Here is a 72,089-nt window from a genome sequence, read left to right on the forward strand (position 1 = left end):
TAAGCCAGGAGGACAGGCTCTGAAGCAATTATCACTTTATGATGAACACTGCCATGCTTGATCCTATGCTTCTTTGGTCTCTAACTCTCTAATATTTCTCACTATGCTCTTTCCTCTGTGTGGAGATATGCGCTAACACCTTTTCTTTACCTTTTAGGATTAGCGTCTCAACTGCCCCCAATAAACTCATGCTTTTTTCTGTTTAACCGTTATTGATTCTTTGTAAATTTCACATCATGTACCACAATCCCACTCATCTCTCTCTTCCCTCATACCTTCCTTCCACCCTTGCAACCTCCTTCCCAACAGAGAAAAATTTCATTGTGGAAGGTATAGTGTGCCACAGTATATCTCTGCAGTATACTCTTGTCCACACGTCTTTGCTTGTAAATGTCCATTGCAATGACTTGTTGGTCTGATTCTAGGCTCCTGGATTCTGCTACTCTATCAATACTGAAATCTTACAGGGACTCCTCTTAGATATCTTATTGTTTCCCTGTGTCATGGAGATCCTGTACTGAAATCTTATTGGGACTCCTCTTAGATATCCTATTGTTTCCCTATGTCATGGATCTGTAGAATCCTTCATGCATCCTGGAAGTTCATCAATGGAATAGTTGTTGGAGTGGACCAATTCAAAGCCTTGGATATGAGCCTGAGAGGTACTTGTGCTGGTCAGCCTGACAGCTCTCCCATTCTCATGCCCTCAGGTCCAGCTTTCCTGCCTGCCATAGATGGCTAGGGAGGAGGGAGGAGAGGAAGGTGTCTCTCCTTCTTCTGCATCACTACCCATCAGACAAGAGGCAGGGACAGCTTATATTACTTCAAGTCTGTAGAACTTTTAGGCAGGTAGAGCTTGGTTGGTGTGTTTGGGTAAGTTTCTTGGGAGGGAGCTTTGAAAGTTGGAGTTCCTCTTGCTCCTGGATGTTCTCTCTGCTTCTTAGGTGTGTGAGACACATCCTCTGAATGCTCCCATCTACATGAACGGAGTCACACAGTGCTGTTTGGATCAACTGAATTCCTTGAAAATAAACTCTCGTGTTGTTTCTGCCAAGTGTCAGGTCACTGAGAGGTAAGCACAGACTGCTCTATCATCTTTTAAAATTTTATTATTATATTTTATGTTCAAACTTCACATTGTAGTGTTTGGACCTAAGCTTACATTTCAACCCTTCAATGGAACCTTTGTTGCCTCAGTGGAGTTGTATGCTTTCATATTTCACCAGTTATAAGTTGCTACATCATCTCACTTACGTCATTGGTTTCCATCATACATGTATGGTTCAGGGCTGTACTCTGTGCCAAGCACTGTTGGAGGCACAGAGAATGTACACTGAGATAAAAATGTATGAACTTGTTGTTTGACCAATTTTTTCCTGGGGAGATGCAACAAACAACTGTGCTCACCCCTGACAGAGAAAATGACAGAATAAAAAATGGATACTTTGGTGAACCAATGAATTTTATTGGGGTTACTTACAGGAATATGGGTGAAGGGGTTGTTTACATGAGCAGACATGACACAAAGACAGATTATCACCAAATCCCATTTCAGAATGGGTGACAACTCACAAAATCTGGAATCCTGGTGCATACTACACAGCCTGCAGGCAGTTTAACAGGTTAGACAGTGCCCTCTCCAGGTTCCTTGGTTGTTCTGAGTCCCTTTCAGGTAGTTTGGCTGGTCTCTGTTTCTTCCAGGCAGCTGTCTGGTCTTAGAGTCTTTGAAGCACAGCTTACCTCAGAGTCTTTTAGGAAATTCTGCACAATTTGTCCAAGATCAACCCTCAGCTTTCATTGTTTACTCTGGCAGAGAGGGACCAGTGAATCTGGTCAGTTTCAGGGACTTCCTGAAGTTACTTTGAGCTGTTTGTCTCCCTGCTTAAAAGACACCCCTGCAGAATGGAATGCTTCACTTACAGAGGAAACTGTTATACAACATTTGATAGGCCAACAGTGATAGACAGTCCCCTCCCCTGCCTCCAGCAGAAAAGGGACAATGTTACATAATGATAAATACCCCAGAGATTGCTTGTTGGTAACGTTTTTTGGACTATTTTATTTGGGTTCTTATATCTACCACCCTTCTCCACCCCAATCCTTTCCAACTCCCCAACACTTGGAGAGAAAGAAGGTTAGAGGGGAAAGTGAAGATAGTAAGAGTAGACCTTTTTAGACTACTTCCTGCTGACTAGGTTCCTTGGAGGCATCAGGTTCCTTGGAGCAAGTCCAATCTCTGTCATCAGGATATCTCCAATCACCAACCCAGCAACCCAGCAAACCAACAACCTAGCAACACAGCACTCCAGAAGTAATAAAAGCTGTAGCAGGGACCACCAGCAGCCAGAGCAGGAGCAGTGGGAGAACCAGCAGCCCCACAGGCCCTCTCCAGGCTCTTGTATATTCTCAAGAGTCTTCAGAATTCCAAACATAAGCTACCTGCAGCTTGCAAAAATCTTGCTCCTTATAAAGCAGGAGGCAATGATAGTAGTTGTGGAGACTCTGAAGCAGCTTCACTTCCCAAAGCTGGGACTGAAACAAAATTGTATTCACATAATATAACTTTTTTTTAAAGAAGCCAAAATTGCCACTTGCAGTTGCTTCTCAGACAAAGGAAACATTTGCATTGACAACTAAAAGGATAGAACTGTGGGAAGTTCCTGGGGCTGGGGAAATAAGAGCAAGAATCTTGTGATTGAAATAACCTGTTGTGTCTAAGACCAAATATTAACTCTGGCATTACTGTGGCTAGAGCTTAGCCAGACAAGGCTTAGTGAACTGTAGTGGGCAAGGACCCAGTGATAGAGCACCTTCTTCACCAGAATCAGATATGAGAGTTTAATGCAGAAAATTAATGGATTCCGTTTTTTTTTCCCTGTGAAGACTGGACTGAGGTGGCAACAGAGAAACTTCAAAATATCTTCCACTCATACCTTGGAGTCAGCAGCCTCTCTTAGTTTTTAGAGACAGCAGCCGTGGAACTTCCAGGCATAGCCCCTGAGCCAAGAGCTAGCCACTGTAGCTTGTGAAAATCTCTGTGTGTGGTAAGCGTGGATATTTAGCTGGGGGACATTTTCAAATCATAGCTATTCCCACCCTATTGATATCTTCTAGAGAACCCCAATTTAAGAAATATTAAATGGGACCAAATGCCACAATATATGTGGAAACCCTCACTGGTTAAGAATGCAGCAAACATACAACATGGTTTAAGCTCTCAGAGTGCAAATTCCATTAACAGATTGAACTAAAGTCTGGACTCTTATGTACAAACCATGAAATAAAGCAAAAGGAAAATGCTAACAAAATCATTCACATTCTGTAGGTCAATGGTTCAAAGACCAAGAAAAAAAATTCAGAGGAGGACTGGATATTGCCTTCCTAGGCCACCTACTTGTGAGAGGCAGGTCTGAGCAAACAGACAGGGCTGGAGCTGAAAGGGGAGCAAGGCTTCGGGTAATGAGAATAATATTGTGGGATTTTGAATGCCTATAGGAGAACCAGGCAGAGAAGATGAACTAGAAGAGAAAGTAGATAATAGATAAAATTTATAACAGAACATAAAGGAACTTGGCCTTAACTAGGAAGAAGGAAGATGCTATAGTAGATTTTCAGAAGGTTATAGTTGGAGCTAGACTATAGCTTTGAATATAGATGGTGGGCAGTTAGGAGCCCATCTTAGTAGATCCAAATTGTTGTGTGAGGATAGAGGTGAGGCTGTCTGGTGACAATTATGGAGGTGTACAAGGCTGGACATCAATGCTTCACCAAGTAAACTGAGAGAAAGGATTGGACAGACAAGACTAGCAGTGGAAACTCTGACTCTTTTGAGCACTGGGTGAGGTTAGAATCAAGACTTGGTTGCTCAGTTTAGCCACATGATCTAAAGTACCACAGTTTTCTGCTTCCAAATCACTTCAGAAGAACACACAAAATCATGACCAAATTGCTTTGCCTCAAAGACATTAAAACTCTAAACACATATTCACAACATTAGCTTTTGTCTTCCAGATCATTGATTTTGGTCCTTAGTTATTTTTGATAATTTTTATAAAAATTATCATTATTTATTTATTTGTGATAGATATAAGCAATAGATAGATAGATAGATAGATAGATAGATAGATAGATAGATAGATAGATGATTGAGTAGGTGTGTGCACCTACACATGTGCCCGTGGAAGCCAGACATCAATATTAGCTGACTTTCTAAGTTGTTCCCACCTTTAGGTTTTTGAGAAAAGGTCTCCAGGTAAAACAAGAGCTCACTGATTGGTAGACTGGCATCAGAGTCAACTTCTGAGATCCATGAGGATTTGCTTCCCAATACTGCATTTATAGGTGTGTAATACAGGCATTTACATAGGTTCTGGAGATCCACACTCAAGCCCTCAGGCTTGTGCAGCAAGCCACTTACCCACCGAGCCATCTCATTAATCCTGCGTTTTGAAAATTCTTAGTACTAAGCTGTCTTATTTGCAGAGTAAATTGCAATGCATAAAAAAATGTTTGCATTCGTTTCCTTTTGCTGCTTAATCTTTCTGAAGTAGATACTGTTATTTTCCACTTATGGAAACCAAATGTTCACAGCATGAAGGTCATGATCGAAGTCATGATGATGGTAAGCGTCTGGGAGGGGACATGGGGATAGGCCTTCTCTCTCTATTCAAAGTTTATGATCTTCCATTGATGTACATTCCTGGTCTCAGGCAGGAGCTGGATTTGGTCTTATTTTTATAGATTAGTTTAATTGGAAACAGATCACTTAATGATTTTTGTTTTGCCCTGTTTCATTTACTTACCTGTTCTCTTTAACTGCAGTTTATAATCCATCATGATGAATCCTTCTTTCTTACAACCTGAGTGGTGGCACCCTTCAAATAACAAAGGAAAAGGTTGACTTATGAAAGTGAAGCGTCTTCCATGAAGTCATTTCTGTTCCTGGTTTGTCTGAGTTATGCCCACAGTAATGTGGTAACTGGCACAATTTCAGTAGCTATAATATCTCTTCAATTACAGCTGCCCAAAGATCACTTAAAGCCCCCACTGCTCAGTGCCTCAAGGTGAAACTGTAGGGAAGAGAGATCAGTCTTTGCAGGGGGCAGGTGAACACTTCACATGCCACCAGCATTTTAAGAGAAGTCAAGCCTATTTCAAAGATAACAAAGATAAGCAAAAATACATCCAACAATTTAGGTTCTAGAGTTTCTTAAATCATTAAAGCTCACAGCTTCAAAGCACCATAGTCAATAGAATATTCAATCTATACAACATGTATTAAAGGTTTCTTAGAAACATGTTTCTTGTTCACAACCAGTGTTTGACTTTGTAGGTGAAAAAGGAAACAACCCAGCATCCTCATTATTAAGACTAGAACCTTCTAGTGTGCAAGATAGACCCATATCCAGCTAACGGTGACTTACAGGATCATGTGTTTGACTCCCTGGAGTTGCAATGATTCTGGAGGTTGTGGGGTGTGGCTTTTAGAGGTGCTCCCTTAGAGTTGACCTTGGAAGGATCGTTTCCAGGTCAACCCTCTACATCCTGTTCTGCCAAGATATGAGTGGCAACAGAGGATCTGCAGTGCTTTCCTAGGTCCTGCTGACTGGATCTCCTCAAAGCAACCCTTAAGCTGCCTCTGTCAAGCAAGTTTGTTTGTTTGCTTGTTTATTTGTTTATTTATTTAAAATGTGACCATAGAAAATTTTAATTTTTTTAACTTTTGCTCTTCTTTCATACGTTACACCTCAATCTCAATTTCTCTCTCTCTACTCCTCCCAGTTTCTCCCCTCTCTCCTCTCTCCCAGATCAACTATTCCTTTGTTTCTTAAAAAAAAACAAAATAACAACAACAAAAACAAACATTCACTAGACATGGCCTACGAAGATACAGTAAGACTGAGCACAAACAAAAACATTGATATCACAGCTGTACTTGGCAATCCAGTAGGAGGAGAAGGGCCTCAAGCAAAGGTAAAAGAGTTAGAGACACCCCCACCTCCACATTCCCATTGCTGGGAGTTCCACAAGAGCATCATGTTTCACAACCATAAGGTATATGCAGATGGACAAGCTCAGATCCATTCAGGGTCTGTGATTGCCTCTTCAGTTTCTGTGAGACCCTATGAGCCATGCTTAGCTGATTCTGTGGGCCATGCTCTAATGGTGTTCTCATCCTCTCTGGTGGCTCCTGTAATCCTCTGAGTTTGCAGGTTATCCTGCCGCCATCTAGTGTTTGACTGTGGGTCTTTGCATCAGTTTTCATTGGCTGTTGGATGACATCCCTATGATGATAACTGGGGTAGGCACCCATGTAGGAGTATAGCAGAATATCATTAGGAATCATTTTATTGACATTTTCCCCATCTTGTTTGATTCTATCCCATGTCTCTGGTTCCTGGCCACCCAGGTAGTGTAAGGCTTGGATTCCCTCTCATGTAGTGGGTCACAAGTTGTACCAGTCATGGGTTGTCCACTCTATCAAGTTCTGTACTACCATTGCTCCAGCATTTCATGCAGACTGGATAGATTGTAGGCTGGAGGTTTTGTGGCTGGGCTGATATCCTCATCCCACTGTCAAGTAGCTTTTTACCACTCTAAGAAATGTAACTGATAAAGAACAATCAGGGTGCTAGCTTGATCATACCTCCTACTGCAGCTCAGAAGGCATGTATTGAATGAAAAGTTAAAACTGGATTACATTCTAGTGCAATCAAGGAAAACCCATCATTCTACTGTATTTAGAGAAAGTTCATTTTGAAAAAGATTCAAAGCTTCTCTCTCTCTCTCTCTCTCTCTCTCTCTCTCTCTCTCTCTCTCTCTCTCTCTCTGTGTGTGTGTGTGTGTGTGTAATTTGTGCATGTAAATGCTGATGCACCCTCCCCTACTCCCTCAGAGTCCAGACAGAAGTCTTGGATCTTATGGAGCTGGAGTTACAGGTAAGGTTGTGAACTGCCTGAAACGGGTGCTGGGAACCAAACTTGGGTCCTTTGTGAGGGCAGTATGTGCTTTTAACCACTGAGATACCTTTATAATCCAAATATTTTTATTTTAAAACAATTCCTTTCAATCATGTAACGAAACAGAATAGATGTCAATATGTGATTCCAGTTATGAGCAGTGACATACAGAGACTCAGAAAGCAGAACACTGGTTGTCAGGGCACAGGAGAGGAGAGTAATGGATGGTTAGTGTCAAATCTTATAGACTTTGGTTTGGCAAGGCAGAATTGCAACAGTATGACTCTATCTACCATTGCTGAATTAGACACAAAATGGAAAAAACAATTTTCATTTATCAGAATGAAAATAATAAAAATATTGAGAGCATAACAAAAAGTCAGTATCTATCCACCAAGAAATATAGATGATAGGTTTTGTTGCAGCCTTAGTTCTTTATTTCCTCATTTAAAGGCAATAGGATCTGAAATAGGGCAGATAGACACCTCCATTGTTTTGGCTTCATAGATCCCTCTACTTTTCTCTCTCCTGACATGAAGACACTGTCCTAATGTTTGGATGCAGGATTCCTAGGCAGTGCTAAGTTAGTTATAGCATCATCAACATCATTGTTCCGGAGACTATTTGAAACATACCATGATGGAGAAATGGGAATGGATCATTCTGAGAGTGCTGTGGTTGGACTGAAAAAGTCTCCTGAAAGCTCATGTAGAGTGTACAGAGGTGGAGCTTAGAAGGTGCTCCAATCAATACACTGATACACTCATAATTTGATGGCTGTATTAAGGAGTGATGAAAACTACAGGAAGTAAGCTCCAGCTGGAAGAAACAGATCACAAAGTAACGTTCTTCAGAGGTCCTATCTTGTCTGCAGTCCTTTCTGTCTGTCTGTCTCTACTTCTTGGCACTGTGCTTTCTATCATGATGCTTTGCTTAGTTACAGTCCAGGAAACATGGGCTCAAAACTCAGAAACCATGAGTAAAACTAAACATGTCTTCTCTTATTTTTCTCACAGGTGTTTAACCACAGCAGTGGGAACTGACCAACATAATGGACAAAGGAGGACTTAGCATGGCACTGGCTCAGGCTAGGTGAGGCCAAGACTGGGAAAAATCAGGACTATAGGTAGGATGCTTTTAGGACTGGTAATATGTCTATGATTAGGAGTCTCATAAGAAAGGAGAGACGCTGAGAGCAATGTTAATGTTACAGTTGTTTGGGAAATATGATGAAAGGACAGCCATTTTTGTGGTTTTGAAAATGTTCATATTTTTGCTAATGTTCAAACGTAATCATGGAGTATTGCATTTTGGTTCTGGTTCCCTGAGGTCATGGAAAGGTCTTGACAGATGCTGGTATTCTGGGAAGGGAAATAGAAGAGGTTATCTCCTCTTTGTCACTATGTGTGTGTGTATCATAAGCACACCCTTTGTTATTTTCATGACATTTTATAAACGAATGATAACACTTGACACATACAATTCTGCAAGTAGCTGTTTTACTCAACTTTGTAGTTGAGACCAACCATAATGTTAGAAGACATGGCTTGTGTCTCTTTTGCTCTGTTTGTATTGAACTAAAGAAAGGTCATGATGCTTCTTGTTCATTAAAAATGGTGCTGACACAACAGTTCAGAGTTTCAGAATAGTTTTTCAAAGAAAGAAAACAGGTGCCCAAAAAGTAAGGTTGTACTCAATGCTATGGAAGGACATAAAAAACAAGACAAAGGGTTACTCCCTGCCAAAATCTGGGACAATATGGGCAGTAAAAAAAAATGACAGTAACTGTAGAATTCTAAACCATAAAATAAAAATATCCATAGGTACATTGGTTCTCAATAAAAAGTTGAGCATTACTAAATAATCACCCAAGCTATAAATATTTTCACTTTGTTCAGCTTGCAGCTATGCTACAGTTTAGTTTTTATGTGGTGCTTTTTTACTAAGATTTTTATTTCATGTATTTCATGAAAGAACTATGAAATAACTTGCTACTCATAAGACATAAAAATATTTTCCTATAGGGCTGTAGGCTTTTGTTTGTCACATCCTGATTACCAATAAATCTGTAAGTTGTTTTAGCTTTTGGTATAAAGAAATGAATTTAATACCTTGCACCCCTGCCATGAGGGTAACCACGTGTCACAGCAGAAAGGAATGCATGCACCTTATCAAACAAAAAATTGGCTTCTAGGTTTGATTGTGTTAAATACAAACAGCATGTAAGAGGCATGAATCTCTAACATTAACCTGTATATATTGCTAATAAATTTTATTCTGGGTTATTGATACATTCATCTGTCAATTGATTAGTATAAATTTTATTTACACTTGCATATTTAATTAGTCAAGTCATATCACTCTAATTACTCAATTTTCTTGGGCTCTTTTGGCCTCAGGACTTCTTCCTGTGAATTTAAGTTTTCTGTCGTGTTCTATGAAGATGCTCAAGAGGACTAATTGGTTTTGCACCAGCTGTGTTTATGTAAATGGTCATGTGATAAGTGTTTTCACCTATAGGACTGAACCCTCTCTCCTATTATTTAAGCTGTATTATATTTATTTTGTTTTCATACATATTCATACAGAGTCTGTGAGATGCATAGCTTGCTATTATGTTAATTGGGAATCACCTGACTTCTTAAGGGACACTTTCCAGTCTTTAAATTTTTTATCTATCTGTCTATTGGTCGATCTGTCTATCTGTCTATCTATCTATCTATCTATCTATCTATCTATCTATCTATCTATCTATCTATCTATCTATCTATCATCTATCTATTATCTGTAGGTATACACACATGTGTGCCACAGCATGTATGTTGAAGTCAGTGGACAGTCAATGGGAACTGGTTCTCTCCTTTTGTTACATTGGTTCCAGGGACCAGACTCAGGTTGTCAGCTTGTGCTGTCTCATCAGCCTAGGATCCAGTGTCTTAAACACATGGAAACCTTTTCTCTTAAACAGAGAAAGCCCAGAAGTTGGCTGTTGGTGTTGAAAGACTCAATATCATTAGGATGAGATGTGTGTGAATCTTGGTTTCTTTTGTTTATGGTTCTTAATTGGCTTCTACAGATTCTGATGGCTTTTGGTTCCAAGTGTCTGGATTATAGAGACACAGAATGGTCAGAAGGCATTTGTGGGTGCTCTTGTCCCATGGTTTTATTTATGTCTAACTGACAAGCTCCATATTGGAAAGATGCTGATGGTACAGTTGGCCACATGGATCTATTTTACCTTGAGTGAAAACAGAGTTAAATTTCTAGGCAAACAACAGTAACATAAATAAGAGGTGCATTTAGTATTTGCTGTCCAAATGTTATTTTTATTGTTATTTCAAATATCTTTCATAAACCAAACATTCCAGCCCCTTATTGATCTTTATAGTGACATTTTCATTTAAGGAATTAACATGGTCTGCATGCAGGTAAACTTGCCCTAGGATGGTATGTTTCAGCTATAAATATAGGTCTGGAAATTCTAAAGACTAAAAAACACATGCAGTTGTTATTTGGTTTGAAGAATGCATCAAAAAGTATAAAGGAAGGATGGAGAATATTATGGAGGATGGTTGGGAACTAGGCAGGACTTTGATCTCTGAGGATGTCTTTGGTGATGGGTAAGACTGTGGTTATAGCCTATATGCACCAGGAAGGCACAGGAAAGCTTTGTACAGGGTGTGAGGTATGGCCGTGGTTTATGTTGGAATGCTCAGTGACTATACTCTAGAGAGAGTCCACCTCCAGCAGGAATAAAGCAACCTTGTCATGGGTCTCTGATTTTGCCTGGTAGGTGCTTCCTGTCACAGAACCAGCATGATGACAATGGGAAGGGGTTCAGACAGTCTGTGTGTACGGAACCCACAGAACTTGCTCTTGGGTTTCCATTTCCATCCATTTTTATTGCTTGGATGTGATTCCCTGGAGTCAGATGCTCCAAGTAATCACTGTAATTTGTGAATTTCCTCGCATGCATACACTCTGCTAATTTGGCAAAACTGTTATTTTTTTCTCATCTCCCATCCCTGGGCACAAGCACAACTCAGAAGCTGCATTCTATAATTACCTTCCTGGATTAGAGAAAAGAATCAAGAGAATATTTGATTTATTGTATGGATTTCCAAGGCTATTGTGTTAGTGTTTAAAAGCAGGCCAAGAAAATGACTAGATGCAAATTTTTAGCTCAGGAGTTCTGAAAAGGTCTTGGCCTCCTGAATCTCTTCCACAGACTTCCTGTGTGCATTAATAATGTTCTTTAATGGTATTTTTTTCCTGGTTGCCTTCCTGTTAAGGTATTAAACCCTTAGTGGTACGTTACATGCTCATTTATTAACTTTCTCTTTAAAATATTTCCTGATCACATAAAGGGGGAAATGAGCATTTTAGATACTAGTCCATTAACTTCAGCAAAGTCCTTAGTTGGTGACAAGTGACTGAACCTATTATTTCTGGAATGAAGGGATAAAGGAACAGAAGACTGAATTAGTGCAGTGAAGAGACTGAAGGAGGTCCTGGGACCTCTACCACCATGTCTGCAGAGGGTTGTGGCCCTGCAATAAGAGCAGTGATAAAGCTTAGATATGGAGAAGTCAGCAAGACATGGGAAGAATTGATGTGTTTTAGGAAAGGTTTACTGCCCTGTGTACAGAGATAGTATAGATGTTATGTTCAAGCTTTAAATGTATTTCCTGAAACCAGAATATAAAGAGTTGTAGCTAATATAAATATATTATTCATTATATGTTTATATATAAATAAATATAAATATTTCCTGGAGCCTGTATATAGAGTTGTAGCTAATATAAATATATTATTTATTATATATTATATATTTATATGTAAATAAATATAAATATTTTCTGGAGCCAGTATACAAAAAGTTATAGATAATTGCCCAGTTGTAATGATTAGTGCACAAGAACTCCATCTCTGTTTGAACCCAAGAAGGATTTACTCTTAAACCAGTGTTTGCTTGTAAGTCCAGCATACCTGTTGTGCACCAGGTACATATGGCCTTGAAAACAAGTGCCCCAAAAGATGAGACAGCTAGGGGTGAGGAAGATGGCTCAGTTGGTAGAGTATTTACTATATAAACATGAGGCTTTAAGTTTGATCCCCTGAACCTATGATAAAACGTTGGGTGCAGTAGGGTGGTTTTTTTTTTTTTTTTTTTTTTTTTTTTTTTTTTTTGTTTTTTTTTTTTTTGTTTTTTTTTTTATTAACTTGAGTATTTCTTATATACATTTCGAGTGTTATTCCCTTTCCCGGTTTCCGGGCAAACATCCCCCTCCCCCCTCCCCTTCCTTATGGGTGTTCCCCTCCCAACCCTCCCCCCATTGCCGCCCTCCCCCCATAGTCTAGTTCACTGGGGGTTCAGTCTTAGCAGGACCCAGGGCTTCCCCTTCCACTGGTGCTCTTACTAGGATATTCATTGCTACCTATGGGGTCAGAGTCCAGGGTCAGTCCATGTATAGTCTTTAGGTAGTGGCTTAGTCCCTGGAAGCTCTGGTTGCTTGGCATTGTTGTACTTTTGGGGTCTCGAGCCCCTTCAAGCTCTTCCAGTTCTTTCTCTGATTCCTTCAATAGGGGACCTATTCTCAGTTCAGTGGTTTGCTGCTGGCATTCGCCTCTGTATTTGCTGTATTCTGGCTGTGTCTCTCAGGAGCGATCTACATCCGGCTCCTGTCGGTCTGCACTTCTTTGCTTCATCCATCTTGTCTAATTGGGTGGCTGTATATGTATGGGCCACATGTGGGGCAGGCTCTGAATGGGTGTTCCTTCAGTCTCTGTTTTAATCTTTGCCTCTCCCTTCCCTGCCAAGGGTATTCTTTTTCCTCATTTAAAGAAGGAGTGAAGCATTCACATATTGATCATCTGTCTTGAGTTTCGTTTGTTCTAGGGATCTAGGGTAATTCAAGCATTTGGGCTAATAGCCACTTATCAATGAGTGCATACCATGTATGTCTTTCTGTGATTGGGTTAGCTCACTCAGGATGATATTTTCCAGTTCCAACCATTTGCCTACGAATTTCATAAAGTCGTTGTTTTTGATAGCTGAGTAATATTCCATTGTGTAGATGTAGCACATTTTCTGTATCCATTCCTCTGTTGAAGGGCATCTGGGTTCTTTCCAGCTTCTGGCTATTATAAATAAGGCTGCGATGAACATAGTGGAGCACGTGTCTCTTTTATATGTTGAGGCATCTTTTGGGTATATGCCCAAGAGAGGTATAGCTGGATCCTCAGGCAGTTCAATGTCCAATTTTCTGAGGAACCTCCAGACTGATTTCCAGAATGGTTTTACCAGTCTGCAATCCCACCAACAATGGAGGAGTGTTCCTCTTTCTCCACATCCTCGCCAGCCTCTGCTGTCACCTGAGTTTTTGATCTTAGCCAATCGCACTGGTGTGAGGTGAAATCTCAGGGTTGTTTTGATTTGCATTTCCCTTATGACTAAAGATGTTGAACATTTCTTTAGGTGTTTCTCAGCCATTCGGCATTCCTCAGCTGTGAATTCTTTGTTTAGCTCTGAACCCCATTTTTTAATAGGGTTATTTGTTTCCCTGCGGTCTAACTTCTTGAGTTCTTTGTATATTTTGGATATAAGGCCTCTATCTGTTGTAGGATTGGTTAAGATCTTTTCCCAATCTGTTCGTTGCCGTTTTGTCCTAACCATAGTGTCCTTTGCCTTACAGAAGCTTTGCAGTTTTATGAGATCCCATTTGTCGATTCTTGATCTTAGAGCATAAGCCATTGGTGTTTTGTTCAGGAATTTTTTTCCAGTGCCCATGTGTTCCAGATGCTTCCCTAGTTTTTCTTCTATTAGTTTGAGTGTGTCTGGTTTGATGTGGAGGTCCTTGATCCACTTGGACTTAAGCTTTGTACAGGGTGATAAGCATGGATCGATCTGCATTCTTCTACATGTTGCCCTCCAGTTGAACCAGCACCATTTGCTGAAAATGCTATCTTTTTTCCATTGGATGGTTTTGGCACCTTTGTCAAAAATCAAGTGACCATAGGTGTGTGGGTTCATTTCTGGGTCTTCAATTCTATTCCATTGGTCTATCTGTCTGTCTCTGTACCAATACCATGCAGTTTTTATCACTATTGCTCTGTAATACTGCTTGAGTTCAGGGATAGTGATTCCCCCTGAAGTCCTTTTATTGTTGAGGATAGCTTTAGCTATCCTGGGTTTTTTGTTATTCCAGATGAATTTGCAAATTGTTCTGTCTAACTCTTTGAAGAATTGGATTGGTATTTTGATGGGGATTGCATTGAATCTGTAGATCGCTTTTGGTAAAATGGCCATTTTTATTATATTAATCCTGCCAATCCATGAGCATGGGAGATCTTTCCATCTTCTGAGGTCTTCTTCAATTTCTTTCTTCAGTGTCTTGAAGTTCTTATTGTACAGATCTTTTACTTGCTTGGTTAAAGTCACACCGAGGTACTTTATATTATTTGGGTCTATTATGAAGGGTGTCGTTTCCCTAATTTCTTTCTCGGCTTGTTTCTCTTTTGTATAGAGGAAGGCAACTGATTTATTTGAGTTAATTTTATACCCAGCCACTTTGCTGAAGTTGTTTATCAGCTTTAGTAGTTCTCTGGTGGAACTTTTGGGATCACTTAAATATACTATCATATCATCTGCAAATAGTGATATTTTGACCTCTTCTTTCCGATCTGTATCCCCTTGATCTCCTTTTGTTGTCTGATTGCTCTGGCTAGAACTTCAAGAACTATATTGAATAAGTAGGGAGAGAGTGGGCAGCCTTGTCTAGTCCCTGATTTTAGTGGGATTGCTTCAAGTTTCTCTCCATTTAGTTTAATGTTAGCAACTGGTTTGCTGTATATGGCTTTTACTATGTTTAGGTATGGGCCTTGAATTCCTATTCTTTCCAGGACTTTTATCATGAAGGGGTGTTGAATTTTGTCAAATGCTTTCTCAGCATCTAATGAAATGATCATGTGGTTCTGTTCTTTCAGTTTGTTTATATAATGGATCACGTTGATGGTTTTCCGTATATTAAACCATCCCTGCATGCCTGGGATGAAGCCTACTTGATCCTGGTGGATGATTGTTTTGATGTGCTCTTGAATTCGGTTTGCCAGACTTTTATTGAGTATTTTTGCGTCGATATTCATAAGGGAAATTGGTCTGAAGTTCTCTTTCTTTGTTGTGTCTTTGTGTGGTTTAGGTATAAGAGTAATTGTGGCTTCGTAGAAGGAATTCGGTAGGGCTCCATCTGTTTCAATTTTGTGGAATAGTTTGGATAGTATTGGTATGAGGTCTTCTATGAAGGTTTGATAGAATTCTGCACTAAACCCATCTGGACCTGGGCTCTTTTTGGTTGGGAGACCTTTAATGACTGCTTCTATTTCCTTAGGAGTTATGGGGTTGTTTAACTGGTTTATCTGTTCCTGATTTAACTTCGGTACCTGGTATCTGTCTAGGAAATTGTCCATTTCCTGAAGATTTTCAAATTTTGTTGAATATAGGTTTTTATAGTAAGATCTGATGATTTTTTGAATTTCCTCTGAATCTGTAGTTATGTCTCCCTTTTCATTTCTGATTTTGTTAATTTGGACGCACTCTCTGTGTCCTCTCGTTAGTCTGGCTAAGGGTTTATCTATCTTGTTGATTTTCTCAAAGAACCAACTTTTGGTTCTGTTGATTCTTTCTATGGTCCTTTTTGTTTCTACTTGGTTGATTTCAGCTCTGAGTTTGATTATTTCCTGCCTTCTACTCCTCCTGGGTGTATTTGCTTCTTTTTGTTCTAGAGCTTTTAGGTGTGCTGTCAAGCTGCTGACATATGCTCTTTCCTGTTTCTTTCTGCAAGCACTCAGCGCTATGAGTTTTCCTCTTAGCACAGCTTTCATTGTGTCCCATAAGTTTGAGTATGTTGAATCTTCATTTTCATTAAATTCTAAAAAGTTTTCAATTTCTTTCTTTATTTCTTCCTTGACCAGGTTATCATTGAGTAGAGCATTGTTCAATTTCCACGTATATGTGGGCATTCTTCCCTTATTGTTATTGAAGACCAGTTTTAGGCCATGGTGGTCCTATAGCACGCATGGGATTATTTCTATCTTTCTGTACCTGTTGAGGCCCGTTTTTTGACCAATTATATGGTCAATTTTGGAGAAAGTACCATGAGGAGCTGAGAAGAAGGTATATCCTTTTGCTTTAGGATAGAATGTTCTATAAATATCCGTTAAGTCCATTTGGCTCATGACTTCTCTTAGTCTGTCGACATCACTGTTTAATTTCTGTTTCCATGATCTGTCCATTGATGAGAGTGGGGTGTTGAAATCTCCCACTATTATTGTGTGAGGTGCAATGTGTGTTTTGAGCTTTAGTAAGGTTTCTTTTACGTATGTAGGTGCCCTTGTATTTGGGGCATAGATATTTAGGATTGAGAGTTCATCTTGGTGGATTTTTCCTTTGATGAATATGAAGTGTCCTTCCTTATCTTTTTTGATGACTTTTAATTGAAAATTGATTTTATTTGATATTAAAATGGCTACTCCAGCTTGCTTCTTCTGACCATTTGCTTGGAAAGTTGTTTTCCAGCCTTTCACTCTGAGGTAGTGTCTGTCTTTGTCTCTGAGGTGTGTTTCCTGCATGCAGCAGAATGCAGGGTCCTCGTTGCGTATGCAGTTTGTTAATCTATGTCTTTTTATTGGTGAGTTGAGGCCATTGATATTGAGAGATATTAAGGAATAGTGATTATTGTTTCCCTTTATATTCATATTTGGATGTGAGTTTATGTTTGTGTGCTTTCATTCTCTTTGTTTTGTTGCCAAGACGATTAGTTTCTTGCTTCTTCTAGGGTATAGCTTCCCTCCTTATGTTGGGCTTTACCATTTATTATCCTTTGTAGTGCTGGATTTGTAGAAAGATATTGTGTAAATTTGGTTTTGTCATGGAATATCTTGGTTTCTCCATCAATGTTAATTGAGAGTTTTGCTGGATACAGTAACCTGGGCTGGCATTTGTGTTCTCTTAGGATCTGTATGACATCAGTCCAGGATCTTCTGGCCTTCATAGTTTCTGGCGAGAAGTCTGGTGTGATTCTGATAGGTCTCCCTTTATATGTTACTTGACCTTTTTCCCTTACTGCTTTTAATATTCTTTCTTTATTTTGTGCGTTTGGTGTTTTGACAATTATGTGACGGGAGGTGTTTCTTTTCTGGTCCAATCTATTTGGAGTTCTGTAGGCTTCTTGTATGTCTATGGGTATCTCTTTTTTTAGGTTAGGGAAGTTTTCTTCTATGATTTTGTTGAAGATATTTACTGGTCCTTTGAGCTGGGAGTCTTCACTCTCTTCTATACCTATTATCCTTAGGTTTGATCTTCTCATTGAGTCCTGGATTTTCTGTATGTTTTGGACCAGTAGCTTTTTCCGCTTTACATTATCTTTGACAGTTGAGTCAATGATTTCTATGGAATCTTCTGCTCCTGAGATTCTCTCTTCCATCTCTTGTATTCTGTTGGTGAAGCTTGTATCTACAGCTCCTTGTCTCTTCTTTTGGTTTTCTATATCCAGGGTTGTTTCCATGTGTTCTTTCTTGATTGCTTCTATTTCCATTTTTAATTCCTTCAACTGTTTGATTGTGTTTTCCTGGAATTCTTTCAGGGATTTTTGTGTCTCCTCTCTATGGGCTTCTACTTGTTTATTTATGTTTTCCTGGAATTCTTTCAGGGATTTTTGCGATTCTTTCAGGCATTTTCGCGATTCCTCTCTGTAGGCTTCTACTTGTTCTCTAAGGGAGTTCTGCATGTCTTTCTTGAAGTCCTCCAGCATCATGATCAAATATGATTTTGAAACTAGATCTTGCTTTTCTGGTGTGTTTGGATATTCCATGTTTGTTTTGATGGGAGAATTGGGCTCCGATGATGCCATGTAGTCTTGGTTTCTGTTGCTTGTGTTCCTGCGCTTGCCTCTCGCCATCAGATTATCTCTAGTGTTACTTTGTTCTGCTATTTCTGACAGTGGCTAGACTGTCCTATAAGCCTGTGTGTCAGGAGTGCTGTAGACCTGTTTTCCTCTCTTTCAGTCAGTTATGGGGACAGAGTGTTCTGCTTTCGGGCGTGTAGTTTTTCCTCTCTACAGGTCTTCAGCTGTTCCTGTGGGCCTGTGTCTTGAGTTCACCAGGCAGCTTTCTTGCAGCAGAAAATTTGGTCTTACCTGTGGTCCTGAGGCTCAAGTTCGCTCGTGGGGTGCTGCCCACGGGCTCTCTGCAGCGGCAGCAACCAGGAAGACCTGTGCCGCCCCTTCCGGGAGCTTCAGTGCACCAGGGTTCCAGATGGTCTTTGGCTTTTTCCTCTGGCGTCCGAGATGTGTGCGCAGAGAGCAGTCTCTTCTGGTTTCCCAGGCTTGTCTGCCTCTCTGAAGGTTTAGCTCTCCCTCCCACGGGATTTGGGTGCAGAGAACTGTTTATCAGGTCTGTTTCTTTCAGGTTCTGGTGGTGTCTCAGGCAGGGGTCCTGCCGCTCCTGGGCCCTCCCCCACGGGAGCCCAGAGGCCTTATACAGTTTCCTCTTGGGCCAGGGATGTGGGCAGGGGTGAGCAGTGTTGGTGGTCTCCTCCGCTCTGCAGCCTCAGGAGTGCCCACCTGACCAGGCGGTTGGGTCTCTCTCTCACCGGGTCTGGGAGCAGAGAGCTGCTGCGGGCCGGGATCCGCGGGTGTGGGACTTCCGGTAAACACAGAACGTGCCCGGTCCTAGAGAAATTCTGCTTCCGTGTGTCCCAAGCTCACCAGGCAGCTTTCTTGCAGCAGAAAATTTGGTCTTACCTGTGGTCCCGAGGCTCAGGTTCGCTCGTGGGGTGCTGCCCAGGGGCTCTCTGCAGCGGCAGCAACCAGGAAGACCTGTGCCGCCCCTTCCGGGAGCTTCAGTGCACCAGGGTTCCAGATGGTCTTTGCCCTTTTCCTCTGGCGTCCGAGATGTGTGTGCAGGGAGCAGTCTCTTCTGGTTTCCCAGGCTTGTCTGCCTCTCTGAAGGTTTAGCTCTCCCTCCCACGGGATTTGGGTGCAGAGAACTGTTTATCCGGTCTGTTTCTTTCAGGTTCCAGCGGTGTCTCCGCAGTAGGGTGTTTTTATCTTCTTCCATGGCCCAACTCTCTTGGGAATGGTGTAGTCTCATATTGGCTCTCACTCTACTGTTACTCTTGCCAGACACTGCAACACATTGCAGTGCCCATTGCACAGTGCTGCCTTTGTGTTCTCTTGCTGTGCTCAAGTGCAGTGGGAATTGCAAGTACCTGTAATCCCAGCCCAGGGGGGAGAGACAAGAGCGTCCTAATACTCACTGGTCAATTAGTCTAACTGAACTGGCCAGCTCCGGGGTCAACTGAGAGACCCTGGCCAAAAAGCAGGTAGATGGCTGCCAAGAAACAACACCTGCCATTGTTTTTCCTCACATGCATGTGTACCTGTGTGTGTGTGTGTGTGTGTGTGTGTGTGTGTGCGCGTGTGACTGGCACCTAGGCTCATACAGTAGGAAGATGTGCTTCCCACCAAGCTGACAACCTGAGTCTGGTCCCTGGATCCTATGTAACAGGACAGAAACAGTTCCCATTGGTTGTCCACTGACTTCAACATACATGCTGTGACACACACACACACACACACACACACACACACACACACACACACACAGCTGAAGTGTCATTTGGTCATTCAGCAATGATTCACCAGTGACCTAGGCATTGGTAATATCCTCGTGTGTGATATCACATAAACTCAGGCCCAGTGTATAAATGAAAGTGCTTTGGGAAGACATACCCAAACGGAATCCCCAAAGTGTTGTGTCTTGTGCATTTTCCCCCAGTAGATGTTAATCTGTGTTTTGAATAGCACACATACATTATCACACATGAAGTGTGTTAAACACTGAGTCACATTAACAGGTTGATAGTCTCATTGAAGGCCAGTCCCAAAGACTGCTACTGTCAGGTGTGTGGACAGGACAGTCCTGCAGAGCTCCCATTTTCCAAAGTAGTCCTGTGTTTCCCAGGATTTCTAAGCAGCTCTATAAAAAGGGTTTCTCTGTGATGTCTACTCCTTGTCTGCTAATGTCTGTTCACTACAAGCTCTTTTGACCATAACTGTATTGGGGATGCTTCCCTTTCTGTTCTCTTCTCTCATGGCTCAGAATCTCTTGCTAATGGATGTGATCTCATACTGGCCCACACTGGCCAGGGCTTCTGTCATATCCCTGTGTTCAAGTACTGCTGTTCCACCACATCCTCAGGGCCTTGAGTTCTGCTAGGCACTTCCATCAGTGCAGTGGAGATGCCAATCTGCTAAGCTCCTTCTTATCAGGAATGGAATGGTGACAAGAGACAGTGATAATGTTTTATTTTGCCCAGAATTGGTGGTGCAGCAACCATGTCTTGCCCAGGTGTGAAAGATTCCTGGACTGTAAGGGGTGCTGATACCTGCTGTGGCTTACACCAAAAGTGTCTAAGCAGAGGGCTCATTGTCGCAGGGCAAACTCAGGGACCATATGCATTGGTGATTTATCTATTGGACTCAATCTGCACCTTGATTCTTTAGTGAAACGGATGCAGAATGCTTATTCAGGTGTGGTCTATGCACCTCAGAAGCTTGTTGGAATAGCGGTCCATCTCCACATTCCAGTAAGAATCTGTCATAGAACTCATAGGGTCGGAAGGAGAGAGAGAGAGAGAGAGAGAGAGAGAGAGAGAGAGAGAGAGAGAGAGAGAGAGGAGGGGGAGGGAGGGAAGGGAAGAGGAGGGGGAGGGGGAAGAGAAAATTAGCTACTCTCTATATAGCCTTACTTCCCTGGTTTCAGTTTATATAGGGCTAGAACTGCTCATGACTTCAGGCATCCACTGAGAGTTTTGGAATATATCCCCTTGGAGAAAACTAACAGTCATTCTTGTTGTTGTTGTTGTTAAACAAAGCACCAAAAGCTTCTGAAGTTCTTCATTGTTTTTGGATAGAGATCCACATTTTCATCTGTTTTCTCTCAGACAGGGAAGTATGCCTTAGCATTGTTCACCATGCAGTTTGCTTTACAAAGCTTTATAGATAACAACTTATTCCATAAGTGCTCATAGAGCTCTGTAGCAGATCTTGACTGGGGTGCGGTCCCATGTTACTTAGATAGTCTCTAAACCAAGGAACTGACTCAATAAAACTTGCTGATGGTACTGGGCTGAAAGTCAATAAGCAACGTGAAAAATTGCTCACCAGTTTCATAGTTCTGGAAATAAAGGTGTCGTTTATGGGGAGGCAGAAGGGGTCAAGTAAGAAATTTGATTGGATTTGGGTGAATTCTGCATGTGTGAGAGTGGGACACCCTAGTGATGAAGTCAGGGGCTGGAAAGGAGGTCCATGTTAGAGACTGTTGCACATGAGTGACAGCAGAAGCAACGGTCTGCTTGCCATCTGAGAACAGATGCAGGTGGAAGCCAGGATGCTTCTCAGCATTAGCACTTGCAGTTGGGAACTGAGGGAATGAGAGACAGCTTATGTCTTAGGGATGAATGAGACCTGGCGGAGAGGTGGAATGACCATCAGACAAAGGACAGGGTGACAGTTACATTGTGGCAAGGTAGGAAGAATAGTGATGGATTCAGTAACCAGTCAGTGTGTAGGTGAGGGAATTCCTTCCTACAAGTCCTTATTTTTCTCAATAAAATAAATGAGAACTGAAGGGATCAGATGCTGGCTAGACAATTTCAGTCAGTTAGACAGGGGTTAAAATAACCCTTGCAGAGACTTAAAGGTGTGTGTGTGTGTGTGTGTGTGTGTGTGTGTGTGTGTGTGTGTGTTTGTATACAATTGACTAGGATAATGGAAGGAGTTGGTGGTGGAAACGTAACCATAAAAGTCATGTTGGTAATTTAATTTATTCCTGTTGGCAATTCTTCTCCAACTTGAGAACCGAGACAACAACCCACCTCCCAGTATCAATTCTTCCTAAATCCATAGGTATTTTTCTGTAGTGTTTTTGCCATTGCCGTATATGCTTTAAGCACATGGTGGTACCCTGTGACCTCTCAGTGACCACCAAAGTGTTAGTGGCATTCATCTATTTTTTTTAGCTTTCCTGCCTCAGAAGTTTTCTCTTTGATTTTTCCTGTGGATGGCCATGCAAAGGAAGTACAGTGGAGCTCTCAGCATCAACCTGCTTGAAGAAAGAGGGCTCAGATGATAGCTTTGGCACATGATTTTTAGCTAAGTTGTTATATGGGGGAAAATCATTCCTTTCTACTTTGAGAATCATACCCGTAAAACTTCACAGCCAAAGTCCATGTGCTCCCCAAAGGCTTCCCCAGAAACTATAAGTGGATCATTCAGGGTACTTCATGTGGCATATTTTTAGCAGGCATTGATTTCCTGAAGAAACCAGGCTTCATGCTCTGCTCTGATTCTTTCATTCACGTGATCTTAAAAGCAGGTTTTTTTCCCCCCTGAACATTAAAAGGATAAAAAGTACAAGGAAAGCTGAAAGGACATAAATATAGAAAGTTGTCAAGGTCCTGTGGGAATCCCAGGGCTTAACAGAAACGATCTAAATTCAGAACCTACTTCTAGGGGAAGGCTGCTGTCATCTGGTCTATGATCTTGGAGTAAGCTATTTTCCCAGTCCGGGATGAGGGTGCAGGAGAGCTGTGATGTACAGTCTAAAAGCTGAGGCTTGTAGAGCATCACAGAATCTATGTATTAATGGAAAGTAGGGCAAAGTCTACTCAGAGAGGTCAAGGGTGGTCTCAAAGAAAAAGTGACGCCAACCTGCAAAAGGCTAAACAAATGAGAAGATTCAAAAGGGGTGTGTTCATCAGGGTTCTCTACAGTCAAAGGACTTATGGAATGAATCTCTCTCTCTCTCTCTCTCTCTCTCTCTCTGTCTCTCTCTCTCTCTCTCCCCCCCCCCCCACGCATGCACATATAATTCCATATATGTATAAAATTACACACACACACACACACACACACACACACACACACACACACACACACACACACATGGAATTTATTGAAAAGACTTATAGGCTGCAGTCCAACTAACCCAACATTGGCTAGCTGTGAAGGGAAATTGCAAGAATCTAGTAGTCACTCAGTCCTACAAGAATGGATGTCTCAGCTGGTCTTTTGTATATCTGGAATCTGCCTTTCCCAAAAAAGTCCAATGCCAGTGAAGGGATGAATATTCTAACAAAGTGAGGACAAGCAGGCAAAGAATTGCCTTCACCCATGTCCTTATGCAGGCTTCCAGCAGAAGGTACAGCCTAGATTAAAGGTATGTCTTCCCACCTCAAGATCAGGATGAAAGGTGCATGCCTTCCCACCTCAAGATCAGGACTAGAAATGACTTCACTCATTTGAAAGCAAGCAGAAATCTCTTAGAGGTTTGCCCTCTATTTCTGGATGGTGGTTCATTCCAGATACAGTCAAGTTGACAACCAAGAAAGACCATCACAAGGAGGTACCAGAGGTTCTCTCCTTCCTTTATGAATGTATTCATTCACATATGGAGCAGGAGACTGGAGAATCATCAAAGAAGGCAGTGGGTTTAGGAAACTGTAGGAAGAAGTTGTAAGTAGAACGTGGGAGATGACTGATGGTACAGAAGGGAAAGAGTCAGTGGATCAAGTTCATAGGCTTGAGCAACAGGTCATGGAAGGGGGAGGGGCCAGAAGCAGCAATTTCATAGGATTGAGAGGCAGATTATAAAATGGGGAGGGGCCAGAAGCATGGAGAGTGTCTAGACACATTTCAGAAAATGCATTTGATGGAGATTTTACATGTGGACTGACCCAGGAGTCACAGCTGAAAGATAGCAATGCACTGCAAACATGTCAGTGGCATGTGACACGAGAATGATCAGAATGAGAGTAGAGAGAGGTGGGGGCTTGAGCTGACCAGTTCCCATGACAGGCTGACACAGTGACCATCCAGACTCAAACAGTCCCCATTCACTTTGCAGCAGCTCATCCTGGACACAGTGTTTGCTGCTACCTTTTCCTGATTTAAGTGTTTCATTTTGCTTTGGTGTTCTTTTCTAATGGAAAGTATGCATCTTGCTGATGGAGAAGCTCTATATATTTTCATTAATTCAGTTCTGTCTTTTTTCTTTTTTCTCCTTTTCTCCATCTTTATTAAATTGGTTATTTCTTATTTACATTTTGATTGTTATTACCTTTCCCAGATTCCAAGCAAACATCCCCCTATCCCCTATGCTTCCCCTTCTACGTGGGTGTTTCCCTTTCCATTCTCCTCCCCTTACCGCCCTCCCCACAACAATCCTGTTCACTGGGGTTTCAGTCTTGGCAGGACCAAGGGCTTCCCCTTCCACTGGTGCCCTTACTAGGCTATTCATTTCTACCTATGCAGTTGAAGCCCAGGAAGCTCTGGTGGTTGGCATTGTTGTTCATATGGGGTCTCAAACCTCTTCAAGCTCTTCCAGTCCTTTCTCTGAATCCTTAAACAGGAGTCCCGTTCTCAGTTCAGTGGTTTGCTGCTGGCATTCACCTCTGTATTTGCCATATTCTGGCTGTGTCTCTCAGGAGAGATCTACGTCCAGTTCCTGTCAGCCTGCACTTCTTTGCTTCATCCATCTCGTCTAGTATGTGTATGTAGTGCCACATGTGGGGCAGGCTCTGAATGGGCGTTCCTTCAGCCTCTGTTCTAAACTTTGCCTCCCTATTCCCTCCCAAGGGTATTCTTATTCCCATTTAAAGGAATGAAGCATTTGCATTTTGGTCAACCTTCTTGAGTTTTATGTGTTCTGTGCATCTATGGTAATACAAGCATTTGGGCTAATAGCCACTTATCAATGAGTGCATACCATGTGTGTTTTTCTGTGATCGGGTTACCTCACTCAGGATGATATTTTCCAGTTCCAACCATTTGCCTATGAATTTCATAAAGTCATTGTTTTTGATAGCTGAGTAATATTCCATTGTGTAGATATACCACATTTTCTGTATCCATTCCTCTGTAGAAGGGCATCTGGGTTCTTTCCAGCTTCTGGCTATTATAAATAAGGCTTCTATGAACATAGTGGAACACATGTCTTTGTTATATGTTGGGGCATCTTGTGGGTATATGACAAAGGGAGGTATAGCTGGATCCTCAGGTAGTTCAATGTTCAATTTTCTGAGGAACCTCCAGACTGATTTCCAGAATGGTTGTACCAGTCTGCAATCCCACCAACAATGGAGGAGTGTTCCTCTTTCTCTGCATCCTTGCCAGCATCTGCTTTCACCTGAGTTTTTGATCTTAGCCATTCTCACTGGTGTGAGGTGAAATCTCAGGGTTGTTTTGATTTGCACTTCCCTTATGATTAAAGATGTTAAACATTTCTTTAAGTGCTTCTCAGCCATTCAGCATTCCTCAGGTGTGAATTCTTCGTTTAGCTCTGAATCCCATTTTTTAATAGGGTTATATGTCTCCCTGCAGTCTAACTTCTTGAGTTTTTGTATATTTTGGATATAAGGCCTCTATCAGTTGTAGGATTGGTAAAGATCTTTTCCCAATCTGTTGGTTGCCGTTTTGTCCTAACCACAGTGTCCTTTGCCTTACAGCAGCTTTGCAGTTTTATGAGATTCCATTTGTTGATTCTTGATCTTAGAGCATAAGCCATTGGTGTTTTGTTCAGGAAATTTTCTCCAGTGCCCATGTGTGCGAGATTTTTCTTCTATTCGTTCAAATTTATCTGGTTTGATGTTGAGGTCCTTGATCCACTTGGACTTAAGCTTTGTACAGGGTGATAAGCATGGATCGATCTGCATTCTTCTACATGCTGACCTCCAGTTGAATCAGCACCATTTGCTGAAAATGCTATCTTTTTTCCATTGGATGGTTTTGGCTCCATTGTCAAAAATCAAGTGACCATAGGTGTGTGGGTTCATTTCTGGGTCTTCAATTCTATTCCACTGGTCTGTCTGTCTGTCTCTGTACCAATACCATACATAACAAAAGGGCAACCAACAGATTGGGGAAAGATCTTTACCAATCCTACAACAGATAGAGGCCTTATATCCAAAATATACAAAAATTCAAGAAGTTAGACTGCAGGGAGACATATAACCCTATTAAAAAATGGGGTTCAGAGCTAAACAGAGAATTCACAGCTGAGGAATGCCGAATGGCTGAGAAGCACCTAAAGAAATGTTCAACATCTTTAATCATAAGGGAAATGCAAATCAAAACAACCCTGAGATTTCACCTCACACCAGTGAGAATGGCTAAGATCAAAAACTCATGTGACAGCAAATGCTGGGGAGGATGCGGAGAAAGAGGAACACTCCTCCATTGTTGGTGGGGTTGCAGACTGGTACAACCATTCTGGAAATCAGTCTGGAGGTTCCTCAGAAAATTGGACATTGAACTGCCTGAGGATCCAGCTATACCTCTCTTGGGCATATACCCAAAAGATGCCCCAACATATAAAAAAGACACGTGCTCCACTATGTTCATCGCAGCCTTATTTATAATAGCCAGAAGCTGGAAAGAACCCAGATGCCCTTCAACAGAGGAATGGATACAGAAAATGTGCTACATCTACACAATGGAATATTACTCAGCTATCAAAAACAATGACTTTATGAAATTCGTAGGCAAATGGTTGGAACTGGAAAATATCATGAGTTAGGTAACCCAATCACAAAAAAACACACATGGTATGCACTCATTGATAAGTGGATATTAGCCCAAATGTTCGAATTACCCTAAATGCACAGAACACATGAAACTCAAGAAGGATGACCAAAATGCAAATGCTTCAATCCTTTAAATGGGAACAAGAATACCCTTGGGAGGGATTAGGGAGGCAAAGTTTAGAACAGAGGCTGAAGGAACACTCATTCAGATCCTGCCCCACATGTTGCCATGCATATACAGCCACCAAACTAGAAGTGAATGTTGACAGGAACTGGACGTAGATCTCTCCTGAGAGACACAGCTAGAATACAGCAAATACATAGGCAAATGCCAGCAGCAAACCACTGAACTAAGAACGGGACACCCTTTGAAGGAATCAGAGAAAGGACTGGAAGAGCTTGAAGGGGCTCAAGACCCCATATGAACAACAATGCCAGAGCTTCCATGGACTAAGCCACTACCCAAAGACTATACATGAACTGACCCTGGGCTCCAACTGCATAGGTAGCAATGAATAGCCTAGTAAGAGCACCAGTGGAAGGGGAAGCCATTAATCCTGCCAAGACTGAACCCCCAGTGAATGTGATTGTTGGGGGGAGGGTGGTAATTGGGAGTGCAACACCCATATAGAAGGTTAGGGGGATGTTGGCCTGGAAACTGGGAAAGGGAATAACAATTGAAATGTAAATAAGAAATACACAATTTAATAAAGCCGGAGGAAAAAAAACGTCACTTTAATTCACTGAGATTTACTCCCTACGGATAAGTGGTTTAGACCATGAGACCCCCAAGTCCAGTGGCTCTTTCCTTCTCCAGCTTTTAGCTTTTTGCTAATTGAGATTGATATCTAAGTAGCATTTCAGAGTGTCCTTTTGTAAGTGAGCATCTCAGAGTCTGGTGTTAACCTATGTTGTCTGCATGTAATTAGATTTATAGGGTCCTAGCAGATGGAGACGCTGGAAGTCTCGCTTGCAGCCTCATATTGATGAGAATCTAATTCCATTTGACTTAATGGTGTCCCTAATTGAGCCACAAAGTACAGAAAGGGCAGCTTCACTTTCCTGAGAGCGTCATGAGATCTGAGTGTCATTTGTGGCTTCCTGAATAATTAAGCTGGTACTAGGATACAATTTCTCTCTCTAGCCCCTAAGTTCTTTATGTTACCACTCTGCAGCCACAAAATACATTACACTTCCTTTCGGTATTGTTTATTCTGTCCAATATAAACTCCCACCAACCTGTAGGAACTCAGCTCCTCTGCATACCCTATGATCCCCGCATCACAATATGCAACTTACATCTCAACTCATCAACATCGTGTTTCAGAGGCTTGTAATATGTGGGGCTTCTAGGTTTCTCCTCCCTCTCCTCTCTTGGTCCAGTCCCCTCCTTTCTCTTTGTCTGTCTCACGTTCTCTGACATTCTGATGGCACGCTGCTATTCATATCTCCCTTAGTGTAACTCAGACTCTAAAACAGCTACAGGTTTAGGTCAATGAGAACATAACCCATCGAGCTGTAAATGGATTCAAATTTGCAAAATTTGACATCCAATTTCCACAGCGGGTCAGTTCTTCTTTAGCTTTGGATTGCTTCTACCCAGAAGAGGCACTTTTACCTCCACAGCTGGAATGGAGCTGACGTTTCCATCTCATGGACACGGTGCTCCTATATCTCTAGGGCATAATCATTTATCTCTACGGAGATAAGTAGATCTCAGTATTATTAGTTTTGGTGTAGAATGTAGTCTATGTTTTATTATGTTTCACCGATATGGTTTGCTAATTTATCTGCTACATTTTTGAAAGCCCACATGGATATCAATCATTTCTTCATGACTTATTAAATTTGTATTTTTGTTTTTGCTGGAGTAAATCCTGACTTTTTTTTTAAGGGATGTTTTGTGAGTGGTGACCTTTCTGAGTCTCTTGATTTTTACAGTTGTCTGAATTTTTTCCCTTCTTCTTGTGTGGTGATTTGACTATGGCTAGGATTATTTTGCAAGTAAATTTCTTTAAGAAATGACACACTTCCTCCATAGTGCCTGGTCATCAGTGTTACTAAATAGATGGTCCATGAATTTTCCTTTTACTTTAGTGGTTTAACTTATCTGCTTGATTTCTGTTTTGCTGAAGGAAGGTTTTTGTGTGGTTTTTCTTTTGTTTTGAAGGTTTGGAAATGTCCACTTGTTTGCTTACAGAATGAAGGCCTTTTTGTTTTCATTGTTTGACAATCATTGAACTTTATGTTCTTTTTGTCATTGAGAAATTTCCTTCTAGTACATATTTAATAAATTCTCCTCCATTGTATCCATTCTTTTTGTTGGCAATGTTTTTCACATGAACTCTGAGAATTCTAGATAGGTCTTCTGTGTTATTTAGCATGTAGTCTGTCCTTGCTGTTTTTATTTTATTTTGGGAGAAATGCATAGCTTATGATTGTCTTGCCCCATGGCTTCAGCATTTTCTTCAGGCCAGTGCCACCACTAATGTCAGCAATGTCTAGCTTTGCTGTCAAACTCATTCATTGTACAGTTGTGTCTATTCATAACCCACTGTAAATGATACAGGTTTATTTCTTTTAAAATGTATACATTTTTAAAAGATGAAAATTAAATTTCCAAACTCTCTTAAGTTTTCTTTTTTGGGGACAGCATTCCCACCTTCTAAAATGTGTAATTTTTGTCTATGGAATTTATTAAAAACCTTATTCTGCCTGCTCCATGCATTACTGTCCTCAAACCTAGGCCTGCAGGTATTGAGTTTCCCCTTTCCCTAGCAAACCACACTGCTCAGAGTTCCCCAGAGAAACAATACCAAGATGTCTTTTATCCAGAATGCTCTGGATGATGAACTAACCAAAATGGAGGCATTGTGGCTTGGCTCAAACTCATTAATTTCTGTCCTCTGACTTAACTGACCTTCTTCAGTCCTTTGGTTTTATGGATTAAATATCATACAAGAGCTGGAGGAGGTGCTTGTCTATTTTAATTTTGAGGCTATTTAGATCCATTAGCCATTTCTAAAAATAATCCCTGGCAATCAAGTTTTGTGTTGTTTTTACCAGCTTGGCCCTGTTGATATTTGAGGAGCCACACCATGGTTCCCCTCACCTCTGTGATCATTTTTCACTTAGCTGTGTTTCCATTAGCTTCATATAAGTGTAGAACGTTCAGTATTCACTTCTTGCTCAGGAACTACCATCAACATAGCTTTCAGTGTTTTGGTAAAGGGTATCACTGTCTCTTCCTGGGGAACATTGCTAGTGGAGGCTCTACCTGTCATTCATTATCCATCCTCTAAAACACACCCATCTTCCTAAATACTCCAACCACACCCAGTGTTTTACCTTTAAAAAGAAAGACATATTTTTATTTTATGTAGTCAAGTGATTTGCCTGCATTTATGCATGTGCTCCACATGCATGGAGTGTCCCTGGGGACTTGGAGGAGGGCAGAAGAGGGTGTTAGATTTCCAAGAACTAGAGTTACAGTTAGTTGTGAGCCACCGTGTGCTGGTAACCAAACAGGTCCTTTGTAAGAGCAGCAAGTGCTATTAGTCGCTGAGTCATCTCTGCAGCCTCATGGTTTATCACTCTTACCTGTGTGAGCCACTTTTGACCATAAGTTAATTCAACCAACTGAACGTGATCAATGACCTAGAGCTACCCATAGCTACCCAAACTGAAATGTTGAATTTAGAATTGGTCAGTACATCCACAACAATAAATTCCCAAAGGGAAGATGTCTCTGTCTCCAAGCTGGACTACTCTGAATCCATTCCCATGTGGGAATGGATTATGTTGTATTTCAATGCATTTGTAGAAGTGAGTGGCTATTTCAGTGGATAAGCCTTCTTCTTTGTGGTTTGACTTTGTAACTAGGATCCTGTCAATAACCAAGATCAATTCTTCAGAGGGGTGAACTCAGTGAAGAGCAGTAGGGTGGGAGGTAATTAGCATTGTGGTTTCTGTAAGAGGCAATTCTTTCCAGGGACAGCATGGTACCATCTCAAAGCAGGTTATGGTCACTTTCATTAGAGGGTGGAGAGATGCTAAGGGTGTGGGGCTTCAGGTCTCTTAAAAGACTTGACAGGCTTCTCTCTCTTCATCACAAGTTAAAATTTTACAAACAAAAGGCTGTAAGCTTTGCTCTTTTACCACTCAGCAACCCTCTGCTCCTGCTTCAGTTACAACAGATGCATCAGAGTTGTTTAAAGAAACTGTGGTGGGTAGGGGGATGGGCTCAATTGGTTTGCAGCACCAACACAGTGACCTGACTTTAGATTCGCCCAACATTCATGCAATAAGCTGGGTATGGTGGTGCACACCTTTCATCCTGGTACTAGAGAGGCAGGGACAGGAGGATTCTTAGCCAGTCAGATCAGTGAGCTCCAGGTTCAATGGGTTCAATATGATTTCTTTTCTCAAAAACAAGACAAGACAAAACAAAAAACAGAGAGTGATAAAGATACCTCACATTATCAGAGAAAGGACTGGAAGAGCTTGAAGGGGCTCGAGACCCCATATGAACAACAATGCCAACCAACCAGAGCTTCCAGGGACTAAGTCACCCAAAGACTATACATAGACTGACCCTGGGCTCCAACCTCATAGGTAGCAATGAATAGCCTAGTAAAAGCACCAGTGGAAGGGGAAGCCCTGGGTCCTGCTAAGACTGAACCCCCAGTGAACGTGATTGTTGGAGGGGAGGGTGGTAATGGGGGGAGGATAGGGTGGGGAACACTCATATATAAGGGGAGGGGGGGTTAGGGGGATGTTGGCCCAGAAACTGGGAAAGGGAATAACAATCGAAATGTAAATGAGAAATACTCAAGTTAATAAAGAAAAATTAATAAAGAAAAAAATTCTTGTGTCTTTTAATATAACTAAATTAATTTCATAGATTAAATGGAAAAATTTGATATCTTTATGATACCAAGTCTTCCTGTCCAGTGCCATCAAGTATCTCTCAATTTATTCTGCTTTCTTTTTATATTCCTCCATTAATTTTTATAGGACTGTCCAGAATGTCTTACATATAACATCCATTTCTAGAAGCCTTCTAGTGCCTAATGCTTTTGTGGGAAGTAGGCTTTTTTAAAATAAGAAATATATTAGTTGGAGCATGTTGCTCTTGAAGTTGGTTTCCCACTGAAATATATCTTTTCGGCTCAAGAGTATAGCTTACTTAATTTGTTTAAGTGGGGGAAAGCCTTTAATAAGGATTGTAAGGCAGAACTCATATGTTAGCCATTAGCTAATTTCCTTTGCTGAAAAAGAAATAACTAAAAACGTTAAGACGCCACAAGGCAATTGCAAAGAAAGCAGCCTGAGAAAAAGTTTAAAATGTAAAAGATGGAAAAACATCCACATTCCATACAGGTAGGAATTTCTTTCTAATAAATAGAAATGATAATTACCATAATAGAACAAATAGATGAAGGCCAAGAATAAACCATCCGTTCAAGCACAAAGAAATATAATCTTTAGTATACGTGGCACAAGGATCAGCTACAATAATATATTAACATAATACATAACAATGTGATAAATAGCTACAATGAATCCGGCAAAGGCAAGCAAAGGGCCCTGGTTGCTACCATCAGTTTGGAGACAGACAGCTTTGTGCGTACTGACTCCGGAATAAGTAGCAGGAACACGGAGATCGCTTACACTCCAACACAACAATTACACCTTTCTAATTTCTAAGATATGCACATCTGAGGCATTTTAGTGGTTGTGCATGGTTATGAATGACTCTCAATAATTTAAACAATTTGCACAAAGCAAATTTGGACAGTCCTATAAATGTTTTTAAAATTATTGCTTAAGTAGGGTGCTCAGAACTCATCACCCTAAATGCAAACGAATACTACAAAAATTTCTTTAAACCTGTTTAATCATAGAATTTTTTTTGGAGGGGGAAGATACACTGCAAATAGTTTGCTGTATAATTCATTTTGAGAAATATAAGCTTCATGTCGGTATTATGGAGCTTCATAGCTGACTGAACTGCAAATATATTTGTAGCAACACTGAAAACTGCAGCCAAACTTAGCTAATATTCCAAATGTGTAAGAATAGGTTGTACTTAAGTAGGGTATGGGACAGCAAATAAATTGAATAGTGTGAGGACTAAATGCACTTTAGAGAGATAATTAAGGCAGAGAAAAACGTGTATGATATTTAGTAATGTGAAAAGCAAAGCCATGAGGTGCTAAGTATGGCACGTAATATACTTTGGGTGAAACATACACTTACAGATACATATGGATATTTACAGGAGCATAAGTGAGTGCGCAGAGGGAGAGACTAGATGGAACTGCTGACTTGTGATTATTTGTGAGTTAATTTTCTGCCTTGATTTATTTGTTTATCCTTTAGTGACCACTAATTACCTCGATTCTAAGGCGAAGTCATGTTTTTAAAATTCTTGCTCTTGATCTGTCTTTTATATTCCTGTTAGCTGTTACTCATCGGGCCTCCTCCCAACCCTTTGTTCTCTTCTCACTTTTCGTCTCTAGTCTCTACAGAGCCCTGTTCAGGTTGCCAGTTATTTTTAAATGTGACTGCAGTTCGTCTATCCAGCTGCTCTCACTGCTTCAAGGTGACATTGATTTTTTTTTAAGCCGAACATTTCTCTGGGTGCAGAAAACAACACCCCTTTACAGGATCTGTTGCGTTTTAAAAATGTATTTAGGTTATGTGAGTCCCATTAATAATTTACTGAATAATGAATGTGGTACATGAACTAACCCTTCCTGCTTCTGAAGACATCGTGTCATGTGAACGGCAGGCCCGCGAAGACTCTGAGTCTTCCGGGAAATACCTTGTTCCCAGTTGCCTCCATCTCAGCCCCATTCCCAGACACGTGTGTGCCAGATCCTTTCGGTTCCTATTCCGTGTCCTTTCCAGTTTCACTGCCTTGAAGAATTCCTGATGCTAAAGTTCAAAACCAATCTCATTGACTTTGTTATGTTGTTTGAACAACAGCAACAAAAAAGAAAACAAAAAGTAAGAGAGCTTGTGACCTGAGTTCAGCCGCCCAGCACCCACGCTTCACGCTGTGCGCTTCTATCACCTCTCTCCACCCCCACCCCCACCCCCACCCCACCCCCACCCCACCCCCACCCCGCCTACGCTGGGGTGGAGGAAGGCACAGGAGACTGAGGAGCTTACCAGCTAGCCAGCCTCTCTGAAAGAATGATGAGCTCTGGGTCTAGTGAAATAACTGGTCCCCGGAGACTGAGGGAAGCAATCTGAGTACTACTTCCTCCATGCATGAGTACACACACACACACACACACACACACACACACACACACACACACACACACACACACACACAGCCCCTGCTCAAGCTAATGAATCTAAAGAGAATTTGCACTTATCCCCCATTAGCAGAAAGGCCCCATCTCGGGTCCCAGGAGGGATGCCTCTTTGTCTTCTCTTTAGTGTCCCACTTTCCCTCTGACTTGGGTCCTTCAAGGTTTCAAATTTAAGATAGGGAGGCAGAGAGGATTCCCATGTAGGACAAAGGAGTAGGAGCGAGAAAGAGCTTAGCATCAAAATTTAGGGGTGTGGCTTAAGTCGTAGGTAATTTGGTTCATAGGGAGATGTCAAGACAAAAAGCCCTGCAAGGTTGGGAGTACAGCTCAGTGGTGGAACACCACTAGCCAGCTAGTAAGCCCAAGGCCCCAGGTTCAAGCTCCAGAGGCAGCAGTAGCAATACCACAGAGAGAGGGGTGGGGGAGGGGAGGGGGGAGGGAAGGGGAGAGAATAAATAAACATAATAAAAATATCACATGGATATCTCTTTAGGATTCAGAAATTTCTGGGCCAGTTGATAATTTTAAAGTTACATAAAGGTATAAACATTTTGATTTTTATTATCCAAGGCTAGGAATTAATGCTACCCTTACTTTACCCCTAAACTCTGTATGGTAATCTTTGTGGTTAACCTGTACTTTGATGTAAGTGTTGGCAGGTGTCCAAATCTCTTACTGCTCTGCAGCTGTTCAAATCTCCCTTTACTTACTTGACACTGTCATTCAACTCAAAATATTTCTGGGCATTCTCTTTGTCTGCTTTTATCAAACAAAACACACTAAAACAAAAAAATAACAACCCAGTGCCCTCTTACTTTCCTCAGTGGATGGACTCTTAAAGACATCGTCTTTTAACCATTTCTTGTTTAAAGTGAGAAACATACAATAGTCTTTGTAATTAGCCAGGAACTCTGCATTCATTTTGCCTCTGCCTGAGCTTTCTCCTCATGTCTCCTGTGGGCTGTCTGCATTGTCATTATAGGGGCAGGTCAAATGTCATTTAGTCAGTCACTTGTCATGCAGTGGGCGTATCCTCCTCCTCCCCTTGCCCCCATCCCCACCTTTCCACTTTCCTTCCTCATTTTCCTGGTAGAGTATGCTGGTGTCTAAAATCCTCTTCATTTTCTTCTTAGCTATTTATTGTCGATCAGAGGACTGTCCCTGATCTTTTCTTATAGCCGCCTGAAACCAGCAAGAGTAGCAGGTGCTCTGTGATGGGGGCTGGGGTCAGCAGGTGAAACGGAACTCCCATAGGCTAAAGCTGAATCCTCACCATTCAGTGTCCCTGTTCTCCTCAGTCACACTACTGACATCAGACACTTGCACTCATCTTATTCCTTTGATTACCCATGCCCTATTATCACCTTTCCAAAAGTTTGCTTAAATAAGGTTTGCTCAGCAAGACCTGTCTGAATATCACTATTTAAAATTCCAAACTGCTTCAACTGTGCGGTTAGAGGTTGCTCAGTCAATGGCTGTTTGGTTTGCAAGCACAAGGACCTGAATTTGATCTGGAAATAAGCATAAAAAGGCTGGGCATGGTACTGAGCACCAGGGCTTGGAAGGGGGAGGCTGTCAAATTCCTGAGGATCCATGCCCAGCCAGACCAGTCTGCTTAGTCAGTTGCAGGCCAGTGAGAGATTGGCTCAGATAAATGAATGGATGGATGGATGAATGAATGAATGAATGAATGAATGAATGTGGCTGGTACTCGAGGAACAGTATCCACTGTCTTCAGGCTTCCACACACATCTGTATGAACATATATGTACACACACACATACACACACACACACACATACACACACACACACACACACACACACACACACACACACGAGTGCATGCATGTGGCCACACACACTTCAAATTTTTCCTATACAAAAGTCAGGTCAATTCTGATGTCTTACGTATATGTTGATTTTTCTCTTAAAGCATAGGCTGCCCTTGAAGGACTCAGCTGGTGGTTTTTCATTGTGTTGTGCTGGCTCCTTCTCTTTGTCCTTTGGACCCCTCCCCACATTTGCTTGCTCTGTACCCCAAGGGTCCTTGTGTGAGCACCTGTGCTCTCAGCAAAATCACCACACCTTGACTGCCTCTCGCCCAGTTCCCTTGTTCTTGGAGGCTACCCTGACCTGCCTACGGCCCCCTCTTCACCTCTGTGTGGATGGGCAGTCATGTGTACAAATGCACATCTCCATATGAACATGTTTATGTGCATACATCACACACACAAAATTTAAAAAATGTGCATATTGATTATTGACTTCAGCTTGAGAAAAGTGCAGCTTCACTCTACCCCTGTGATCCTTCATTTGTTGCCTAACTTCCATATTGGGTGATGATCGTATTACTAAGAATTGTTCTCTTACATGTCTTTGTAGCTTTAATATGCTTGAAGCTGTATGTGTAGGCCCATCATACAAAGTTTAGATGGTCCCATTGTCTAAAATGAGAATTAGAATTGCCAGTGCTCTCTCCACCTCTCCTTCCACCTGTGTCAGCTTTTCATATCAAGCGAAGTTGGATATATCTTTTCTGTTTTGAGCCATGTATTAGTTTCCCAACACTGTCAGAGCAATATACCACAGATGGGAGGCTTTCACCACAGCAGTTGGCTATCTTACAAGGCCAGAGTCTGGCAGTCTGAAGGGGGAGCTGTCAAGTTTGTTCTCTCCCCTGAGATAGGAGACTGATGCTTCTCTTAATGGGCATCTCTGTGACCTATGTCCCTGCTCTCTTTGTTGTGTACCCAAATTGTCTTGGTTTTGTGTTTATTTGACATAGGGTCTCTGTGAGTCCAGACTTATCCTGAATCCACTATGTAAGGATGGCTTCAAACTTGTGGTCATGCTCCTGCTTCAGCCTCTTGAGTGTTGGGTTTACAAGGTGTACACCACTATACCTGGCACAGATAGAAGACTGGATTAGGGCCCATTTTAAGCATCTCATTTTAATCTAGCTATTTCTTTAATGGACCTACACATAAATACAGTCATATTCTAAAATACTCGGGGTCAGTGTTTCCTCCTTGGCTAGAGGAAAGGCATCAATTCAGGTCTTAGAAAGCCCCATTAATTCTGCATTTTTATCTGTACTTCAGAAAGTTTGAGGCCCACACACCATGACCTATATGTTGGATGTTTATCAAGTCATGTGTTACAATCATGTTTCTTCACATGGCATCTATGGTAATGGAAAGTGATTATTGTGGTAATACAGGGTTTATTCTCATTTTATAATCATGGCAGTTGGAGTTACTTCTTACTTAAAATGATCTTTTTAATCTAAGTTCTTATTCATGGGAACCTAGGCATCTTCAAATTTAACATGATTTTCCTTTGACATAGAGTCAACACTGACCTCTGGTTTCCTACCCCCAGCTCTTGAAGCTGGATGAATTTGCCTTTCTTTGTAGGTGGTCTTTTCTTTCTGAAACTTTAAACACTTTGTTCATCTTTTAGCTCTCAAATTTCCCAAGATCCTCTCCTGTCTTCTTTATTATTAGACTTCTCTTCTGTATGTGGAAATTCTTGTGTGTGTATGTGTGTTTGTGTGTGTGTGTGCATGTGTGTGTGCATTTGTGTGTGTATGTGTGTTTGTGTGTGTATGTGTGTTTGTGTGTGTATATGTGTGCATTTGTGTGTATGTATGTGTGCATTTATATGCTTTTTTGTGTGTTTGTGTGTGTGCATTTGTATGTGTATTTTTGTATCTGTGTTTGTGTGTGTGTTTGTGAATCTGTGTGTATATGTATATGTGTGTGTGTCTGTGTGTCTGTGTGTATATGTGTGTTTGTGTTTGTATGTGTGTATGTGTGCATATGCATTTGTATGTGTTTGTGTGTATGTGTACATTTGTGTGTGTTTGTGTGTGTACATATGTGTAGGTGTGTTTGTATGTGTGTGTATGTGTGTTTTTGTGTGTGTGCTTGTGTGCTGTGTGTGTATCTGTGTATATTTGTGTGTCTGTGTGTTTGTATATGTTTGTTTGTGTGTATCTCTGTGTGTATGTGTATTTCTGTGAGTCTGTGTGTGTGTTTATGTATATAGTGTTTGTGTGTATGTATTTGTATGTGTGTTTGTGGGTGTATGCATTTGTGTGTGTTTGTTTGTGTGTATGAGTGTGTATGTGTGTTTGGGTGTCTATGTGCATGTGTTTGTGTGTGCATGTGTGTTTGTGTGTTGGGGGCAGAGGGGCTAGAGGTTGACACTGGGACATCTTCCTTTATTGCTTTCCATCTTATTTTTGTAGACAGGGTTTCTCACTGGCCTTGAAGCTTGCTGTTTCAGTGAGCTTGAAAACTTGAAGGATTCACCCATCTCTGCCCTTCACCAGCACTGGGTGTGCATGTATATCATGATCCTGGCTTTTATGTGGGCAATGAAGATCCAAATTCAAGACTCAGGGTTGTGCAATGGACACTGTACCCATTCTGTTCTCTGTCTTTTCAATATATTTTGTCTTCATGGATTTATGGTCTGCCCGTATCTCCTAACTTCTCTTGCACTTTACACTTCTTTATACTTTTACTTTATGTTCTGGTGGATTTTCTCGATTTTGTGCATGGTTTGAATGTTGCCCCAATTTGTGTTAGAAACTTGGTCCCCATTGCAGAATGTTGGAAGGTGGAAGATTGAGATGATGATTGGGTGGTAAGGGCTCTGCCCCCTACAATGAATTAATGTGTGTGTGTGTGTGTGTGTGTGTGTGCGCGTGCTAAGCCATTGATGGGTAACATCAATCATTGTTACCCATGTGAACACTCTGGAGCCAGCTGCTCCTTAGTCTTGACACATGGAACCATCTACTCGGTTACACTGTGGTGCCATGAACCTCCCCAGGTACCTAAAGCTTTTGGACTTCCCAGTCTTTAGAGCCATGAGCGAAATAACCTTCTAGTCTTTGTACACTAACAAGTGTAGGACTTGAAAATAGCACGAGAAAATGGACTAAAATTGGGGGGTTCCTCCAAACACTATAGCAGGCAGAAGAATGGTCTGTGAGAGGCCAGAAGAAAATCTGGTTAAATGCGACATAGTTAAGCAGGCTACTTCAAGCTTCTAGAGTCTGACACTGGGCAGTTTATTTAGACATATTTAAGTACAGCCAATTTTGGAGAAAATTTCCTGGTTACAATGATCTCAACTTCATATGAAAAATGAAGTTTGAGGCATGAGTACATCAAAACTCTTCTGCAAAGTTCATGTGACCTCTACCATTAAGATGGGCTCTGTTTTCTATGAGTCTAGGATCTGGTGTGGTCTCAGTCATAAAGATAGCACAGAGGTCACCTAGCTATAAAATATGTGTGACATCTCCTTAGGAATGGGCTCTATTGACTGAGAGACAAAGTTAGAGCCAAAGGTGTAGGGCAGGAGAGTTTGGAATAAAGATAATAGTTTGGGGGGTGCGGTTGTGGCCTGGTCTTACAGATAGCAAAGGTTACTAGGTTATTAACTACAACCACTCCCAGGCTTTTGAGGGGAAAACAGACACATACATCCCTTTTGTTGAGGAGACAAGCACATACATGTATACACATATACAAACACACATGCACATGAGACTCAATCTAGAGATATACACACATTTATACATACATACAGACACATAAACACACATGTATGCATATATAGAAATACGCATAGATATAATACACACATACATAAACACACAGACACATGCTTATGCACACACATGCCCCCTACATCTTTACCCTCATGTTCACATACACACACACACACATACATAGGTGCACTTGTATGCACTTATAAATCCATATATACAGATATATGTATATACTGGCACAAACATACTCAGACACACATACATCTATACATATATACCCACATACAAATATAGACACACAAATAGACACATAAACATATGCATACCTATGTCCACAGAAACAAATATACATACAGCACACATACACAGCCATATGCAGACAGGTATACACATACAGACACAGACAGATAGACATAAATACACATATACACATAAATACATACATACACATAAACATGCATGTATGTCCACATATAAACACACAACATGTACATACATAAACACCATATATCTATTGCATAAATATATATACATGTTTGTGTGAGTCATATGAAGCCAACTGGCCTCCACTTGAGGCCAGTAGCTGAGGATGACTTTGAACTTTGTTCTTCCTGTGTCTCCACAAAGCTGAATCTCAGATCTTACCCCACACACAATACCATGGTTTGAACCCAGGGCCTTGTGTGTCCTAAGCAAGCACTCTCCTGATGTAGCTATGCTCATCCTGCTTACTGCATATGTCCTTTGTGGTTAGTTTTGTCTGAGAAGTCAGATTTGGAAGTTATTTCCTGAACTCTCACTTCTACATGGATTTTCTGTATTTTTTACATATACATGACAAAGTGACTGACACCAGATTTTCCTGGTCTGGGTAATACTTCTCACTCCCAGCCCCAAACACATCACCATTTACTCTTTGATGAGTAGAGTCACTGAGAAGCTAGAGACTGGCTCTGTCACTTCTTCTTTTACTGGTGATTTGTGCTCCATTCTTTCTTTCTTCATATTTAAAGCAAAAGTCAGTGAGACCAATCCAAGAATTACTATGTTTCCCCAGACCTTGTTCTTGGTATATCCTGTAGGACATTACGCGGTGTTTACAGGCATAGGCCTTCAGGACAAGAGTGTCTCTTTCAAAATACTTTAGTCTTTGCTGTTGTAGAACAGAGTCTCCTAGCTCATGCTGCATTGCATTGTCTGGTCACACTAAAGATCATGTGCTCACTCTCGTATCTGTTTTCTGTCTCATGCTTTTTTTTTTTTTGTTGTTGTTGTTGTCAAGGTCTCGTTTATTGGGGTGAACGTTACAGCTTTTTATTTTTATTAACTTGAGTATTTCTTATATACATTTTGAGTGTTATTCCCTTTCCCGGTTGCCGGGCAAACATCCCCCTCCCCCCTCCCCCTCCCCTTCCTTATGGGTGTTCCCCTCCCAACCCTGCACACATTGCCACCCTCCCCCCAACAGTCTAGTTCACTGGGGGTTCAGTCTTAGCAGGACCCAGGGCTTCCCCTTCCACTGGTGCTCTTACTAGGATATTCATTGCTACCTATGAGGTCAGAGTCCAGGGTCAGTCCATGGCATACCTAAAGACTATAGGTAGTGGCTTAGTCCCTGGAAGCTCTGGTTGCTTGGCATTGTTGTTCATATGGGGTCTCGAGCCCCTTCAAGCTCTTCCAGTTCTTTCTCTGATTCCTTCAACGGGGGTCCTATTCTCAGTTCAGTGGTTTGCTGCTGGCATTCGCCTCTGTATTTGCTGTATTCTGGCTGTGTCTCTCAGGAGCGATCTACATCCGGCTCCTGTCGGTCTGCACTTCTTTGCTTCATCCATCTTGTCTAATTGGGTGGCTGTATATGTATGGGCCACATGTGGGGCAGACTCTGAATGGGTGTTCCTTCAGTCTCTGTTTTAATCTTTGCCTCTCTCTTCCCTGCCAAGGGTATTCTTGTTCCCCTTTTACAGAAGGAGTGAAGCATTCACATTTTGATCATCCGTCTTGAGTTTCATTTGTTCTAGGCATCTAGGGTAATTCAAGCATTTGGGCTAATAGCCGCTTATCAATGAGTGCATACCATGTATGTCTTTCTGTGATTGGGTTAGCTCACTCAGGATGATATTTTCCAGTTCCAACCATTTGCCTACGAATTTCATAAAGTCATTGTTTTTGATAGCTGAGTAATATTCCATTGTGTAGATGTAGCACATTTTCTGTATCCATTCCTCTGTTGAAGGGCATCTGGGTTCTTTCCAGCTTCTGGCTATTATAAATAAGGCTGCGATGAACATAGTGGAGCACGTGTCTTTTTTATATGTTGGGGCATCTTTTGGGTATAGCTGGATCCTCAGGCAGTTCAATGTCCAATTTTCTGAGGAACCTTCAGACTAATTTCCAGAATGGTTTTACCAGTCTGCAATCCCACCAACAATGGAGGAGTGTTCCTCTTTCTCCACATCCTCGCCAGCATCTGCTGTCACCTGAGTTTTTGATGTTAGCCAATCGCACTGGTGTGAGGTGAAATCTCAGGGTTGTTTTGATTTGCATTTCCCTTATGACTAAAGATGTTGAACATTTCTTTAGGTGTTTCTCAGCCATTCGTCATTCCTCAGCTGTGAATTCTTTGTTTAGCTCTGAACCCCATTTTTAATAGGGTTTTTTGTCTCCCTGCGGTCTAACTTCTTGAGTTCTTTGTATATTTTGGATATAAGGCCTCTATCTGTTGTAGGATTGGTAAAGATCTTTTCCCAATCCGTTGGTTGCCGTTTTGTCCTAACCACAGTGTCCTTTGCCTTACAAAAGCTTTGCAGTTTTATGAGATCCCATTTGTCGATTCTTGATCTTAGAGCATAAGCCATTGGTGTTTTGTTCAGGAAATTTTTTCCAGTGCCCATGTGTTCCAGATGCTGCCCTAGTTTTTCTTCTATTAGTTTGAGTGTGTCTGGTTTGATGTGGAGGTCCTTGATCCACTTGGACTTAAGCTTTGTACAGGGTGATAAGCATGGATCGATCTGCAATCTTCTACATGTTGCCCTCCAGTTGAACCAGCACCATTTGCTGAAAATGCTATCTTTTTTCCATTGGATGGTTTTGGCTCCATTGTCAAAAATCAAGTGACCATAGGTGTGCGGGTTCATTTCTGGGTCTTCAATTCTATTCCATTGGTCTATCTGTCTGTCTCTGTACCAATACCATGCAGTTTTTATCACTATTGCTCTGTAATACTGCTTGAGTTCAGGGATAGTGATTCCCCCTGAAGTCCTTTTATTGTTGAGGATAGTTTTAGCTATCCTGGGTTTTTTGTTATTCCAGATGAATTTGAAATTGTTCTGTCTAACTCTTTGAAGAATTGGATTGGTATTTTGATGGGGATTGCATTGAATCTGTAGATCGATTTTGGTAAAATGGCCATTTTTACTATATTAATCCTGCCAATCCATGAGCATGGGAGATCTTTCCATCTTCTGAGGTCTTCTTCAATTTCTTTCTTCAGTGTCTTGAAGTTCTTATTGTACAGATCTTTTACTTGCTTGGTTAAAGTCACACCGAGGTACTTTATATTATTTGGGTCTATTATGAAGGGTGTCGTTTCCCTAATTTCTTTCTCGGCTTGTTTCTCTTTTGTGTAGAGGAAGGCTACTGATTTATTTGAGTATTTTATACCCAGCCACTTTGCTGAACTTGTTTATCAGCTTTAGTAGTTCTCTGGTGGAACTTTTGGGATCACTTAAATATACTATCATATCATCTGCAAATAGTGATATTTTGACTTCTTCTTTTCCAATCTGTATCTTCTTGACCTCCTTTTGTTGTCTGATTGCTCTGGCTAGAACTTCAAGAACTATATTGAATAAGTAGGGAGAGAGTGGGCAGCCTTGTCTAGTCCCTGATTTTAGTGGGATTGCTTCAAGTTTCTCTCCATTTAGTTTAATGTTAGCAACTGGTTTGCTGTGTATGGCTTTTACTATGTTTAGGTATGGGCCTTGAATTCCTATTCTTTCCAGGACTTTTAATAATGAAGGGGTGTTGAATTTTGTCAAATGCTTTCTCAGCATCTAATGAAATGATCATGTGGTTTTCTTCTTTCAGTTTGTTTATATAATGGATCACGTTGATGGTTTTCCGTATATTAAACCATCCCTGCATGCCTGGGATGAAGCCTACTTGATCCTGGTGGATGATTGTTTTAATGTGCTCTTGGATTCGGTTTGCCAGAATTTTATTGAGTATTTTTGCGTCGATATTCATAAGGGAAATTGGTCTGAAGTTCTCTTTCTTTATTGGGTCTTTGTGTGGTTTAGGTATAAGAGTAATTGTGGGTTCCTAGAAGGAATTCGGTAGTGATCCATCTGTTTCAATTTTGTGGAATAGTTTGGATAATATTGGTAAGAGGTCTTCTATGAAGGTTTGATAGAATTCTGCACTAAACCCGTCTCGACCTGGGCTCTTTTTGGTTGGGAAACCTTTAATGACTGCTTCTATTTCCTTAGGAGTTATGGGGTTGTTTAACTGGTTTATCTGTTCCTGATTTAACTTCGGTACCTGGTATCTGTCTAGGAAATTGTCCATTTCCTGTAGATTTTCAAGTTTTGTTGAAAATAGGCTTTTATAGTAAGATCTGATGATTTTTTGAATTTCCTCTGAATCTGTAGTTATGTCTCCCTTTTCATTTCTGATTTTGTTAATTTGGACACATTCTCTGTGTTCTCTCATTAGTTTGGCTAAGGGTTTATCTATCTTGTTGATTTTCTCAAAGAACCAACTTTTGGTTCTGTTGATTCTTTCTATGGTCCTTTTTGTTTCTACTTGGTTGATTTCAGCTCTGAGTTTGATTATTTCCTGCCTTCTACTCCTCCTGGGTGTATTTGCTTCTTTTTGTTCTAGAGCTTTTAGGTGTGCTGTCAAGCTGCTGACATATGCTCTTTCCTGTTTCTTTCTGCAGGCACTCAGCGCTATGAGTTTTCCTCTTAGCACAGCTTTCATTGTGTCCCATAAGTTTGGGTATGTTGTACCTTCATTTTCATTAAATTCTACAAAGTCTTTAATTTCTTTCTTTATTTCTTCCTTGACCAGGTTATCATTGGGTAGAGCATTGTTCAATTTCCACATATATGTGGGCATTCTTTCCTTATTGTTATTGAAGACCAGTTTTAGGCCGTGGTGGTCCGATAGCACGCATGGGATTATTTCTACCTTTCTGTACCTGTTGAGGCCCGTTTTTTGACCAATTATATGGTCAATTTTGGAGAAAGTACCATGAGGAGCTGAGAAGAAGGTATATCCTTTTGCTTTAGGATAGAATGTTCTATAAATATTCGTTAAGTCCATTTGGCTCATGACTTCTCTTAGTCTGTCTACGTCTCTGTTTAATTTCTGTTTCCATGATCTGTCCATTGATGGGAGTGGGGTGTTGAAATCTCCTACTATTATTGTGTGAGGTGCAATGTGTTTTGAGCTTTAGTAAGGTTTCTTTTACGTATGTAGGTGCCCTTGTATTTGGGGCATAGATATTTAGGATTGAGAGTTCATCTTGGTGGATTTTTCCTTTGATGAATATGAAGTGTCCTTCCTTATCTTTTTTGATGACTTTTAGTTGAAAATTGATTTTATCTGATATTAGAATGGCTACTCCAGCTTGCTTCTTCCGACCATTTGCTTGGAAAGTTGTTTTCCAGCCTTTCACTCTGAGATAGTGTCTGTCTTTGTCTCTGAAGTGTGTTTCCTGTAGGCAGCAGAATGCAGGGTCCTCGTTGCGTATCCAGTTTGTTAATCTATGTCTTTTTATTGGGGAGTTGAGGCCATTGATGTTGAGAGATATTAAGGAATAGTGATTATTGCTTCCTGTTATATTCATATTTGGATGTGAGCTTATGTTTGTGTGCTTTTCTTCTCTTTGTTTTGTTGCCAAGACAATTAGTTTCTTGCTTCTTCTAGGGTATAGGTTGCCTCCTTATGTTGGGCTTTACCATTTATTATCCTTTGTAGTGCTGGATTTGTAGAAAGATATTGTGTAAATTTGGTTTTGTCATGGAATATCTTGGTTTCTCCATCTATGTTAATTGAGAGTTTTGCAGGATACAGTAACCTGGGCTGGCATTTGTGTTCTCTTAGGGTCTGTATGACATCAGTCCAGGATCTTCTGGCCTTCATCGTTTCTGGTGAAAAGTCTGGTGTGATTCTGATAGGTCTGCCTTTATGTGTTACTTGACCTTTTTCCCTTACTGCTTTTAATATTCTTTCTTTATTTTGTGCGTTTGGTGTTTTGACTATTATGTGACGGGAGGTGTTTCTTTTCTGGTCCAATCTATTTGGAGTTCTGTAGGCTTCTTGTATGCCTATGGGTATCTCTTTTTTTAGGTTAGAGAAGTTTTCTTCTATGATTTTGTTGAAGATATTTACTGGTCCTTTGAGCTGGGAGTCTTCACTCTCTTCTATACCTATTATCCTTAGGTTTGATCTTCTCATTGAGTCCTGGATTTCCTGTATGTTTTGGACCAGTAGCTTTTTCCACTTTACATTATCTTTGACAGTTGAGTCAATGATTTCTATGGAATCTTCTGCTCCTGAGATTCTCTCTTCCATCTCTTGTATTCTGTTGGTGAAGCTTGTATCTACAGCTCCTTGTCTCTTCTTTTGGTTTTCTATATCCAGGGTTGTTTCCATGTGTTCTTTCTTGATTGCTTCTATTTCCATTTTTAATTCCTTCAACTGTTTGATTGTGTTTTCCTGGAATTCTTTCAGGGATTTTTGTGTCTCCTCTCTATGGGCTTCTACTTGTTTATTTATGTTTTCCTGGAATTCTTTCAGGCATTTTTGCGATTCCTCTCTGTAGGCTTCTACTTGTTCTCTTAGGGAGTTCTTCACGTCTTTCTTGAAGTCCTCCACCATCATGATCAAATATGATTTTGAAACTAGATCTTGCTTTTCTGGTGTGTTTGGATATTCCATGTTTGTTTTGATGGGAGAATTGGTCTCCAATGGTGCCATGTAGTCTTGGTTTCTGTTGCTTGGGTTCCTGCGCTTGCCTCTCACCATCAGATTATCTCTGGTGTTACTTTGTTCTGCTATTTCTGACAGTGGCTAGACTGCCCTATAAGCCTGTGTGTCAGGAGTGCTGTAGACCTGTTTTCCTGTTTTTTTTCAGCCTGTTATGGGGACAGAGTGTTCTGCTTTCGTGCGTGTAGTTTTTCCTCTCTACAGGTCTTCAGCTGTTCCTGTGGGCCTGTGTCTTGAGTTCACCATGCAGGTCTCTTGCAGCAGAAAAGTTTGTCTTACCTGTGGTCCCGAGGCTCAAGTTCACTCGCGGTGTGCTGCCCATGAGCTCTCTGTGCCGGCAGCCTGTCTCATGCTTTTATGCCACAGGCTTCTCTGCTTTTGGTAGGATTTCTCCTTTGCAACCTATGATGCGACAAGGGTTTGCCCTTTCCTACTATGTACCATTTTCTTGCACTGGCTTCTCAGATTTAATTTCAGCTCTGCAGTTTTCACACTGTCTTTTCTCTAATTTTGTTCTTGGTCAATCATTACTTTCATGGAGAGTGTAAAGCCAGTGATTTCAAGAGGACACGCCTTCCAGTTATGCTCTCACTCCCATGCTGTTCTAGACTCTTGTTTTATTTGGCTTCTCCCATTGAAACACCATCTCTGCAAACATTCTTTTTAAATTCACTTTTAGTCCTGAAGGAATTTGATCCTGTGAGTTCATGAGACAAATCACAATGCTTCCTACTTATTTCCCTTCAATATTGGGGGGTACAGGTGGAGGTCCTGCCTCTTCTGGTGGCACACAAACCTTTCCCAGTGAAGGACTTGTGACCTGCCCCTGGTATTTTAGCTGGATTTTTTTTCCTTTGGTGGATGTTGTAGACCATTTTTTCCAAAAGTTACTTGGAGGAGAAAAGGTTAATTTCAGCTTATACTTCCAGGTCACAGTTTATCTTTAAGGTAAGTCAGGCAGGGACATGGACACAAGAACTGAAGTAATCACAAAAGAAATGTGCTTACTGGTTTGTATCCTGGTTTACATTCATCTGGCCTTCTTATATAATAAAGACCCATCTGTCTTAGGGACACTATTGTCCATAGTGGGCTGAGCAGTCAGTTAGCAATCAAGAAAATACCACATAGACATGCTAACAGTTTGACTTGATGAAGAAAATTCTTCAGTTGTGGTTCCTTTCCATGGTGTATCAAGTTGACAGCTCAGATTAGCCATCATACCTGGGCAACATCTATAAGTTGCCAGTGACTGGAAGCTTCCTCCACATCCTCTTTTTGGGTTCCTGAGACTGATGCCATCTTTCCTAGTGCCACATTCATTGGCATGTGAAGTTACAGAGAAATTGCTGAATTTCTATGAATCTCTATATATACCAGACTCAAGAGTAAGACTTCATCCTTTTAAACTGAGAAAGTTTCAATAACAGGTTACTACACTGGAGGAACTCAAAATTGATTTCTAAGTTGGGAAAATTACAGTGTGTGCCTCCAAGGTTCCTGGGAATGAAGTGAGATTGGTCCAGTGTCATCTATGGAAAACTCTCAGGAAGTTCTAGCTCTTATCTACTGTAAGCACTATGAAGGTTTGGCTTACTGGCACTGAGGCCAGCTTTCCCTTTTGCAGGCCATTGTGGCTGGAATTCTGTACTGAAGTCTGTTCAACATGCAGGAGCATTGCTGGCACTGCTGTTGGACAAGCTCTAAATTCAAATGTTCCCTGAAGGCGGCTTCCAAAGGGCTGGAAGGTTACTCTGGACAATGAAGGGAGTTAATGTATTCTTTCATCCACAACTCCTTTGTTCTGCCATCCTCACATCAATAACAAATTGTGGAAGCAGATGACGGCAGATTTATTAAATCATATGCAGTCATCCTCAAGGGCACCAGAAGGGTATCTGACAGATCTAAAGGAAGCTTGCATGCAAAGTGGTGATGCTCTGTTTCATCCTCTTTGGTCTTCCTTTATTAATTGAGAACATTTGTGTGAATGCATCTTTTTCTAACTTTTATGCAGCTACTCAGTGTTCATGTAGAAAAACCCTGATTGTTTCCCCTTACCATTTTTTTTTTGAGATTATTAGCTGCTTACTGGTTTTTCTTTGAAGGAAAAATATTGTTATAGCATTTATAAATTACTTATTTAAAAGGGAATACTGTGGACTTTTGTCCATTATATTTTACTAATGCTGATGTGCACACCAAGAGAGTCTCAGATATGAGAGAGTCTTGAAGGTGTAAGTCTAGAATGTTCACCATAATTTTGTAATCTAGAAGATTACTGCATTTTAACCAGGGCCAAGAATCCTTTGTGTATTTAGTAAACTCACATTATTTCTGAGTGATATAACAGCTTATCTCCAGACTTCTCAGCAATCCCCTCCCCTTTTTTTCATAGAAAAAAAAGTTTACTGTGTCAAAAGCATTCATGACAAAAGAAACTAATGGTTTTATATTCCAGAAAAAGGAATTGGAATTAGGAGATTCAAACTGTGATTAGCATGAAACAAATTAAGAAATATTGCTTTCCCCAAAGAATCTACTAGAGAATACCCCAGAAAGAAAAAAAAACCAACAAAAGAGAGATTTAAGTTCAAAGATAAGTTATGAGCATAAACCTTATAGCTCTAAGGGTAAATGGAGAAGAGAGAGGGAAGGGAGTGAGAGATAGATAGGTAGGTAGATAGGTAGATAGATGGATGGGTGGATGGATGGATGGATGGATGGACAGACAGATAAATGGATGGATAGATAGATAGATAGATAGATAGATAGATAGATAGATAGATAGATAGATGGATAGGTGGGTGGGTGGGTGGATGGATGGATGGACAGACAGACGGACAAATGGATGGATGGACAGATAGATAGGTAGGTAGATAGATAGATGGATAGATGGATGGATAAGGATTCAGGTAGAAGAGAAAGCACTCTCTGACAATGTTAGTAAAGTTCTTGGTGTTTTCAGTCTCATGCAAATGTGTATGCATGCGTGTTTGCATGCATGTAATCACACATGTGCATGCCACTACATGTGCACATCAAGTCCCAAGGTTGATGTCAGGAACTCTCTTTCATTGTTCTTCCACCTTACTCTGTCAGTAAGGTCTGTCAATCACATCCTGGACTTGCTTATGCAGCTAGTTTCTCTGATGGTTTCTGAAGATCCCACTGTGGTCCTCAAGCTTGCACATGAGACACTTAACCATTGAGCCACCTGCCCCATTCCATGCCCAGTCTTAAAACATGGGAAAGAGGATGGGAATAACACATGCAAAACTTAAGCCATTTATCATTTTAAGTCATCAGGGTTGGCTGACTTCCTGCAATCTTTTTCACACCGTACTAGGTATGATAGACGATAGATGTAGTTTTTCAATATGTCACTTTGGTGACCTGGGGACCAACATTCTTTAAAATTTTTATTTGTTCTTCGACAATTTCCTACTTAAGTGCAATCTGTCTCCCTCTCCCCAAGGCAGTCAGTTATCCTCAACACTTTGTTCAGTTATGACTCTGCATTAACCTTTGACCACTGAAAAAGAAGCTTCTGTGACTAACTTAGGGCAGCTTTAATCTGTGGGCATAAACATAAGCATTCAGAAGGCAGCTGGACAGCATATCTGTGCAGCAAAGCACCAGTAACATTTTTCCCATGGAATAAGATGATACTGAAGTGTCACAGGAGGTCAAAGAGGACCCTGCAGTATTCATTTGAGAGAAGAGTGTTGGTATGGACAGACTCAGGACATCTTCAGAAATTCTCTCTCTCCATCTTTGTCTCTTTTTCCTTCTATCTAATGTGAGGGGCCACTGTAAAAGATCACCCACTTTTGTGGTTTGCCCTAGAGTTATTTGTATTTTGATGCTAATTCCATTGCCCCAAGGACGGCTGCCTAGTCACATGCTCAGGACTCAGATGACTTCACCAGAACCTTCTTCCCATTTAATTTGTAAAATACAAGTGAGGGCAGGTACAGGATAGAAGGAGGCCTGTCATTGGATGAGAAGGAAGGATGGGCAGGAGAAAAGTTTGAAGGAAGAGGAGGAGACTGGAATGGAAAGAGGAGAGACAGGAGAGACAGGAGGGACAGAGAGGGTAGCCACAGTGGAGAGAAAATGGAAGCTGATTTAAAGATTCCACTCTGTGTATTTACAGGTTGTTATTAATGTTCTTAAGGGATAGATGTGTACTGGACTTTGTATGTTTAGGTGGGCAATTATATCGTATCAATTGGGTCAAAGGTTATTGTGTTTTGTGTTCTTTTATGTGACGGTTTGAGTGTAGGAAAGTGTGTGGCGGCTGGAGACACTGGGCTGCTGTGGAATTGGGCTGTGTGTTTCTGGCATGGAAACCTGCTTTGGGAACTAGATAGGTAGAGAGATTGCTGCCAGGCTCAGAGAGAGGCCTTCTTCGGCAGTGTGATATGGGATAGAGCAGAGCAGGTGAAAGGCTTTGCTGACTGAAAATTAAAATATCTACCAGATATCTTGGAGCACTGCAGTGTAGACCTAGTGGGGATAAAAGATACCCTTTTATTTTTTAGATTTTTACAACAACAACCCACAGTGATGCACCTTGGCACTGTGGATATACCCAAGTCCCAAGAACATGATTTTGAAACAGCTTGTTACTGCCTGTTTCTAGGTCAAGACAGGACATACATAGGATGAGCCTATAATATCTTCCTATCGCAAGCAGCTTTTAAAACATGAGAGACTAGGTTTGTATCAAAAGGATAGAGAAACCCAAATGAATAGCTGTCCACTGACCAAAGTCAGACCAGTGTGCCTACATTTTATTAGAAAAAGTTTCCTACTGAGAGTAAAGTGGATATAACCACCCCCACGTCTCTAGATGCTACCATTAATATTTGACTGCAGTGACTTTATTACACTTCCATCCTGTTATCCAACTACGAGTTTATCTTGTTTTGTTTGATGAATTTCAAAGGAAATCACAGCCATCGTTACAATTCCTTCTAGGCACTCCACCATGAAAAGACCCACTTTTAAAACACAAAAGCAGAAATGACACCAAAGGTGACCCCAGTGACAGGCAGGGAGAGGAGTTAGGGAAGCAAATGGAAAGGAAATCTAATAAAGACAGGGATTAAGGGTAGCTGGAGATGGGGCTCATAACCTTGACAATTGCCCAAGGCCATTTATGGATCTGTGGTTCTCACCACCCTCAATCTAAGCCACTATCTTTCTGTGCCTAGTTTTCCTGTTATCTATGACTCTATGGCTACTGGATCCTTTGTGTAATTGAGCAGGAGATTCTCCACATTGCCTTTTTAATTCAGTTGACCATGGGTGTTTGTGCAAGTTTATAAGAATGGAGAAAATTTCAGCAGGGTCTTCACCGAGACTAAACATGTTAACTTTGTTAAAGGGAAAAACAAATCAAATCACATCCGCCTTTGTCGTCCACATTGCAGATCACATCTGGAACTTCCTCTATGCAAAGTACTTACTGCTTTCTATCTAAAAAACTTGGTGTGTTCCTGGCTCCTGCTGAGAAGCCCACACATGGGGCAGGTGGGGCTTATCCACATGAGATACACCATCCTTCATGTTCAGATAAAATGTTGCATATGCACACACACACACACACACACACACACACACACACACACACACACTATCCCACATCACACATATACATGCATTCATATGCTCATCATATGAAACTCCCTGAGCCTCTCACTACCACACTGCAGCTTAAAGTAGGTGACAGCATTTTTTCTTATACTAATAGATTTTATATGTTGACTGCTTAATTGTTGCTTTAATCAGACAATTGGGTTGGTGCCTTGTTAGCTGCTCAGTGAAAAGCCCATGGGAATGTCAAGACACTGACCTACTTATGTGTGTGCATGTGCATGTGCATGTGCATGTATGTCTTTGCCTGCCCAATTACATGTGCTTTGTGTGTACATGCCTGGTGCCCATAGAAAGCAGAAGAGGGTCTCAGAATCTTTGGAACTGGAGCAATGTATGGTTGTGAAGCACTGTATGGGTGCTGGAAACTGAACCCAGGTCCTAGGTCTTCTGTAAGAGCAGTAAATCGTGTGAATCACTGAACCATCACTCCAGTCCCTGGATTACTTTCAAATTAATCACAACTCAGCAAAATAATTATACTACTGTTTGCAAAAGTTAAAAGATTAAAAAAAGTAATGCAGAAACTATTCAACACATAAAAGTTGTATTTCATATTTTGTACTCCTTTACACAATGAGGAAAGGCTAAACTGAGACAATTAGTATATGTAGTGACTCTTATGATTATTTTTGTGTGTGAGAACATACAAAATTACTCTTTCAGCAATTTTTGAAGAACATGATATATTGTTACAAATTACAGTTGCCACCTTGTACAAGGGATCTGTTAAATTTACTGCTCTAGACTAAGTGAAATTTTGTGCTCGTTGACCAGTGTTTCTACCAAGGGTTCTATGTTTTGAAGGTTGGGTAAAATGACAGCCCTTTGTTGCACCTTAGTTATGGTTCAAATCTGTCATTTGGAGATGAAGTGCCATTGCCTGGAGCACAGCATGTTTGGGAACTTTAGAAATTATATCAGCTTTAATCACTGGAGGTAGAAATATGGTACCTACCTCACACTGAAGCCCACATGTTTTAGGCTTTATGCTCATGAGGTATAGATTGTCTTTACATTTCAATGCAAATGGTTCCACTTACCGCTAGGCCACCCATAATTTTTTTTTTCCAGAGCTGAGGACCGAACCCAGGGCCTTGCGCTTGCTAGGCAAGCGCTCTACCACTGAGCTAAATCCCCAACCACCATAATTTTAAGACATCAGTTTTCAGAACAGATTAAATTAAATTAATTGAATTCTTTGATGACTTAAGAAAATCATTTAAACCATTTCCAACTTCTCCATTTTCATTTTTATTTTATATACTTGATTTAACCAGGATCAATTTCTTTTCAGTTTAAAACTTAACACTAATATTTGAACCATCAGTCAAGCATTGTTAGTCTGGCTTCCTGCCACCTTCGGTTTTCTTGGCTGTCCTGTAAGTCCAGTCATCTCTGGGTAACGTCTATGACAAAGAATTCATCCAAGATACCTTGTGATTCTTTTGTCAAATTTTCTGTTTCGAAAATACAAGCATTAGTAGTTATCTATTTATTTTATATTTATTTTTCTCATAATGTTCACTGAATTAGATAGGGAATTGACATGTATATGTATTAATTATAATTATAATGTATACATTAGGCTTGAGGAAAATTTGTGATAAAGAAGTATAGGAAAAACATACACACCAAGAGAGACTAGAGGGTCTAGCAGAGTATGGAATGAAGGATGAGAAGGTAGGAGGAGAAGAAGAAGAGAGAAAAAGGGTCAGGAGAGAAGCTTTTTTGGTAAGCAATGCCAAGAAATTGCTGTGTGATATGCATGCAGAGTGTGGGATCCTAAATGTTCTTAGAGGTCAGCATTTTACATGCATGACATATCAAGACAGGTGGGTCTGTGAAGATCATCCTTGGACAAGGATCCTTTACCCACAGCACCTTAAGACCAGCCCAGAGGTCCTGAGGTCATTCACGCTGGCCTAAAGGAGATTGAAGAAAGGAATTGTATCCCATATAGCACAGATAGAAGCAAAGTCAACATACAAACTCCTAGAAAGTGATTGCAAATGATTTATATTGATTAATTAAATTAGTTTGGAGCCATATCAATTTAGCTAAGCCACACAAAGCAGTAGGGTTTATGACCTCCCCCATTATGGTTGATTTTACTGAGTGTGCAGTGCTAGATGGCTTCCTGATTCACTTCTAACACAATGTTCCCTTCAGTCATTCCTAATGTCACAAAGGAATGGTCCATTTTCCTGGTTGAATAGTATTTTACAGTTACACACACACACACACACACACACACACACACACACACACACACACACACACACACACTCAGACATACTCCTTGACTCCTTTGTCTATTTGTCCACTGATGGACACTTAACTTGATGCTGTCTTAGCTCTTTTGAAATATAGTGACGTGATTATGAGTTCGCAGGTATCTTTTCAACACATTGATTTCATTTCTTTTAGACAAATACACAGTATTGGGATGACTGGGTCATGTGGTAATTCTGTTTTTTAATACTCTGAGTAAATTCCATACTACTTTTCATAATTTGCACATGAATTTATGCTTGGTATATCTTAAAATGACTTATTCCAGTGTTGTTATCAGCTACTGTTTTGCTCTCCAAAATGGACATAGCGAGTAGGAAGATCATGCCATAACTGGACCTGTCTGAAACTCACTGGGACATAGGCTGTCCTTCTGAGGCCCTGGCTTCCTTATGTGTATACAGAGGACTTGAATCTTTAGATTCTATCAGTCCCGGTTCTGCAGCTTTGCAATTTTTGAGATGTTGACATTCATATCTCTGGACATTCCATAAACAATGCAGATTAGCTTCCAAACAGCTTTGCCTTCTCTATAGAGTCTGAAGATGATGATGCTTTCATTATTGAGCAGCTACCATCCCTCCTGCCATTATCGACCCAGCCTGTGGTAGAACAGAGGCAGGGACTTTGGCCTCTGACAACCCCTCTTTAATGGGAACTGAGTGTAATCACATTAGCTCAGTTCGGAGTTTTGAAAAATTACATTAGCTCATCCAAAGAAAGGGAATCTGCCAATAATTTATGTGATAGATTTGCAATTAGAACATAGAGGTCCCTCCCCTCCATCTTCTTTGTGTCTTTCTGGTAAAGAAACAGAAGAAAAATCATTTTAGGAAAATTAAAATGTCAAGTAGACCTTATAGGTCATGTTTTAATAGAATTTTATCCTCTGTCTTTTGGTTTTGTTCCCTAAGGGAAGAATATTTTGGGAACTGTTTTATGGTTAGTCATTTCACATAATCTACTAAGGATTTCTTGGTTAAAAAATATAGGAAAATAATTTTAATGGCTATTAAAATATATATCAGAACTAGAAGTTACAGGAATACATTTATTTTACATAATTAAAATGTAACTACATCATCTCCCTTCAACTCCTCCCATGTCATCCATACTCCCATTCTCTTTTAAATTCATGGCAGGTGCTTATTCTGGGAAAAGCTAATTCTCTCTCTCTCTCTCTCTCTCTCTCTCTCTCTCTCTCTCTCTCTCTCTTTCCTCCCTCCTTCCTCCTCAGCAGTTTTTAATTGGGCTTTGTGTAATGTCCCCCATCCATGTTGGTATGTTAACTGTTGTCTTTGTTTATGCTGTGTTTAAGCAATCATGTGATTTTCTTATCATATACAGACGATTCAGTTTTGCTGCATACTTCTTGGTCTTCTGGTTTTTACAACACTTTTGGCTCCTCTTCTGTGATGTTCCTTGAGCCTTATGTATAAGGGTTAGGCTATTTTTCGGGCTGGGAACCACAAAGCCAGCTATATCTGGTGTTATAACAAGTGACGTTCTGTAATGGTCTCTATCTGTTGTAAAAAGAAGCTTCTTTGGTGAGAGGTAAGAGCTTTTCTTATTTGTGCAGGAATACTCTCCTGACTTGAAATATGTATGGGATATTTCTAGTTTTTTATAATCTTATTGCGTGACAATTAATAAAATAGCACATATACGAAGTCTTGTAGCACCTTGATTTTAGAGTCTTTCATGTGTGTGAGTAGAAGCAGTGTTTAGATAAACCAGACAGTTTAGGTAAGCATGGTAGCATATGCTAAGTAGTTATCAATTGCACAGGTTTTTTGTTAAATGTTATACTGTTTTTACTACATCTATCAACAATGTTATAGGATATATAATGCTATGTTATAGTAGAGAAATAGAAGCTGATATTCTTTAACCAGCCTTCCCATATCACACAACTAATAGAGACATTGTGAGTGAGCCTGGTGTCATCAGCACTGTCCTGGTTATAGAATAACTCACTACCTCAGCACTAGAACTGGCAGTTACACAAGGTCTGTTGAATCATGCTTGGGAGATGGTCCAATTTTAGAACAAGAAGTTCTACAAGTAAAGGTGATGGGTGGCCAGACTTACAGTTGTGGATGAGGGTCAGTATGGACAATCCAGAAGTGTTCTAGTTCTGGGGACACTTGACAGTATAATGGCTAAGCCATTGGGAGACATGGATGCTGGACTTCTCATGGTGGACAGCTATTGGCCATGTGTATAATTGTATCTTCTCAAGACTTTGCACCTATTTCTTGATTGGTTTATTGGAGGGACTGGAGTTAGCTGCCTCCTTCACAAAATAAGGAAAATAAAGAACAGATTGGAACATTGGCATTCCAGTGGTAGAAAGAGCAGCTCCTCCTAGGTAAGGTGAGTTTCATGCATGGGCTCTGAAGTAGGATGGGGATGGAGATGCAGATGATGAGGGAGTGAGTTGCCAGAAGCAGCATTGTTCAGCCTTTCATGGGAAGTGGGATGAAGGAGTCTCACTGAATTCCCTTTCTTTCCGGGTGACTGATTGTCCTGAGAGAGAGCTGTCCTTCCTTGTGCACAGCTCCTAAAGTGAGCCTGGAAACACCGCAAGAAGTTTTGAGAAAGGATTTGAAAGGTTCTTTTGTAATTACTGAAGGCATTTGGACCACCTCTTGTCTTAGAGCAGAGAAGAGCAGACGCAGAGAGTTCAAAACCTTGAACTCCTAATTCTTCTGCCTCCATTTCTTAAGTACTGGGATGAGAGGCATATACTGTCTTTGATATTAAACAATGTTTGCCAGTCAAGAAAATGGATGTTTAGTCTCACACAGCACAAGTAGCAAGGGATGGTTGCCTCTTATCTTTTCGGTTCCTGGGTAAAAAAGAAAGTAACAAAATTCAATTGTCTAAAGTAGGTGGGGAAGTGACAAGCAGATATTCCAATGCAAAGCACACAGACTGGAAAAGCAATCTATTTGGCTTAAATGGTTAGAGGTTTGACGGGTCCAGAGAGCAGAGGTGACCAGATAAGGGGGCGCAAATGAGTTTCTGGGAATGCGTGTTTACTGCTCTAATAGCTTCTCCCTGGTCTCTGTTTGCATGGATGAGCTGTGCTCTTTGAAATTCAGTGGTGTCTAATTTCAGCTAATTTTCACCTGTCATTCTGCACTTATAAGTTGAATACTTTATGTCATCCAATGACCTCATGGTACCTAATTCTCAAAACTGTCATTTACATGCATCCAGATGAATAAAAACTTATTACTGTAGTGAAGTAGAAAATCTTTTGTATGACGAGTCATGAAACATAGTGCTGATTGAAAATATAACTATTTGCCCTTCAAATGATCATGAAAATGTCTAACTCAATTTTACCACTGGAAAAATGTCCAGATGAAATACAGCCGCCAAGATCAGTGTCTTAGCTTTAAAACTACCTCCTAATATATTTGTATCCCTTCAGACTTGTTACTATGCCCACAATTCTGATTGTTGCTTCTGGTGTTATCTACCAAGAAGTCTATGGTCAGTCTTTATTTTATAAAGTGGCTTTGGACCAGGGTTATAAATATTGCATAGAGACAAGCTGTCTGAGACAACTATGTTTCTGACAGTCTAAAGAATAAAGCTATAACCCAAATGACCCCATGATTTCTCTGAACCCCTGCCTTAATGCTAGTGTTATTTTTTAACCAATGGTGCCTGATAGAATTTATTATACCTCTTCAACACCTGCATTTCTTATTCTTTCCCTATGCCCTTCCTGTTCTTTCAAATCACTTTTTAAAGTTGTGTTCGAGTGTGGTTAACACACTATTTATCATTTTAATAATTTCTAAGCGCACATTCTATGTCCTTGGACATACCCACAATGTTTTTGAGTCATCAACACAGAACAGTTTCACAAGACCAATAACAATAACGGTGAAATACTAGAAATGCATTGGTCCCCCTCTGCCTTTAGCCATGGGTAATCTTCACTAGACTTTCTGTCTCTTTAAATGTGTGTTTTAGTACTTTGTGTTAACAGAATCATGCCCAGCTTACTTCACCCACAATGTTTTTAATGCCTATTTTTAGGGACTGTGGCACATGTCAAAATTTCTTTCATTCCTTAATTTCTTTCTCATGTACGCATGTTCATATATGTGTGTCTATGAGGGTAGATGTATGATGTGTATGTCTGCGAATGTGTGTGGGAAATGTGGGTATGTGCGTTCATGTTTTTGATTGTAGATGTATGATATGTTTGTGTGTTTGTTTATAGAAGTGGTTATATTTTGTGTGTGTGTGTGTGTGCACGTGCGCGCACGTGCGTGTCTGAGGGTGTGAATGTGTGTGTGGATAACCTCAGACACTGGTCCTTGACTCCCATTTTGTTTGAATCAGAATATCTTTTCTGTTGTTTGATATTGAGTATGGTAAGTTAGTTTTCATCAATAGCATCCAGCTTTATGTGTGTCCCGAGAGTCTAACTCAGGCCCTCAAACTGGATGATCAAATGCTTCACTTATGTTCCATCCTTGCAGTCTCTTTCCTTTTTATATCCCCATAATTTTCCATTATATTTTCATATTTATTCATCTATTACTTGGCTGACTGCTGCTCCTGGATTACGCCTATTGTTTATCTGCTTTTACTTATGCTGACATCAACATTGATTGATGTAAAACTATCTGTGCATGGTCCTGGCTTTGGTTCTTTTGGATTTATACTTGAAAGCAAAATTGTTCCATCATGTGGTGGTGCTATGTTTAGATAGTTTGAGGAACTACTAAGACTATTTCTCACAGTGGCTGAATCATTTCACATTTCCCTAGAAATGCACGAGAGTTCCAAGTTCTTCATATTCTTGACACCACTCGTTCTTTTTATAAAATGATTGTTATAGCAGCCATCTTGAGTGTAAAGCAGTCTCTTACTGTAGTTGATTTGCATTTTCCTGATAGCATGATAACTGACCATCTTTCCATGTGCCTAGTGCCCATTTGCATGCCTTTTTATCTTGATAAAATATTACTTCTGGGATACAAACTTGCCTTTTGTCAAAGGTCTTGGGTTCCATGAGGATCCCAGTGCTTATTTTTGGTTTGGGTAGAAGTTTCCATTTTTGAGTTTGTGAGTTGTTTACAAGTCTAGACCTTAAATGCTTATCAAAAGTGTTCTATACAGCCATTTTCATGCCATTGTAGGCTCCTTTCCACTCTCTTGATAATGTTCACATATGCACACCAAGTCCGATTTATCTTCCTTTTGTTGCCTATGTGTTTGTGTAATATTCACCAAAAATCAAAGATCATGAAGATTTTGCTCCATGTTTCCTTCTGAGAGTTTATTCTTTTAGCTTTTCTATGAAGGAGATTGCTAGCTTTGAGTAAACTTTTACAAGCTGTGGTGTTAGGGCTTAAATTTATTCATTTGTGTGTTAAAAAGACTCTCCCATTACAGACTTGGCATCCTTGTTGGAATGGGATAGTCCTGGGATTGACTTCATTCCTTTAGTCAATATGGCCGTGTCCACACCAGTACCACATTGTTTTGATTACAATAGCCTTGTAGTTAGCTTATATGTGATGAGATGAGAATTCTCTATCTTCATCCTTTAGCTTCATGGTTGTTCTTTCTCTTCAGAGCCAAGTTACTGCCATGCTTTTCCTTGATGATGAACGTACAAACCAGACAGACCCTTTTCTCTCTCAAGTTGCTTTGGATCATGGTTTTTATCCCATCAACAACAAATCAAAGCAAAATGTAAATCTTTTACCTCCATACTTAGGTCTGCCATTCAATAATTCTCTTTGGCATTTTCCAGTTGCAGAGCTTCTGTTTGTTTCTGTCTTATATGTTCTTACATCTTTATTAATTGCATGCTTCTTCGTCCACTGCTTGTCTAATTATATTCAGTTGACTAAATGTCTGTTTTGTTTTGTTGACTTTTAACTGTCTTTAGGATCACGTTTGAAAAGGTGTTAAGGCAATTTGTAGATTCTTTGGAGCATGGTTAGTTTCCTTTGATGGTGTCAGAGTAGTTTAATTCTTCATTATCCATTTAGCCTTGTGCTGCTGGTGGCTGTACACATGAAGAGAAAAAAATCTTAGAATTAGTTTTGGTGAGTAAAGTCTGTTGTGTTGTTTTGTCTTTGTGCTCCTGGGTAGCTCAGAGGGTTGTGGTCAATGAGTTTGAACTAGGTCATGTGACTTCTGGATCCATAGTTCATTAACTTGCTACCTGAGGCTCCTATCTGGTCTCTGAGTGGGCTCGATTTCCCAGGACCATATATCTCTAGCATCATGGTCTGTAGACCTCAGAGTGGGATGAGAGTCTATTTCAGCATCCATGGATAGTGGGCTTGCTGACAGGGTCAAAGCTACTAGATGTGGTTTCTCCTGGTTCCCAGGGACAAATTCTACTGGATCATTGTGTGAGTCACTGTAAAGAGGCACTGGCCCTGAACTGTGGCTCAGGTGGACTGCAGCTGAGTCACAGGCTCTTTGGCGAGCTACAGATGAATCTGGGCTCAGTTGTGCTTCTATACTGGCATGAGCTGGCATGTCTTCTGGTGGGTCTTGGGAAGCTAAGATAGGACAAGAGCTGGGGTTGATTTGCTAGAATGTTTTAGCAACTGTAGTAAGACAGAAGAAGTCTGTGGCCTTTGGTTGATAATATGATTAGTGGGACAATCAAGAGCGTAGCCATATGCACAAGAGGAAAGGCCAGTTTGAACTTGAAACTACAACCTTAGTTGGAGTGCCTGCCCTTTCTCTAAGCCTGTCTTTGGCTCTGTGGGGCTTTTATAATCCCTTAGCCCAATCCTGATGATCCAAGGGTACGGATGACTTAAAAGTATACAGTTCAGCATATTAATGATTTGTGTGTGTCTGTGTGTGTGTGTCTGTGTGTGTGGTTGTATAACTTGCTTAGTTTTCTTCTCTTCTGTCTTACATCAAGTTTCAAATATTAAATCTCTATAATTTCAAGTCATTATTTTATGTTTTAATTGAGTTTATCTTTATATTAAATACATGGTAAACAATATAACTATTATTTGATTAATATAATAACCAGTTATGAAGTAGCCTTTAAAATGTTACATTGTCATATTTAAATTTATATTCACACACACATATTACTGTATAATTTTCTTCTCTATATGATTGGTTTGCTTATCTATATTTACATGGTGGTGTAATGTAGTTTTGTCTTATGTTTTGATATTCTTTAAGGGGGGAATCTTTAAAGCTTTCATTGATTATTCTTATAGAGTCAATCTCCATATAATCCATTTATTATGCCCACTGTAACTCGCTTTCAATGATTTTTGCTTATTAGTTCAGACAAGGATCCAGATTTTGTTTTCGGGAAGCAGTTAAAGCAGAGATAAAGGAAGCTTAAATAGGCTCTGGCGAGATGCTTCTTCAGTCTTAAAGACAAGGTCAGAGAACCTTGGGGCACACGAATTTCAAAGGCACTCCAAAGGAACAAGGGCTTCCTGGCAGATACTGCAGTGAGCATCCCCTATCCACATATTTACCAGTTGCCAGGATTGATGTTTCTAAGTGAAGCAACTTTGATAAAACTTCATGCAGCAATGGTATCTAGGGAGTTCTATAACAGACATCCCTCAGGAACGGATACTTCTATCTCTTTAATATTCCCAAGTGGCTCACTGGGAGCCCCTTCAGAAGCGAACAGAAGAGATTCTGGGGAATGGAAGTGAAAATGGTGCTGTGTGGGAGAAGGAGTGTTGAAATAGAAACACTGTTAGATGAAATGTATTCCTATGACATGTAAAGGTGAAGGAGACTATGCAAGGGAATTGGGATATTCACTAGAAGGAAAGACATTGGATTAGTAGACTCAACCTTTCTCTATGGAGCCAGGATATGCAGGTATCAGGTACCTACTCTGAAGCATGGCATTAGACTCGGTACCCTGCTAGCAGCACTCCCAGTTGTATGGGTGTAAGAGGAGTCCTGTAAAGCTCGGCATTGCAGTCCTGAGCTCCAAAGCTGTGCATTTATCTAGCTTTTCTTCTTCAGTGTTCTTTCTTCTGTGTGTGTGTGTGTGTGTGTGTGTGTGTGTGTGTGTGTGTGTGTGTGTTTCCTTTCCTACTGTCTATAAAAGTTAAGTGGAAAGGGAGAAATGTTGAGAGCTGAATTTCCTGCAGCAGTGGCATGCAGGGCCACAGCTCTTTTGCTGAGCCTCATTTCTGCTGGGGCTATTTATAGACCAGCTCTGAAAATTTCCTTAGTAACAGGGTTGGGAAGAACTCTACCTTTGCTGCAGTGGATGTCTCCAGCCAGCCTGTGGCCCTGTCCCCGATTCCTATAGCTTAGAAATTCTCAAGCGGTTGGACATTAGAAATTACCTTCTCCACCTTCAACGTATTTTATGGTTGGAGAAGTTTCATGAATATTTACTGCTCTAATCATGTGCTATATTGTGTCTTGATGGTAATATGCTCTATTGAAGAGGGGATATTTCATATCGATAGCCAAGCTTTGTACTGCAATGACTAAGGTATATGGTGAAGTTTCTCGGCCTTTGAGAATTATAGTTTACAGAATCCTAACCTTTTCCTTTAAGTATTTACCCCTTTCTTTAAGTGTGTTCTTTTTTTCCCCTTCCCTCAAGCTTGACCATCTGTCTCCCTCCTTTTGCTTCTGTGGAACCAGGGCCTAAGTACCTGGTAGGGGAAGGGCAACACATGTCATCAAAACATTTAGTTTTCAGAAAGTACAGTGACTTGTGCAACGTGTTCTACATCTTCTAGCCATCTGGACCTGTAACCTCACCCAGTTAGAGCTCAGCTAACAAGGCCAAGGTCGTGGATTCAGACTCAGCATGATACAGGTTACCTTGATCAGGGAAGAGCTCTACATTGCTGTTTCCTACAGTTGCTGGTACTGGTGCATCCATCTTGAAAGGCTTCTGGCACAGGAGGTCCTGGAGAGATTTGGGCTTGAGCCAGGCCTCAGTGTTATTAGAGTAAACACCAAAGCATATGTTATAAGCTGGAGAATCAGCAGGGCTCTTAATCCAATGCATTTTTTACATTAAGCGTTAAAATAAGTCAGCCATGAGAAACCATTGTTTTCCCACTAGTTCACTTGCACAGAAGAAAATATGAAACCTAAGTTTGGCTCAATGTTTCTACCTTTATTCTGCTTCTTTATTCACTGTCCTCAGTTACTGCTTAGAAAGTAATCCTCAGTTGAATTACAGATTTTACTGGTAGGAAGGAAGGGGCCAATATAAGTAAATGTGGTGAGTGGAGCTGTTATGAATAGCTGGGAGGAGAGTTGCCACTGGCTAAGTACAACGTTTGTGAGACTCTTCTCCCTTCGGCCTACTACTGATAATGTACCACTAGGATGATTAAATGGTTTCTGTTTCTTCCATCTCACTCCTGTGCACCCTACCCTCGATTGGCAGGGAACTGTCACTTCTTTTTAACCGGAGATGTGATCTAGAGAGATAGAGTGGCTAGCACACGGTCTCACAGGCTATAATGGCTCTGGACACTGCACAGGGTCCTTCCCATGTCACCATACTGCCTTTGGTATTGTGGTCTGACATCCACAGAGTATCTCACCAGAAATGTATATTGTCAACACTACATTTTGCTGTTTTATGTTCTGTTTATTTGTGGACGAGAAATTTTACACAATTTCTCTGGCTGCATTTGTGCACGAAGTCAGATTTATAGAACTTGAATGTGGCTTTCCAAAGAAATGAGAGAGTTGGCTTTTAAAAAATGAAACAAAACAAAACAATAAAACCCAAAGCCAAAACCCCCAAACCAAACACCAAACCAAACTAACTAACTAACTAACTGACTATCTAAGTAACTACCATTCAGGGTCATTTTAGGAAGGGTATCAGACTTTGCAGAGAATGAAGATAAGGCTTCTGACACTAGAATGTTTTCATTAAGGGTTGAGTATTTCATATATTTTCAAATAGTGACTTTCTGCGTTCCTTCCTCAAGCTACTGTACTAGCTTGAATGAGGAAATGACCTTGGCAACATTCTCCCTGAAACGAATTTGCCAAATTGTTCTCTCACCTGCTCAGAACTGGAATTCAAAGGTGAGGAAATGATTCCAAAGACAGCATGCAGCTCAGGATTAAGAAAGCGAGAGATTCTTCAGCTCTTTCCTTCAAGACCATCATGACTTCAATTATGTGACGTTCCTGCTCCAATGTCTCATCTAGAGGGTCTCATTTACATTTTGCTGCTTTGCAACCCTGTCATCTTATCTGATACTTTACAATATTACATAATGTACCTTCTCTTGATGCGGCGTCATGCCTCCTGCTGACTGTTCAAAATTACAAAGCAGAAGGTCAGACTGCATCAGCTAACAAGATAGCTATCTTGATGGCTATCAAGATGCATAGGCAGTAGCTCAAACAGCAGATAATTTGTATTTAAAGTGAGCCAATGCCATGGGAAATGTAAAAGCAAAGGCTTTTGTGGTGTTCTTTAAATTCTGTAACTGAAACTTCCATTCTCCTTAAAAGGCAGCAGATTTAGATCGGTCCTTAGAATTATTTCTTACACATAGAACATGCATGTATGCACGAATGTGATGTACAGTAATAAAAGCAACCACAAAGAAAATACTGGTAAAACAGTCAGACCAAATAGAAACTTTGCTTTTTTCCCATAGTTGGAGCAGACCTCCACCAGACATGAGGTTCACCCAAGAGAGAGGACTATCCAGTTCTGCTGTCTCCACAGGTCTATCTGCCATAGAATTTGCCTCCGGATTGTTTTCATGCTAATGTGTTCATTTTTGAAATGGATGCTGTGTGTGCATACTATTTCTTTGGTGACTCGGTCATTATGGTTGTAATACTCTTCCACATACTGGGTGTGTTTATACTTTACATATATTTATGGTCACAGAGCTTAATCTTGTATCCATACTTAACAGTCTGTATTGATTCTGCCTTATGTCATTTGGATGATCTCCAGCTTGGGGCCTTTTTGAGTTATGTAACTATGAAAAAGGCTGGGTATACATCTGGACTATGAAGTTTGGGGTAGAAAGTGACATCTCAGTGCTCACATGCCTCCATCACTACTGGAGAATGCTGAGCCATTTCCAAAGTATCTGTAGTGATTTCTCTCCCCCCGCTGATGTTTCAGTTTCTCCATTTTCTCAGCAGAATTTCAACTGTCAGATGCTTTGCCAGTCTAGTGAGGAATGGTATTTCATGGGAGCCTTAATTTAGATTCCATTCCTTACCTGAATGCTGGTTACATTTCTATTTTAGTAGCCAGTAGGAGTTCCTATTTGGGAAACACTATTCAAATTTGCCATTTCTTCCCTCCTAGCCTATCTGTCTTTTTGTGGGTCCCGTATCTTACTGGTAGGCATGATTTGAAGATGAAGGATCTTGTCATGAGCAAACTGAAGGGAAGGTATGATCAGGGCTCTGAAGAGTTCAGTGCCAAGGCCACACATTTGGCTTAGGGAATTCTACCCACTATGCTACACAGCATTAGAAAGATCTTAGTAACAGTTGAGGAATCCACTCAGGAACCTTAAGACCAAGTTCTCAGCACAAAGAAGATTTACTTGGTTCAGAGGGACAGAGGGCAGGGGTAAAGGACAAACACATGAGATAGAGGAAGAGGGAGAAGGAGAAGGGAACAAAGGAGAGAGAAGAACAGGGAGAGAGGGAAGGGAGATTTGTCCTGAAGAAGGAAGGGACAAAGGACTGTCTCTGGAGACAGACATAGATCATAGGGAAATGGCAGTGAAGGTAAAGTGGGAAACCTGGTGTTAGAATGAGGTATTTTATTGGGCATGTTCACTGGGTGAGCCACAAGGGACTTTCTATTGTTGAATTTCAATGCTTTGGTAGATGAACCTTGGTAGTCAGCCTGAGGAAGAGGAAATAAGGGAAGGCTAGCTTTAGGAATGTAATCTAATGGTTTTAAGCAAGGCAGAGGTGGGAGGGAATGAGGGAGAAGGCCTGCCAGAGCCATGATCAGCACTCTTGAGCTACCCAGAGTTCCTATCCTTAGGATAATGGGGAGGAAGCCTTGTTCATTGGATGAAAATACTGAGACTCAAAATAACATGGAGAGTGAAGTTTTGAACCCAGAGTAACCTTTTCCTCTTCTTCTTTCTTTAAACATTTTGTTTGTCGATTTTGAATACTTTTGATACAACTGGAATATTGAGTGGAATCTAATGACTGGTGGGAAGGTCTGTGCCTCCCTTGCCTAGCCCTATGAGCTCTGCAATGAGTGTTGGCATTGGGAGGAGGAAAGCCCTTCCTAGAGGTCACAAGGTCTATCTGAGATGCATACTCTGTATGCTGGGAGGGCATTTAGAGTCCTTTATATGCAGACCAGCAGGGGAGACAACGTGATGGATCTTGACTGGGAGATAGGACAGTGGCTGCTTCACACAGGGAGGTAGGGAGGAATGAGGATGGTACACTGGTGATCCACTCAGAGGGCTGCTACTGTCCATTTATCCAAATGTAACAGTGAGTGCCCATTTGCAGCAGTCCATGAGGGTGATGCCACCAGCAGGGAATCAGGGTGTTTCAAAGTTTTGGTTTCCATCATCAATAAAGATCCTAAGCACTGGTTAGGTAGCAGAGGGAAGGGACGGGAGAATGAGGTAAGAAGGATGAGGTGCTCTAAGATCAACTTTCACAACATGGTTGCCATAATCTGACTAAATGTGTCCTAAGGGAAAGAGGTCAGTGGTATGGGTGCATGTGGCAGTGTGGAGCTGTGAGGGGCCCGGATGGATTATATGGACACAGATGTTGACTATTGAAGGTCTCTTCAAGGAAGTCCTCTCTAAAGGTCACAACTTGACAAATATGTTCTGTTCTACCTGCAGACACACCATGGTGCTCCCATAGAAACCACATTGCTCTGGATTGTCCCAGCATGATGAGATTTGCAATGAGCCTTTGCCACTTTCAGAGCCAATGGTTTTCTACTGTTCACCTTTCTGTGTTTTGTTCTTCCATAGATGTCCGACGTCTCCTCCATCCTACTGCAGTTGTCTCCCCTTGCATGCTTCACAAGCATTTTGTGCAGCAAGTTTCTTCTATATCCAATCCCATCCTGACTTCTCTTCTTAGGAAGAGCTTAACTGAAATGATTCTTGTTGGTTCTAAAAGTTACTCACATTGTTTTACTTAAATCTACTGTCTTATGTTTTTCTGCCTGTTTGTCCCATCTACCCTTTGTTCCTTCCTCCCTTTCTTTAGGATTGAATTTAATAATCATTCTTTTGTAATCTATGCCTTGTTCAATCTTTTTTTCCTTTGCATCCACTCTAGTACCATTGGAAAGCTAGAGTCTGACGTTTAAATTTCACTTTACATATGGCGTGATAAAGTTGAGCAAAACACATCCCATTCTCCCTGCCTGTCCTTAGATAACATTGGTAACATTTTTCCATTTAAGGTTCTTAAACCTTCTTTAACACTTTTTTATAGTGCCCATATATTGATGGATGTTTTTCAGACTTTATTTGACGGAAGTGGTCTGTCTCTGTCTGTCTTTCCCTCTCCATCTTCATAGCAAACGATCTATAACACAAAATTTAGCATTTTAGTCATTTAAACTTGTTTATTTAACCATTAACCTACAGAAGGGGGACTTTTTCCTTTTTTTTTGGTGTGGTTTTCCTTTTGAAATCTGCATACATGGATTTGCATAAATGCAAATTTTCCTGGAGCACAAGGTAGGCTGTCTTATATCTGTCTTATAAAAACTGCCAAGTTGTGTCCCCAGAAGTGGCTGTGCCATTTTACATTCTTATAGGAGCCTGTCTGGATTTGGTTGTTTATTCTTGCATTAGTACCATGTGGCCTAAATTTGAATTTCCCTAATGGCAAATGGATTGAACAGTAATTCCTGTTCTCATTTCCATATGCATACCTCATCAGTGCAATGTCTATACACACTTCTTATTCCCTAATTGGAAATACATCCTAGGTACAGACCTCCTGTCAGATGTGTGACTTGGAATGTTTTCTTCAAGTCTGTAGCTTGGCTTCCACCATCTTTTTTTTTTTTTGTGCTCTTTTTTATTTTTATTTTTTTCTTTTAACTTGGGTATTTCTTATTTACATTTCGATTGTTATTCCCTTTCCTGGTTTCCCTGCCAACATTCCCCTAACCCCTTTCCCTCCCCTTCTCGATGGGTGTTCCCCTCCCCATCCTCCCCCCATTACCACCCTCCCTCCAACAATCACGTTCACTGGGGTTCAGTCTTGGCAGGACCAAGGGCTTCCCCTTCCACTGGTGCTCTTACTAGGCTATTCATTGCCACTTATGAGGTTGGAGCCCAGGGTCAGTCCATGTATAGTCTTTGGGTAGTGGCTTAGTCCCTGGCTTCCACCATCTTTACAAATTTGCACTGTAGCAAAAGCTAATTTGGATGATGTTCATGCTAATTGGTGTTTGTTGGGTCACTCTCTGGGGTCCTATGTAAGTATTGAACTAAAGCTCCCAGTGATTTTTCTGTTAAGTTTTCTTCTAAATATCTTGTACTTTAGAGTTTCACATATAGATTTCATTCTGGGTTAATTTTTACATGAGGTCTGAGGTTTAGACTGATATTAATTATTTTTGTTTATGCACAGTCAATTACCATTTGCAGACAGGTCAGACTCCCCACTAAGCGGCTACTTTCTATTTGTCGAAAAGAGCCTCCTTAGAGCTCGGTGGCCTGTTCTTGGCTTCGTTACTTTTCTTCTAATTTTTCTTTGTCTCTTCTTTTATAAGCACTGCAAAATCTTGATGGCTGAGCTGTACAGTAAATCTAAAAATGGAATAGAATTATTTTCACTTCATTCTTTTCCAAAGTTGTTCTGGCTGTTCTAATTCTTTTTGCCTTTCTATATGAATTCGGGACGATTTTGTCTACGGTCACAGACACACATATCTGAGAGCCTGGCAGCATAATAGGCATCCCTATACTTCACTTTTGTGATATTTGTGTCATTTTTAGGATTTTTGTATGGTTTCAATTTTTTCTAGGTATGGATAATATTTTTCTGTTTTTCTGATCTTTAAAAGTATTTTATTTATTTAGTGTATGTACACATTTGTGTGTGTGTGTGTGTGTGTGTGTGTGTGTATGTGTGTGTGTGTGTGTGTATGTGCCCTTGTGTGCATGTACCCATGGATGTCAAAAGAGGTCACTGAATCCTCTGGAGCTGAAGTTGCATACAGTTGGGAGCTGCCTGATGTAGGTGCAAGGAACAATATTCTACCTATCTACAAGAGCAAAAGGTTCTCTTTCATCACAGAGGCACCACCAATCTCCAGAAAATTACATGACCAAGACGCAAGAAGTAAAGAAGAAATTACACAGAAAGTTAAATAACAAAAAAGTAAGTAAATAATTCAACAATAAAATCAATGTCAAAATGCATAACAGTAATCTCAGTCAATCATTTTGATTGGAGGGGAGGGAGAGATGGCTCAGAGGCTAAGAGCTTATGCTGTTCTTCCACAGAAGCCCAGTTCAGTTCTCAGCGTCCACACACAGGGCATCCAAAAAACAGTCACCTCTAGCTCTAGCTGCAGAGTATCTGATGTCCTCTTCTGGCTTCCATGTGTATGTGTGCATTGGGTATACACATGCATACACACATACACACATGTGTATAAACACACACACACACACACACACATATAAAATGATTTTGGTTAAGCTCAGATATATAAGTTAGAATGCTTCAAGTAAGAATGTTCTAGGGGGGGGTTGGGGATTTAGCTCAGTGGTAGAGCGCTTGCCTAGGAAGCGCAAGGCCCTGGGTTCAGTCCCCAGCTCCGAAAAAAAAAGAACAAAAAAAAAAAAAAAAAAAAAGAATGTTCTAGGGGGATGTCTGTGGGGGACTGGGCTCTGTTGGTGAGTGTGCCATCTTAGAGAAGTGGGGTAGTAAGCTAGTGAGCAGTCTGAGGAGCTCATAGCTTTAAAGAAGGCTTACAAAAAGTAGAAACAGAAAGAAAAGCTTTCTGCTTCTGTCAAAAAGCCAGAAGTGGATATCTAATCCTTTGTAGCTAAAATTAGTGGTGGTTGTTTGTATGGTGCTAAGAAGATCAGGATCCTCAATACCACACAGGCCAGTTGAGATATATTATTAGGCAGTTGGAAGAATGGATTATAAGTCATAGACTTTAAGATTTTTATATTATTATACAAGTGACAGGAGGCCCAGTGCAATACCCAAACATTGTCAGAAAGTCCTTTGAGAGCACATTGCCAGTGTTTGATCCTAGGAATACTTTTGCTCAGTTTCCAAAGTACTAACATCCTGGGAAGAGGACAGGACAGTGCACAGCTTATAACATGTTGTGCAAGATCATGCTCTCTGTGGAGGACAAAGGCAATACTTAGACAACACAGATTGCCCATTAGTAGGAGTTTAAATGTTGAAAATAAAGAGGAGAGAAGTTTCAGAGGGGAGAGCTCACTGAGGAGATGCTGTCAGAGGAAGGGCAAGGCAGTGAGGCACAGCTGAGGTTGTGATGGTGGGACCAGCAAGGGCCACAATGTTTGCAGGAGCATTGTATCCTTTTGAGGACCAGAAAGAATACCAAGATGGCTGGAATTCATTAGGAGACAAGGCATCAGATGAGGTGGGACAAGTGGAGGCTATCGAATAGGGCCAGTAAGCTCCAATACAGCTTTGCTTTGGATGAAGTAGCAAGCTCCCACAGGCTTTTGAGCAGGCAAGTGCCACCATTTGTCTGTCTTGTTTCATTTTATCTAATATACTTGAAATTTTATGACATAAAAACCAAGTAAACAAAAATAATATAGAATTACAAAATGCTAAAAATTTATCATTTAAACTAATTACAAACTATTTTCTTCTTTTACTATTTATTGTTGTTCTACTTTTAGGAAAGTTAAACTATGAAACAAAACAAAATAAAAACCAACCCAAAAACTGTGTATTGGCACCATGAAATGTAATACATTTTTCTAAAAAGCATCTGTCTTCTTAATTGACCTTAGACAAGATGGATGGCTACTGCATTAAAATCAGCAAGGAATGGTTTTCCATGGACCATACAAGCATGTGAAGCACTACTTAACTTTGGATATATTCTGGGCAGAGGAAAAGAAGAACTTTGAAGTCTTTCGATCTTGAGAACAGTAGATGCCAGTTACCAGGATAAAGAATGAGGAGATATTTGCTGGAAGGCAGAGATTAGATATGGACATAGCAAAGCTGAACATCTCTTTAGGGAAATAATGGATGGCACTTGTGGGAACGCGCGTGCGCGAGCGCACGCACACACATACACACACATGTACACACACATGTACACACATGTGTACACATACATGTACACACACATGTGTACACACATGTATATACACCTCCCACATACACAATCAGTTTTCATTATTTCTGGATTCCATATTTGTCAATTGGATTTTTCACTAAGATCTCTTCCAATGCCTTTGTTCATACTCTTGGTACATTCACAGTCATTCACAGATACCAGTAAAATGGTTGAAATTCCAAGATGCTCCTCCCCAGATCTTCAGCCTTGATTCAACAGAGTAGTTTCTTGCTTGTTCGGACTTTCAAACTCTGAACAGTTATGCATCCAGGGCTTACCAGTGCTATGTTTCAATGTGT

At 40.7% G+C, this 72,089-nt stretch overlaps 1 long non-coding RNA gene across 1 annotated transcript; it reads left to right on the forward strand.

Annotated features, from left to right (window-relative positions):
- Positions 1–947: 947 nt before the first annotated feature.
- LOC148001013 (uncharacterized) lies at positions 948–9,248 on the forward strand. The gene is made up of 2 exons (XR_015638336.1): positions 948–1,072; positions 7,976–9,248. It is a non-coding gene; the product is annotated as an uncharacterized LOC148001013 (long non-coding RNA).
- The last annotated feature ends 62,841 nt before the right edge of the window (positions 9,249–72,089 follow it).

Source organism: Rattus norvegicus, chromosome 15 (assembly GCF_021556685.1).
Source record: "Rattus norvegicus strain SHRSP/BbbUtx chromosome 15, alternate assembly SHRSP_T2T, whole genome shotgun sequence".
NCBI lineage: Eukaryota > Metazoa > Chordata > Mammalia > Rodentia > Muridae > Rattus > Rattus norvegicus.